This window comes from Microtus oregoni, unplaced genomic scaffold (genome assembly GCF_018167655.1).
Source record: "Microtus oregoni isolate MIOR12 unplaced genomic scaffold, Mior012 000063F_ref0000156, whole genome shotgun sequence".
In the NCBI taxonomy this organism is placed as follows: domain Eukaryota; kingdom Metazoa; phylum Chordata; class Mammalia; order Rodentia; family Cricetidae; genus Microtus; species Microtus oregoni.
Genome location: NW_024543873.1, coordinates 1,171,036 through 1,243,124, shown reverse-complemented (window position 1 = coordinate 1,243,124; position 72,089 = coordinate 1,171,036).

Sequence of the window (72,089 nt, the reverse complement as noted above, 5' to 3'; positions counted from 1 at the left end):
CAAACACATTGCCAAATAGTTTATATTAGGGTTGAGAGGAGGCATGGACTGATAGGTATGGAAGAATAACACTTAAAATACAGAGATTAATATTGTGCAGGGCAGGATTCTGGAAATCTCACTGAAGCAGAGATAGTATTCTCCATCCTGATCCTGGAGAACTTTGTGTAACATGAAAGAATATGCTGGTCAAAAAAAAAAAAAAAGAATATTCTGGTCAGATTTACCATGGGTGGAAGTCCCCACTGAAGTGTATATACTGCGGGAAAAAGACAAAATCATAGCCCTGTTTGCAGAGGTTGACACACAGCCGGGGCTTGCTTTTGTGAGCTGAGTAGAAAGTTCCATGTTAGATGCCTTAAAGTGACTTCTCTCTCACGGCTCTGGGGGTGGAAGCCAATGCTAAAACAATCTTGTCTCCCTCTGATTTTAGGTGTGGTTCGCCAACCGAAGAGCCAAAGAGAGGAGGGAAACACTCCTACTGTTAGGAAACACAACTCCTGTTGAAGACATCATCATACTTAGGGACTTTAAGGAAAATTCTTCCTAGAATGGCATCATACTTCATTCAGGAGCCAAATGGCTAATTGGTGACCCATGTGCCCATTGCCAAGATTAACTAAAATTGAACACTCATGTTAACAATAAACACATAAGCTCCGCATGCTTTCTGGTATTTTGTAGGATAAGATGTACACTTTTCAGGAAATTCCATTTAAACAGAATGACAAAGTCTAGTTACATAATTTAGCATTTTAAGTCATGAGTGTTGCATGCATAGATGAATATTCCCAATACATGGTGATTCAGGCTTAGTAGATCTTCTGAGCAAGTGATTCAGAAGTAATCCTGAAACATGAAATCTAAGGAGAAGTTGGCACAGACGATATTGATGGTGATGAAAACTTTTATTTGGGGGATTGTACCAATACTTTTTTATTCTTAACGAAATTAGATTTTTTTGTCATACCTGTTCATGGTTTTCCTTCCTCCCAGTTCCTCCCCACTTACCCTCCCATCTGGATACATTCCCCTTTCTGCCCCTCTTTGAAAACAGCTCAGGTGGGTGGAAACTGCCCATATGCCTTCCTGGACCTGCTGAAGACATTCATGGGCAGGAGACGGTCACTGTGATGAGCAAATGTGTGGTGGAGAAATTGGAGGGAACGTATCAGAATGATTCATGTGCTGTAGAAAGAGGGAGAACAGAAGGAGCGAAGGGGCTGAGGAGCAGGCTGCTGTGGGCGTCCTGGTAACCACCCAGGTTTGACGTGTTACCCAGACCTTGCCGGGCTGCTACCAAGGTTCTGTGGGTCCATGGTCCTACTGCGGGCAGGGACTGTGTGGACATACATGGGTTGTGCCATCATCAAAGACCACTGGACGCCCTGTGTCTTTGTTTTCACCTGTTGGTGGAACATGCCACTTCAGGGGCTTTACTGATCTAAGTGTCCTGCACTGCCACCGGTGCCATTGTGACATCAGGGACTGAGATGCTGCTGAAGGACATGTCTGAGAGAGTTGCTAGAGTCCCTGTGTTGATGTCCATGGCTCCTGCTACCACTGAAGGCTATGTGTATGCCTGGCCTCTGGGCTACCACCTGAGGCCATCTTGTTGTCCTGGGTCATGCTGCTGATGGAACCATGCCAATTTGAATACCTCTACTTCTACCTAGGTTCTTAGTGGCATCCACTTGTGCCTCCTGCCGAGGACCATTCTGGGTCCATGTCAGAACTGCAGCCAGGGTCTGTGTTGAAGTCCATGTCCTGTGTTGTCACCAAAGGCCACAGGGATGCTCAGGGCCTGGGCTGCAATCTGGGACCTTGTTGGTGTGCAAGCTTCCAGAGCCATGCTGATCTGAGTAATCTGTGCTGCCACCCAAGGCCTTGATGTCATCCAGGTCCAAGTATCTGCTTAGTGCCATGTGTATGTCTGTGTCCCTATGGCAGGCAGGGTCTGAGTTGATATCCATGGCTCCTGTTACCACCAAGGGCCATGAAGTTGTCTGGGGTCTGGTCTGCCACCTGAGGCCATGAGGGTTTCCCAGGGTGAAGTTGCTGCCAGCAACTGATCTGAGTGAACTTTGTCACCACCTGGGGCTCTGGTAGACTAGGCAGCCTGCCCTTTCCACTCTTTTATGCCCAATTTTCTGTCTTTCCCCCTCTCTTCCTTCTCAAAGTTTAGAATCCAAGGATTTCCTAGCAGTGAGTGAAAAGGGAAGGTGAGTGTGTCCTGTTCTGCTGATGCTCGCACGATGCACATATCAGGGGCTTTTCTGTGTGAGGCATCACACTTGAAGACCTCAGCTTCTGCCATTAGCAGGATTCAGACTCAGGGACTCTGCTTTTTATTTTTATGGCTCAAATCTACAAAAGAACTCATCTTTATAAAAACACACAGTATATTAAAAAGGGTAATACAACTTCAGGAAGGATAGTATTGTCTCCTAGTGGCTATTCTTCCCTTTCTGCTGATAGGGTGTTTAGGAGGGAATTTGATGGGATATACTTAGGTCATGAATTCTTGGGGGAAACTGTGATGATTTATAAACCCCTATAGTGTATGTAGGGCTCAATGTTCAGTAAGCTGAATATTCAAGAGAATTTTTTGTTTGTTTTTCAAGACAGCGTTTCTCTGTAGTTTTTGGAGGTTGCTACGGATCTAGCTCTTGCAGACTAGGCTGGCCTTTAATCCACAGATGTTCACCTGCCTCTAACTCCCAAGTGCTGGCATTAAAGGTGTGTGCCACCTGATCCTGGTAAAAGTATTCTTAATGTTGTTTGAAGATTTTAATCAACCATACTGTTATGGGGTCATGACTATCCCTCACTCCTTATACATAAAAATGAAGCCATGGAGGTGTTTTTCTGCAATGATTCCTTAGTAAAGATGCTTGCTGGCAAGCCTGATTGTTGTAAGGGGGGATGCTTGTTCTTCTTGGCTGCCAAGATTGCTTAGCCCAGAAATAACCAGACAGAAACTGTATTAATTAAATCACTGATATGTATATTAACTCTAACTTCTCATTGGCTAACTCTTACATATTAATTTAACCCACTTCGATTCATCTGTGTATCACCATGAGGTATTGGCCTACCAGCAGAGTTACAGCACATCTATTTCTGGTGGCAGTTCCATGGCGTTTCTCTCACTCTGCTTTCTCCCTCCCAGCATTCAGTTCTGTCTTCCCTGCCTACCTAAGTACTGTCCAATCAAAATGCCAATGGAGTTTCTTTATTCCTTTACATATGAAAGGAGCACATAAACAGAAGGATCTCCTGCACCACAGATGACCTGAACCTGATCTCTGGAAAGTGCATGATTGAAAGAGAGAACTGATTTTCCCAAGTTGTCTTCTGACATCCAAACATGTGCTGTGACATGCACTAAATGGTAAAAATCCAAACTCACGTAACAAATAAATTCAACAATTAGAAGGAATCCTAATTTACTTAGCTACTAACTCTACAGGTATTTGACAATGACTTTGTGTTTACAGATGTTGATTTTCACATTTATAAGTCAAAATAATTGCACTACAACTTTCTTAGGAATCTTGCTAGCTGTCCTAATATCACAGCGCTCTAGGGTTCTACAATTAAAAGGAAGAAAGAAAAAGTTTGCATTTGTGTGATTAGAGTGCATAGACGACTAAATGGCTAAGAGATTTTGTTGTTCTTTCAGAGGACCAGTGTACAGTTCTCAGGATGCACCTCGGTAACCATCTATCTCTAAGTAGAGCTTCAGGAGATCCAGTGCTCCCTGTAGGCATGCATAAGTACAAGCACACCAACTAATAATGATCTTCTATTTTAAAAAAAGCTTTCTAAAAATCTGAAAATCACAATTTGTGATTTCTTAACCTGTAACTTCTACAAATTTAATATTAATTTTTAGATTGGTTTATTTTTCATGTGTACAGAGTTCTACCTGCATGCATGCCTTCACGCCAGAAGAAGGCACCAGATCTCATTATAGACGGTTGTGATCCACCATGTGGTTCATGGGAATTGAACTCAGGACATCTAGAAGAACAGGCAGTGCCCTTAACCTTTAAGCCATCTCCTTAATATTAATTTTTAAAAGCAATGTTAAACTCTAGTTTTCTTTTTATTAATTAATTATTTTCCCAATCACATTTCCTCTCCCTTCTTTCTCTCTTCCAAGACCCTTCTACTAACCTGCCTCTTCCCCCCATCTACTTCTTCTCTTTTCAGAAAAGAGCGGGTCTCCCATGTATATCAGCCATCTGTGGCATATCAAGATGCAGTAAGACTAGGCACGTCATCTAGTATTAAGGTTGAATAACACAACCCAGCAGGAGGATAAGGTTCCCAAAGCAGATCACAGGGTCAGAGACATCCCTACTGTTAGGAGCCCCAGCAAAAGGCCAAGACCATAATTTACACAACTGTAAAACATGGGTAGAGGGCCTAGGTCAGTCCCTTGCAAGCTCTCTGGATGGCAGCCTAATCTCTGTGATAATCTCTGGACCTAGGTTAGTAAATTCTGTGGTTTTTCTTTTGGTGCCCTTGGCCTCTCTGTGTCCCACAATCCTTTCTCCACCTCTTCCACAGGATTCTCTGAGGTTCACCAGTGTTTGTAGTTCTGAATCTGTTTCCATCAGTCGCTGGGTTACACTTTCTTAATGAGATCCTCTTGATATTTTCCAACATCTCAGCTCACTGAGGAAATTTCTTTGAGAATATTGTTTGAATGGAAGCTAGCCCGAGGTTATTTCACTTTTGTATACTTACTGTATATATGGTGCTTTCTCAGCTCAAGTACTGTTGAGAGCACTTTCAAGCTTCAGGAGTTTGCTGACACTATGAAAAGGGCAAACACCCACACAGTGTCAGCCTAGTCAGACATGAGTAGTACTAGGCAGGACATCGTACAGTGACTGTGATGGAGAGTCCCAATCAACCATCTGGAGCATTTTCATTGTTTCAATGGTAACGTCAAGTGTTTTGCAGCGACTTGTCCCCCCAGAATGCTACATAAACTCCACTTCACAAGCATGACACTCCTTCAGGTAGAGGACAGTGTTGGTGTGTTTTCAATGTCCTCTCAAGGAAACTGGCACAAACACTAGCTGACATAACCATGTCCACTTAATTCCCAGATCTTGCAGTGTGCACCCAGTGAGATACAGAAGCTAGAGTTCTCCAGGGATTCACCCAGAGGCCATGTGCTCGGTGTAAATGCATGTCCTCATCCCTACTTGTGCACCTGCAACAGCTTTCTTTCTCTTCCACTCCATTCCTCGAGGCTTTGGTGTACTTGGTTGGATCCATGTTAGATCCATTCTGCACATGCTCCCTAGAGCCACCTTCAGTGGGCACGTATCTCCTATAGGGGTTGTGTGATGGAAAGAGGACAGATGTGAAACTTGCTAAAAACCTACATGCTGCAAAGTCATTTCAATCCACAAACCATTTATGGAGATGACACTTCTCTCTTTTAGGTCTCATCATGGCTTTCCAATCCCAACATGTGGACCACAATTTCTAAAAACTGGATGAAAATGAGATTGAGGGGAGCCTTGATTTTGAACATGGAGCCACTGCAGCAAGAGAAATTGTCATCTACAGTGAAGATTCTCTAAAAGGTTCCGACAAACCAAAGAACCAGGGCATCTCACACCACGAGGATGATGTGACCCACGTTGTTAACTTCAACTACGTTGGTGATGACATCAGGCATGAGAGCCATGGGAGCCACCAAGGGTACAGAAACCCACAGTTGAAGGAGCAGGAGAACGTGGCTGCTGGCAGAGTGTCACAGGTCCAGCGCACAAGGCCACGGGATCCAGTACCCCAATAAGATCATAAGGTATGTGATCCAGTCATACAGGTCCAAGTATCTGCTTAGTGCCATGTGTATGTCTGTGTCCCTATGGCAGGCAGGGTCTGAGTTGATATCCATGGCTCCTGTTACCACCAAGGGCCATGAAGTTGTCTGAGGCCATGCTGGTTTCCCAGGGTGAAGTTGCTGCCAGCGACTGATCTGAGTGACATGTGTCACCACCTGGGGCTCTGGTGATGTCTCTGTCTCTATCTCCATCCATCACCAGATGAAGGTTCTATGGTGATATGCAAGATATTCGTGAATATTGCTCTAGGATAGGGTCATTTCAGGTCCCCTATCCTCAGCTGCCCAAGGAACTAACTGGGGACCTCAGCTTGGGCACCTGGGAGCCCCTCTAGGTCCAAGTCTCTTGCCCACCCTAAAGTGGCTCCCTTAACTAAGAATTGTGGTTCCGTGCTCCCCTATCCAACCTTCCTTTATCCCAATCTTCCTGTTTCCCCAAGTCCTCCCCTCCTTCCCTTCTACCTTTTCTCTCCCCATCTCCCCCTACCCCTATCCCACCCCACCCCCAAGATCCCAATTTTCTCCCCGGCAATTTTGTCTACTTCCCTTAGCCAAGAGGATAACTATATGTTTTTCCTTGGGTTCACCTTCTTACTTAGTTTCTTTAGGTTCACCTATTGTAGACTCCGTGACCCTCATTTATGGCTAGAAACCAATTATGTGTGAGTACATCCCATGTTCATCATTTTGGGTCTGTGTTACCTCACTCAGGATAGTATTTTCTATTTCCATCCATTTGCATGCAAAATTCGAGAAGTCATTGTTTTTTACCGCAGCGTAGTACTCTAGTGTGTATATATTCCATACTTTCTTCATCCATTCTTCCATTGAAGGACATCTAGGTTGTTTCCAGGTTCTGGCTATTACAAATAATACTGCTATGAACATAGTTGAACAAATGCTTTTGTCATATGATAGAGCATCTCTTGGGTATATTCCCAAAAGTGGTATTGCTGGGTCCAGGGGTAGGTTGATCCCGAATTTCCTGAGAAACCGAAACACTGACTTCCACACTGGTTGCACAAGATTGCATTACCACCAGCAATGGATGAGGGTACCCCATCCTCCACAGCCTCTCCAGTAAAGGCTATCCTTGGTGTTTTTGACTTTAGACATTCTGACAGGTGTAAGATGACATCTCAGAGTTGTTTTGATTTGCATTTCCCTGATTGCTAAGGAAGTTGAGCACGACCTTAAGTTTAGACCTTAAGTTTAGAAGATGTCCTCTTCTAAACTTAAAAGTAAACAATAACACCAAGAAGAGAACAACAATCAAAACAACAACAAAGTAACAGTATCATCTGTGGCATCTTCAGAAGGATATGCAGTAATCTGAACATTATTGCAAGAGCGTGGCTGGTGTCTGTCACTTTTGAAGCCTCACGGGTTGGTGTCCAGTCATCCTGTTCAGGGCACTAAGGTTGGAAGAAGTCCACTTCTGATGTTCTGATGAATGCCCTGAAGTCTGATGGCTGTTTTCCAGACTCTCCTTGTTACTGTTGCACTCTGAGGCCTCAATCTTGAGGGGAAGAATGTTACTGATTAGAAAGAGTATGCCCAAGACTTCTGTCTACCTCATGAACCTGTGTCTTTGAGCAGAGTGGGAATGTCAGACACTTGCTTGGTCAGAAGGTAAAATTAGAGGCCCTTTGGATAAGCATGTTAGTATAGACACCATACATTACAGAAAAGGAAGATCTGAAATTCTCTTGGCCAGATGTGGAGTTTGAATACTCCATTCATTAAAGGAAAAGAGTATGTGTGAGACACCCTTGGTCAATGGGAACACTATTGAAGGCCTCATATGCAGACCTTGAATGCCCCCCACATAAGTCAGAAATATACAAATAGGGATCAAAGGGTCAGCGATGAGAGGTCAGAAGCTTGCCAAGGTGCATGGGGAAGAAGGGAGGAAACAAGAGCCCCGGAGAAATACAAGGACCCCAGGGTCAGAGGGGAAATGTTTGATGGTGTCTTGTGAGGAGTGTGGAAATCTGGGGGTTATTATAGATATTGAATAGCATGTTGGATTGGATAAAGTTGGAAATCAGCATACCCACTGCTTGACATGAGATAAAAGTCCCAGCCCACCTCATACAATGGAACACATTCCAGAAACTGCCTTATCAGCTTCCAGCTCTTCATCAGATACTTGGATATCTGTCCACTGTAGAGAATGTGTGGTAGGTGAGGCAGCAGTCCAAAGTCTCATATTCCAAAAGTCTGCATCAGAGTCCCAAGCTTGTTCTCCTTCTCAAGCATCTGTTCAGCTGCTCAGATCTAAGTTTGAATGATGGGGACCACATTATATTGATTTTGGCTTTGAGGCAGTGGGCTTTAGTTCAGACTCTACTTCCTACACATGGACTTGGAGTCTTTAAGCCTGGGATGTCTGGAGAAGTCATTGTGTGAAGAAAAGTATTCTATGGTCTCAGGTTTGGGTGGGGGAATGTCTGAGGCCACTGAATCAAGGAGAAGAGTGTGAGGCTCATCCTTGGACCGAAGGGTCTATTTGAAGACAACTTGCAGAATGAGTAGATCTGAGGCTGTCTGGTAAATCATAGGCAGTAAACTGAAACTCCTTTGGTCACATCAGAATGGTATGTGGCCCAATTATATGGTCCTAGTAATTGTACTCCCACAGGGTCATGTTCAGAAGATCTGAGAACGCTTGTATGTACCTCTCTAGTAGAGCAGGCAGGTCTGAAACCCTTTGGTCAGAAGACAAAACTTGGGGGTATACTTGGGAGAGGGGATAGTCTAAAAGCCACTTCAGTAAGAAAGAGAGGATACTCTCAGACTTCTCTCGGTAGGTGGAGCATATCCATGATGAGGGAGTACCTTCTGTGTGATGTGATCACCATGAATATATAAGAGACTGTTGTGGACCTATAGCAAGAAAGATCTTAGGTAGGCAGAGAAAGCCTATGTGGGCAGAAGAAGAATTCTTGCTACCACTTTGGGAGCCGGTAAAAGATCTAAACTCCTCTAACCTAGAAGGAGGAGTCAGGAGCTCCCTATGACTAGGTGGAATAATCTCAGCCTCCCTTGGTCATATGTCTGTGTACCTATTGGGCAGAAGCTGAAACTTGAATGACACCCTGAGAATTATAGAAAGTCCCAGACACTCACTTCTTCATCGGCACCAAACTTGAAATCAAAATCTAGAATACACATTTTCTGAATGTCCTTTTCAGGCATGTCAGCAGTCTTAGAAGTCTTCTAAGAGGCTGCACGACAGAAGTCTGTGACTCAGTTTCTTTATCCGGTAGAGGTCCATCCACAAATTCCTCTTCATGTAGGACAGGAATTCTTTGTCTAAGGAACTAGAGTGAAGGCAGTGTTATGAGTTATCCCCATCTTGCTGTTCTTGTGTTCAGGGACCTCGTTCCAGAGAGATCTGAGTTCTCTTTAGTCAGAACAGTACTTCCCAGGCCACCCAAATTAGAGGTTATAGGTATGGAATCAACTGTGAAATTTCCTTGATTACACAAGGCAGGCCTGAGGCAGTCTTTATTGATGTGAAGGTCTAAATCCACTATGTAAGATGGGGTAGGGCCTTGGTACTTGGGACAGAAATAGAAGGACTATTATACCCTTCATCAAAAATGTTATGTGGCAAAATTCATGGGAATAATGAGAAATATTAATGCACTCTGGTCATAACTGGAATTTCTGAGACATTTTGTGCACAAGTGAAGGTCTACACCTATTTGTCAGGGGTATAAAGTATATGGCAATGTTCAATAAAATAGGAATCGCAATTTTCCATTAAGCATAAACTAAACCCCTTGTGGAGCAGAGGAAGGTCTGGTTTGGCCTAGTCAGCTTCCAAATCTTTTTCAGTATTGAGAATATCCATACCTTTGTGGGCTTGTGAAAGGCCAGGAAGTAATCATTGCCTGTTTTCCAAGTGGTTGGATGGTCATTTTCAGTCTAAGAAGTTATTGGTCAGATAAGATAATCCCATATATGTAGCAGGAAGAAAATTTGAAGCAATCCTAGACAGTTGGGAATATAGCAGACATACATAGTCAAGAGAACAAGATCTATAAGCCCCATAGTAGATATGGTAGGCCTGAGTCATCCTTGGGCAAAAGAGAACATATTACAAGCCATCTTGGGCTTTGGGAGAAAGATTTACTTCCCCCTGGATAGAGGGGAAAGGCCAAGTATTTCCGAAGAGTGTCTGATGCTATGATACGATGCTCTGAATCTCTTCTATGAAAGAAAGACATTTTCAGACCTTTTGGCCAGTGGGGAGGAATTTGAGGACCCTGACAAAAAGAGGATAATTATGACCCTTTCAGATGATGTATTGTAGGTGAAGCATATTTAAGTAAAGGGGGAGAAGGTCTGTGCCCTCCTTCATCAAAAGGGAATGATTGAATCCTTACTAAGTGAGGGTAAGTTTTGAAGGCCTTTTTGATTGGAATTTGAAAGTTTTGGGGCCTTGGGCAGGTATAGATCTACCCTGGCCCCCTCAGTCATGCAGGATAGATATCAGGCCCTCTTGGTTACAGAGTGTGCATTTGAAGTCTAATTGACAGAAATAGATGGTGGTTAGGCATGCAAGACTTTGGCAGACTTAAAGAGAGAAGCAAAGTCACAAACCACTTAGGCAAAAGGGAGTATCCTAGTCTACCTTGTGCATTGGAGGAAGGACTTCATCACCGTTTAGAAGATTCACATCTTCAGGCACACTGTGGCAGGCCTGGCAGTAATCTGAGCATCATCTATCAGTCATGATTGGCAGGCTCCAGTTCTCATCAGCTACATTGGTGTGTGTATCAAGGATGAGACCTCTTCATTTTGGTGACTTTAATGAAGCAAAGATGACCTAAGTCTCAGGCTCTGTCACCTCAAAGCAGAGCAAGATGAAGTCCCTTTGGTCACACATGTATTTTCATATTGGATGTAGTTAGAGGGGAAAGATCTCCATTATGGGGATAATTCTGAGACCCACATGCTTATAGGAGGTGATCTGAGGATACTTTGATCTTGGTCATCTTGAGAAAAATGGAAATTCTGAGATAACTTTAGTTAAAAAATCAGTTATTCTTATGAATTTCCTTGAACAAAGAGGGATGGCCTTGGGTGTTATTTATAATAACAGAAAGGCCTGACAGCTACTTTAATCAAAGGGATCTTCTGATAACCAGTCACCAAAAAGGCACAATGTGAGATGCCTTGAGAATAGGAACAGCTTGGGAAGCCCACATTATATTCAGAGGGGAAACTTCTGAGGTCATTTTGAACTGTCTTGCTTAGAGAGAAAGTGCCTGACTATGTTTGACCAAATAGCAAGATACAATCACCCCATTGTGCAGAAAGGGAAAATGCTAGTTCTACTTGAATGGTTTGGTTCAGCATCATTTTATTCTTACTGTGCTCCCAACTTCCATGATCCATATATTACATCAACTGTTGGGAAGAGTACAAGAAGCAATTACAACACTCTTTCAACATGATGAGTGGTTGTGTAAACTTTGATGCTTCCTCAGGGTTGTATTGATCTGTGTTTATCCATCAATGTAAGTAATGTGGAATGTCCTTCTGTATATGCTTTTCTTTTTTTTGGTTAATGAATAAATCTGCTTTGACCTATGGAAGGGCAGAATATAGCCAGGCTGGAAGAGATAGAAAAAGAAATTAGTTGGAGTCCAGGAGAGGACATGTAGCTACTGAAGTAGAACTACGCCAGAACTTTTCCAGTAGGCCACAGCCATATGGTGATACATAGATTAATATAAATAAGTTAATTTAAGATGTAAGAGTTAGTTAATACGAAGCCTGAGCTAATAGGCTACGTGGAATTGTAATTAATATATTTTCTGTGTAATTATTTGTGCTTGGGCAGTTGGGAAACATAAGCACAGTCTTCATTTACATAAAAGATGAGAACATTTTGCATTTCTGACAGCTACATTCTAGGCAGATGACATAATTATTAGTTTTAGCTTTTTATATTTTTCCCTCTACCTAGAATCTTGTGAGGTCCCATGGTTACAAAAGTGTTTTCTTAGCAATCTTAGCCCCTGGGATTGGCACTAAGGTAATATGAGTCCAAGGGTCAAGTGAAATGTGTCCATGAAAGGAAGGGGATGCTCTAGGGCCTCCCAGGGTCAGTGGCTAGACCTGTAGCTCAATTAAATACAGAGTGAATGATTTGCAACCCCTTTGGTTGCAATTCTGAGCTCTTATTCATCAGTGTGGAATAGCCCAGACACCTCTTGGCAAAAAATGGGATCTTTGTCCGGCTCACTACACTTTATAATTTTTGTGGTTGAAGTTTGTAATCGTAGTTCCCCCTTTCACTACACTGTACTGAATATGGACAAATCTGACTCTCACTGTTACAGTGTGAGTGGTGTAATGAATATTTAATATGGGGCCTCTTTATTCAAAGGTAAAGTTTGAGGGTCTTTGCCACAAAATGAATACTTGAGACCACCTTAGGAAAATGGGGAAGGTCTGCAGTAGGCTTTGTCCTAGGAGGAAGGTCTACCATTTTCATCAGTGCAGTAAAAGGAATAAGATAACTTGAGGAGAGTGGAAGCACTGGCCCTTTGTGAGACCTGTTTAGGGCAAGGGTAGGAGTTGGAAAACCCTTGCACAGAGAGGAGAAATGTCATGTACCATCCTGTTGAAGGTGAATGCCCTTACTACCTTACTCAGTGAAGGAAGGTACCATTACTGCACTTCAGCTTCCAACTCTTCTTTAGAGCTTCCTCATCTTGTGTTGAGTCTTAGAGAGTTCAGGCAGCAACGAGAGCCTTCTTCAATATACCTGGATGGCTGTCAACAGCTAGGTCTCCTCTTTTTTTTTCAGGTTGTTTTCATGGTCCATGTCTAGGCAGCAGTGATGGGGTCAGTTGATTTATAGTGATTGGATTGAAAAACATAGCTTAGGATTCAGTTTCTAATTTTAAAGTTATGACAGGGGCCTACAACCTAGAGTGGAGCAATGCAGTTCCCTAGCCACCAGCACCAAATATAAAAGGTTTAATTCATTTTTGTTTAGAGCAGCATATTTTGGAGGTACTTCAAAGACAGAATGGAATGTTTGAGGATTTTTGATAGAATCCTACAAGGTAGGATGCAGTATTATTCAAAATAACATCTCTAATGCCACCTTGTGAATAAAAGAAATGAATGAGTTTCCTGGAGTCAAAGACAGTGCTTCCTATTCTCCCTTGTACAGGTGGATAAGGTGTAAGTACACATTTTTTTAATGGAGGGAAGGATGATGTCCCAGTCTGACCCAGGGTAGTTCTCATGAAAACTTCAATAAACAAAGTATACATGAGGTCTCTTGTAAACAGGGAAGTTCTGACAACCTCTTCTCAGAATGGGAAGTTTTGAGACTACCTTCAGCAAATGAGAAATCCCAAATGTCTTTATTCACAGCGAGGAGGGCTCCAGTCACATTTGGTAGAATACTACTATGCACTTCAATCATGATCAGAACAGGAAGGTCCCAAGGCATCTTGGATAATGGGAAAAGGTTCTGGCTCTGCACTAACATCAGCTATTTTTCCCAATGCAAATGCATACCTTGTGTGAAATCTTTGAGAGTCTAAGGCAAATCTCCTAACAATCTTCCAACAGGCTAAGTGGTTATGCAAGCATTGATGTTTCCTCAAGGTTGTGTTCAGCTGTACATATCTGTGAATAAAAGAAACAGTGTGTTTTTGATAACCAAACTTGGAGACAGATGGCTTGAGAGGTTCTGTCCTGTAATCTTAAAGCAGAAAGTTGTGAGATCCCATTGTTCTCATATGTGTTTGTATGGTTGTATTGGTCAGAGGGGCCAGCTCCAAAGCAATCTTAGTTAGTAGGGGAACTTGCGAGGTCACCAACTAAAGATGGGAAGCTTGATGGTTCTTTAGTCTTATAGTGGACTAAAGTGCTGAAGATCAGAGGATGGAGGTCTGAGACATCCCTTGTATACAGGGGCCAGTTTCGAGAGACCATTCAATAGGGTTTGATTTTTCAGATTTCCTTTTGTGGAAACCGAACTTCTGAAATCCTCTTCCTAGATGGAAGTAGATAATTTACTCACAAACCTTCAGGGAAGATCATGAATGTCTGATACTTGTTTTACTTGGTGGTATAATGCACTCTTGGTCTGACACCCCTGTAATGAGAAGATAAAAGACAGAGTCACTTGGGAGGAATGGGAATATATAAGGACCGTATAACACCAAACAAATATTTTAGGGTAGGGCTCATTGGAAAATGGGGTTTAGGAAAATCTACATCTTAGGAGAGTTCTGACATCCTGTTCCATGTATTGAGAAGGAATAGGTGAAGAAGAAGGAGGAGGAGGAGGAGGAGGAGGAGGAGGAGGAGGAGAAGAAGAAGAAGAAGAAGAAGAAGAAGAAGAAGAAGAAGAAGAAGAAGAAGAAGAAGAAAATTGAAAATTCTGAGCCCAATGTAAGAGAGGAAACCTCTGAGACCCCATTGAAAAATGAGGACAGAATCGCCTTTGGGCAGAGTGTGAAAGTGTCATACACATTTCTGTTGAAGGGGAATATCTTGGGCACCTCATATAGTGGAGAAAGTTCCCAGCACTGATCATGAGCTTCCAACTCTTATTCATAGTTTGTGTTCCTTCTGAGAGAGACAGGCAGTAACAATCTATGTCTTCTTCCAAAGATGTGGATGATTGTTCCTGGCTAGGTTACTTCCTGTAGTTTGTGTTCAGCAGTCCTGATCTCAGCAGAGATGTTGAAGTCATTCCATTTATATTGACTGACCTGAAGGCAGATGGCATGGGGTTCTATGCTCTGATTGCCAAACATGCCTATGGGACCTCAAACCAGAGTGGACTATTGTCCCTTGTTTATAGAGAGAGTCTCCCACAGACCTATTCCTGAACAGCTTGATAGAAGACCTATTAGGCCATTCATGGAAGGTTTCAGGCCCCATGTTCAGGGAGAGTGTTTTGGGAAGGTAGGAAAGAGCCCTAAGTTCCAGAAACCCTCAGGGAGAAGATGAAGTCCCCAGGTTACTTTGAAAACTAGAAGGATCAGCCAATATCTTATCAGGTCCAAATGTCCTCACACTATGGAATACCCATGTGTTTTGGGGCTCTGAAGCTTGGTTTCAAGCAATCAGAGTTTTTTTTTCTTTTTTAAATGATTTTTATTGAGCTCTACATTTTTCTTTGCTCCCCTCTCTGCATCTCCCCTCCCCTTCAACTCTCTCCCAATGTCCCCATGCTCCCAGTTTCCTCAGGAGATCCACACGGGAAGCAGAGTGTTTCTCTTACAGGTTGGTTGGCAGCTCCTAGCTCTGTGTCCTCCACAAGCCTTTCATCAGTAGCACAGGCATATGAGACAAGATGAGATCACTCCATTTCTGGTAAGAATCTTAAAAGTAAAAGGGTTTAATCAGGGAAAAGTTTTTTTACTGGTTTGTCCCAGGATATCAGTTCAGAGTACTCTGACATCCCTTTGGTCATTTGGGCATACCTGAACACCTAGGTCAGAAGGGAAAAGATAAACATCTTCTCAGTGAGAGAAATAGAGCTGAGGTTTCTGCAGATAAAAGTGGTTTTTCTGAGGAAGCCAAGGTCAGGGAGTGCTTATTTGGAGTTTACATGACAAAAAGATGAACATCTGAGTAAGTCTTCATGTCACTGGTCTGGTCTGTATCCCCTTAATCGGATGAGTTTCTATCAGTACCCATGAAGGTAAATGGTGTGTCTAAAATCCCCCTTTTCAAGGAAAGTAGAATATAACCACCATCTTTCACAGGGTATTTATTGTCAGAGGCTCTCATTGGATCAATATTGTGTCTACAGTTTACTGAAGTGCAAATCTGCAATCCATTTATTAAGAATAATGTCTGAGGTCCATTCCATAATATCAGGAATTATATGGGCCCCTCACACGAAAGGAACATCTAAACCTCCTTTGAACAAACTGGAAAGATGTAGGACTCCCTTTATTCCAGGATGAAGATCAGATATCTCCTTGACCAAAGGGAAGAGTGAGTAGCCCTGTGAAGAAAGGAGTTTCTGAGACCCATGAGGCAGGGGAGATATGATCAGAATGTGAAAATCCCATATAACCATGATCAAAAATTCAGTTGACTTTGATACCTCATAAGCTCCTAGAATTGCCTCACCATCTAAGTCTTCTTATAGTTTAGGATGTCCATATCTTTAGCTGAATCTGCAAGAGACCAAGCATCACTATCAGGATTCATTAAGATACTTGGTGGAAGGCACAGTGTGGTTGATGCCTAAGAATTCTGTGCAGGCAAACAGACTGAGAAGTCTATACCATGGCTACTTTATTTGGCATGGGTTCCTGGATTTGTCTACTCTTCTTGACTTCTGTGAACTAACCACAGTGACCAATGCTTTTTGTTCAATGGTGAAATAATCCATGTGCCCTTCCTCAGAGGGAAATTTCTGAAGGCCATTTGGGCTAAAAGGGGTATTTTAGACCTAAGTTTTCAGAGCAAAAAATAATAATAATAAGGTTTTAGAAAGGAGACAGATCCCAGACCTTGTTGATCAAATGGGAATGCCACTGTTTACCTTTTGTAGAGGAGAAGATCTAGGCACTCCCTAGTCCTTCTCCAACTCTTCAGTGAACTCCAGAAAATTCTTATCTCTGAGGACTCCTTTTGAGGCTTAACAGCAATCAGAGGGTTCTTCTTACAAGTTGAATTATAGTCCCTAGGTCTGTTCCCTACTTAAACTCTGGATAAGCTGCACAGGTGTAGACATGGAGGACAGGCATATATCTGGTGTGCAGCTTGAAAACAGATGATCTTAGATCCAGGGTACTTTTTATTCTTCTGCCATGCAACTTCAATCTAGAGTTCCATGAGATTCCTTTGGTGGTCAGAAGCATATTTCCTAGCCTTTCAGTTCTGAGGGAGAAGCTCTAGTCTCAATTAGTTATTTGGTAGACCTGAGTTGGCCATAAACACAAAGAGAAGCTGTGATGTTTACCTAGTAATAGGGAGTCAATCTCAAGTACCTGTAAATCAAGTCTGAATATCTGAGACATTTTTCAGTCACAGGGACAGTTCTGTAGCTTACTTCATCAAATGGGCATGTCTCAGATTCCCCCAGTGAAGACAAAGGAAGCAGTGTGTTACAGAAACCCCCCTTTGGCAAAGTATGAAAGTCAGGGGCTACTGTGGATGAAGGAAATAACTTTAAAATCCCTCTTCATAAGACAGTGCACCAAGGTGTAAGCTTCCTCAACTAGTGAATTAATTTAATTTTGAAGGGAATATCTCAGACATGATGGAGTTGGTAGCTGGAGTCCTGAACTGTCCTGATTCTGGAATAAATCTGAATCCCCAGTGTAACTTAGCAGAAATTCTATGGCTCATTAATTCTAAAGGGTTTGTATTTGTGGCCTTCTTGGGGCATTGTGGAAGTCTGAGGCCTCTTTACTTCTCAAGTTATGTCTCAGGCTTCCTTCAGCATTGAGGATGTGCATGGCACCCTTGTTCTGAAGTTGTAAGTATGAGCTCCATTTGGGCAATTAGTGAATGTCTGGGGTCTCCTGGTTCTCAATGGAATAGTGTGCCAATCTTCCCTTGAACACCAGGTAATGACTGAAGCTTTTGTTGTTGATGGGTTATTGGTTTACTGGTAAAAGTTATGAGTTACTTTTGTTCTAGACAGAAAAGATTGAGGCCACCTTGGCCATTGGGAAAGATCTGAGACCCCCCGTACTGAAGGAGAGGTCAGAAGCTCCCTTCATCCATACATCCATTTGGAATAGCTCTGGTTCTGTATTGATAGGGCTATAGCCTGCTTGGGAATTAGTGGAGTGCATTCTGCATCCTGGTTCAGAAGAGATGTGCCTGGGCACCCGGTAAGCCCTTGAAAATAATTTGAGCTACACTTCAGTCACTGGGAAAAAGGATGAGTCCTCCTGGGCCTGAAAGAATAAGTCTGGGGCCCCTTTGGCAGAAACACAATGCAGAACCCCTGTACAGAATGAGAATGAAGCATCCACAGACAAACAGGGAATTTTGCGTACAAAATTTTCGGTCTTCAGAGACAGAAAGTCTTATGCTATTTTGAGAAATACAGAAAGGTCAAAGACTCTTGTGGGAAGTGTGTGATATCAACAGTTATTTTGGGAATTAGAGAAGTCTGAACATTTCCTGATCAAATCTTCATGGGAATATAGGATATCCATGTCGTGCAGGGCAGGCAACAGTGTGATCAGTCTCCAACCTGCTAGGAGGCAATTCTCAGCTAGGTCTCTGTACCAATTCAGCTATCTACATCTGAACATGAAGGGTGTGATTTCTTTATTTCTGCTGATCAGGTTAAGGCTCATATACTGGGTTTAGGGCACTGCTGGGTGATCTAACATTCTAGAACTTTAGGCACCAGGGTAGATTTATTTTTGGACAGAGGCTTTGAAGTCAGATGATTAGAATAAGAAACACCCAGAACCTCATAGACAAAGGGAGTTGATCTGTCACCCATTAAGCCATATGAAGTAAGTCTAGGGCCACATTAATCAGAAGAAGCACATGCTATTCTCCGTGGGTAATAGATTGTATATCATGTTCTATGTAGAAACTGTGACCTATTAATAATCAGATGGAAAATGCCTGCCTTCTTTATAGTCAGATGGAACAATCTGATGCCTCAATGTGCATCTGGGATATCCAGGAATGGAAATCAAATGTTTAACAGGTGTTTGATGAGAAGGGAAAGTTATAAACTCCTGTTGTTCATGTGGGGCACAGAGTAGGAAAATATGGGGCTGGCCTGTGAATAAGAAGATATAAAGATGGCATGATAAGAGAGAGTAGGACCCAGGATCCCCTCTTGAGAAGAGCATCTTTAGAACTTCGGTTTGACAAGCTTGTAAGGTTTGAAGCCTCCATGGGCAGAAGGATTATGTTGGAGGCTCCCTGGAGCAGAAGTTGAAGTTCTAACCCACTCTACATTAAAGGGCACATTTCTGAATTCCCTTTGGTCACAAGGAGCAAATGTGAGGCTCAGTGATTTAGATGGGCTATTCTTGAGGCTCTTTCTTTCAGATTGAAAGATTCTAAAGCTGCCTTGGACAGGGTGGCCATAGGAAAGTCTGAGGCCCCTTTGGTCACATTGAGAAGGTCTGATGTCTTCTTGAGTGGAGAGGTAAGAACTCAGGCTCCTTTCTTGCAGTGGGATCCTTCGGAGACTGCATGAGACTGAATGTGAATATCTGTGCCTTCCTAGGACAGAAGGGTTACATATGGGGGTCCCATGTTCATATTGGAAGGCTGTGTCTCTGCCTTGGTAAGAGAGGGAAGATCTTAGGTCTGCTAGTTGAGGTCGGGTATGTCTGAAATTTCCTTGGACAACAGGGAATGATGTGCCACTCCCTTTTGGAATTGGTGGATATATGAGTCCCCATTGTACAGGAATCCAAGTCCCACTCCCCTCTCTGGCACCAGTGGAAGGTTTGTGTCCCTCTTGAATGGAAAGAGTGTGTTTAAAGTCCTCCTTTGTAGAAACAGGATGTCTGACATCATTACTTTGGGACAAAGAGGAAGACTTGACACTCCCCCTGGGACTGTCTCCATCTGGAGATGACCTGAAGCTTTCTCGGACTTCAATGAAAGTTTTGATGACTTCTTGAGTATAAGGTAAATGCCTGAGTCTTGTTCTGGTAGAAGTAGAAGTAAGGCTGGAAGTCCCACGAGGAGAGGTAGAATGTCTGAGGGTCTCTTCATGAGAGGGATTAGTTCCTATGTCCTCTTCTGTAGAAGTGAAAGCTTCTATGCTCTGTTGGGGAGTAGTGTCTGGTTTCTTGTCCCTTTTGGCAGATGAAGCATGACTAAATCCTCTTTGTGACAGATGCTTACAGTCCTCATGTTCTCTATGGGAAGCATGAACATCTGCTTTGTTAGAGGGGGCCTGTTCCAATTTAGTTTTAAAGACCTGGAATATTTATGGCTGGCTTGGGGAGATGCAGAACTTCTTCCACCCTTCTCATGAGATCGTAAGGATCTGAAGCCTCCCTTAGAGATGGAAGGTTCTATGCACTCTTGATGAGTAGATTTTGGTTTCTAGTCCCTTTTGGAAGATGAATGCTTAGACTCTATTTTGGACAAAGAGCATAATTTGCAGCCCCCGTGTTCTGAATGGGAAACAGGAACATCTGCTTTGTTAGAGGGGACCTGTTTCAATTTGATTTTGGTAGATCTGGAACATCTAGGGCTGCCTTGAGGAGATGGAGAACATCTGAGGCCCTCCTCATGAGATTGTGAGGATCTACAACCTCCCTTTGCTGAAGTAGTAGTGAGGCTCTATTTGGGCTCAGTTTTAAGCCTTGAACCCACTTTGTTAGAAACCAAATCTCTACCCACCCTTGTGGGAGAATGGTGAAATTTCAAGCCTTCATCTTCTGATGGGACAGATTTGAGGAATGATTCTTTAGGAGCATGTTTCAATTTTGTTTTCTTTGATTTCGAATGTCTGGAGCCACCTCGTGGAGAGAGAGAACATCTGAGATCTTCTTTAGGAGGGGAACTAGATCTAAAGGTCAATTCTGATGATGCTGGGGGCCAGACACTCCTTGGAGGAGTAGAGGTAGAACTTGAGTCCTTTCTGACATATATGGAAGATGTGAGTCTACTTTTGGCAGAAGGGAGTGATCTTAAGGCATCAAGTTCTGAAAGTGAATATCTGATATCTCCTTCAGGAAATGGAGCATGAATCCCTATTTTTTTTTGGTAGAATTGGAACGTCTATGACTTTTATTGGGATAAGAGGAATATCTCAGGCAGTCACCATGAGAATGAATAGGAATAAAGTCGTCATGTGCACAAGTGGACAGTCCCAAAAACTCCATTGAAAAGAAAGTTCCTACACCTTTTTTGGTATATGGTATACATTCTAGAACACTTTGGGATGGTTTGGGGTTTCCAAGAGTATCGTGGAGAGGTGTTGATGGCTCCAGATTCCCTTGGTCATATACTGAAGGGCCCAGAGTACATTGGTCAGAATTCAAATATCTCAGAGCCTCTAAAAAAGATGGTAAAGATTCCAGAGCACCTAATACAGATTGTGAAGTCTTACGAATCTCTTTGGCTGTTGGCAAAAGTTCTGAGGTCTGTGGTATAAGAGAAGGTTGCAGATTCTGCACTGAAGGGGGCAGGTATTCTAAAGAACCTTGGGAAGTTATTGAAGTTTCTGTAACGCCATTGTTAGACGATTGTATTTCTAGAATGCTTTGGGTAAATGGTGGAGTTTCAGGTGTCCGGTCATCAGAGTCAGAAAGTCCAAGCATTCCTGGATCAGATGATGAATGTCCTGAAGACACAAAGTGCAAAGAAGGGCCTGAAGCTTCTTGGGATGACAAAGAAGTATCTGGAGACCCTTGAGCAGATGGTGAATATTCAAGTGATTCCTGTGCTGATATGTACAGACACAGAGCCTCTTGTGAATACAGTGAATTTCCTGTATAGCATTGCTGAGATGGTGAATGTCCTTGTACACAAGAAGATATTTTCTGGCAACCTTGTTCTGAGGGGGAGAGTGACCCAGTCCCAGATGCAGGTGGAGTGCTTCTCAGAGACCATTGATCAGGAAAAGTTGGTCCCAGGGATTCCTCCAGAGATACTGATGGTCCTAAAATTTCTTTTTCAGATACAGAGGGTCCCATAGTACTTTGGGCAGAGAATGAAATTTCCAGAGACCCTGGGGAAGCTGAAAACATCTCTGAAGTTCCCGGGGAAACGTCTGATATATTACAAGCCTCTTTGGCAAATGACAAAGGTTCTGATGTCTCTGGCATAAGGGGAGCCTGTTGTAGAATCTGCACTGAAGGAGGCAGATGTCCTAGAGAATCTTGAGCAGGTGGTGAAGTTTCTAAAATCCCATGGGTAGAAGATGGTATTTCTAGAGTGTGATGGGTAGATGGTGGTGTTTCTAGTGGCCCCTGTGAATATTCAGATAGTTCAAAATCTCCTAGACCAGATAATGATAATGATAATGATAATGAATGTCCTGAATGCCCTTGGTCCAAACAAGTGCCTGAAGCCTCTTCAGGTGACAAGGAGGTATCTGGAGACCCATGAGCAGATGGTGAATGTCTGTCTGCTGATATGGACAGTCCCAGAGCCTCTTGTGAATGCAATGAATTTCCTGTATAGCATTGCTGAGATGGTGAATGTCCTTGTACACATGAAGATATTTTCTGGCAACCTTGTTCTGAGAGGGAGAGTGTCCCAGTCCCAGATGCAGGTGGAGTGCTTCTCAGAGACCCTTGGTCAGGAAAAGTTGGTCCCAGGGATTCCTCCAGAGATACTGATTGTCCTAAAATTTCCTTTTCAGATACAGAGGGTCCCACAGTACTCTGGGCAGAGAATGAAATTTCCAGAGATCCTGGTATAGATGGAAAAGTTTCTGAAGTTCCTGGGGAAGAGTCTGATATATATTACAAGCCTTTTTGGTAGATGACAAAGGTTCTGATATCTCTGGCATAAGGGGAGCCTGTTGTAGAATCTGCACTGAAGGAGGCAGATGTCCTAGAGAATCTTGGGCAGGTGGTGAAGTTTCTAAAATTCCATGGGTAGAAGATGGTATTTCTAGAGTGCTATGGGTAGACATAGATGTTTCTAATGGCCACTGTGAATATTCAGATAGTCCAAGATCTCCTAGATTAGATAACGATAATGATAATGACTGTCTTGAATGCCCTTGGTCCAAACAAGTGCCTGAAGCCTCTTCAGATGACATAGAAGTATCTGGAGACCCATGAGTAGATGGTGGATATCCAAGAGCTTCTTGTACTGATATGGACAGTCCTAGAGCCCCTTGTGTAGATAATGCATTTCCTGAACAGATTTGCTGCAGTGGTGAATCTCCTAAAGGCACCTTTTCACCTGAAGATATTTCCTGTAAACCTTTGTCTGTTAGTGAAGTTCTATCAGGCCCCATTTGAGATGAGGCAGTTTTCACATACTATTGGTCAGATATAGAAAATTCCAGAGGTTTGTGGGAAACTGTTGGTGATCTCAGTATCACTTGGTCAGTTTTAGAAGGGCCTGCTTCACCTTTGGCAAATGTTGAAAACGTCAGTGTCTCTAAAATAGATGTCAAAGTTTCTATAGACCTTGAGAGAGATTTCAAAATACTATAAAACTCTTCAGAAGATGGCAAAGGTTTTGTTGTCTCTGAAGAAAACTGGGAAGAACCCAGAGGCCGCTCCAAAGAAGTCTGAAATTCTAGAACACTTTGAGCTGATGGTACAGTTACTATAGACCCTTGTACAGATGATGGTGTTTTCCTAGCATCTTGTGTAGATAGTGATGTTCCTAACATATCTTTTGAAGATTGAGAAAGTCCACAATCTTGTGGAATAGATGATGAATGTACTAAAGCCTCTTGGAGTAAAGAAGGGTCTAGATTCTCTTGGGAAGATGTGAACATTTCTGGAGACTCTTGATTAGATTTTGAATGTCCTACAAACTCTTGTGCTGATATCAAAGTTCCAAGAGCCCTTTGCATGGATAATGAATCTCCTAAACACCCTTGCTGAGGTGGTGAAGATCCTAGAAACCATTGGGCAAATATAGACAATTTGGGGCACAACTGGGCTGATAATAAAGATTGGGAGGTCCCTAGAGCAGATGGACTAGGTCTCAGTGAACCTTTGGAAGATGGAGAAAATTGAACAGATTTTTGGAGAGATGATGATGATTCCTGAATCTGTTGGTCAGAATCAGAAGGGAACACAGCACTTTGCGAAGATGGCGAATATCCTAGAGTTCCTGGGAGAGGTGGCAACGTTTCTAGAGTCAGAGATGAAGATTCTGAACATTTAAAAACCATTTGGGGAGATGTCAAAGTTTCTGATGACTCTGGAGTATATTAGGAATGTTCCAGATACCCTGGGGAATGACGTTGAAGTTGCTGAGCACCATGCACATCTAATAGACCTCCTATATCTTTCTGGAGAGAAGATGATGTTTCTAGAGTAACTTTGAAAGATGACAAATTTTGCAATATTCCCTGGGCATAGAGAGAAGGTATATCTCCTGGGACAGATGAGAATTATGCTACAGACCCTTGATTATAAGATGGGTCCTGCACTTTGTGGGAAGATGTGGATGATTCTGGAGACCCTTGGTCGAATGAGCAAGGTCCTAGAGACTCTTGTCCTGATATAGACAATTTCACAGTTCCTTGAACAGATAATGAACTTCCTTCATAACCCTTCTGATGTGGTGTTTGTCCTAGAGTCACTTTTGTGGGTACAGACAGTTTCTGCCGCCCTTGGTCTTGTAGGGAATGTTCCAGAGTATCTGATGTAGATGGGGAAGGTACCCAAGACTCTTGGGAAGATGGAGAATGTTTCAGAGAAGGTTTGGTAGTTGGTGAAGATGCTAGATGCTTCTTTGAAGATATGGACAGTTCTGAGTTATTTTTGGAGGAAAGAGAAAAGCTCCCAGCATCTTGGAGTGTACAATTGAAGTCTTTGTGTCCTTGAGGCAGATAGCAATTTTTCTACAGACCCTGGAGTAGACAGAACAGGTTTAAAACCCCCTTGGGCAGATGGCAAGACTTTTAATTCCTCCGTTGAAAACTGGGAATTTGCCTCAGTTTCCAGGGAAAGAGATCTGAGTCCCAGATCATCTTGGTCATATGGCAAAGGTTCTGTTCTCCCCTGACTATCTAATGAAGGTTTCCTAACCTCTTGCGCAGATGTAGATGTCCCTTGAACACCCTGGGCAGAAACAGGAGGAGTCGGAGTCCACGAAACAGATGGAGACATTCCTAAATCCACTTTGGCAGGTGGAGAAGATCCTAGGGTCACTGGAGTAGATGATGAAGATCCCAAATCTCCTCTTGAGGAATTGGATAACACTAGATTGCTATGTGAACAGGTAGAAACTTCTAGAGTATTTTCTCCATGTGAAGAAAGGCAAGATCCCCCAGGTTCTTGTAAAGACAATGAAGGTCTGGAACTCACTTGAACAGATAAAGAAATTTTCAATGGCTCTAGGAAAGATGATAGAGTCCCTTGTCCAGATAAAGAAATGACTGTTTGCCCTTTTGAAGAAGGCATAGATCCTAAAGAGTCTGAAGCAGATGGATTTGTTTGTTGAACACTTTGGGCAGACTGCCAGGATCCAAGATGTCCCAGGGAAGAAACAGAGGGTCCTAGAGTGCCATGAATAGGTGTAGAGAGACCAAAAGTCCCTTCAACAGACAGGGAAGGTTTCAAAAGGCATTGGGAAGAATAGAAAGGACTCAAGTTTTCCTGGGCAGATATGGAAAGTTCCAGAGGCCCATCATCAGATACCACATGTCCTCTGGTAGATGTCGAAGTTTTGCATGCACCTGGTATAAATGATGAATATCTTGGGGACTCCTGGGGAGTTAGTAAAGGTTCTACAGATGCTGTGCTGTGATAGAAATTCTTGGAAACCCTGGGTCAGATTTCAAATTTTCTACTGTCTTTTCGGCATGCTGGCTGAGATACTGGGTAGATGATGAATATGCTGCTGTGCTCTGTGCAGACGTGGACTGTGAGCATGTATGTTGTGTATATGAGGAAGTGCCTGAGAGCCCTTGGGAAGGTGAAGGATGTCCTAGACTCCTTTGTGCAAATGTGAACAGTCCTATAGACTCTTGTGGAGATAGGCAGGAAGCCACAGTTCCTTGAGCACATTGAGAAGTTGCTTAACTCCCCTGGCCAAAGGAGTAAAGTCCCAGAGTTTCCTGAGGACAGGGTTCATATACTGAACTTCTTACATGAGATGGAGAAGTTTCCAACATCTCTCTTATATGTGGCAATTGCCCATAATAACTTTGTGTATTTTGAACTTTTCCTTGGATGTTTTCAGAAGATAACAAGGACCCTGGGGTTCCTTTTGAAGATGCTGATGGACTCAGTGAACACTGAGCAGATACATTAAGTTCTAGAGGCAGATGGTCAGAGATTAGAGATGCTGGATCACCTGGGACATGTGATGAAATTCCTCTAGGCACTTTGTTAAATGGTGAAGGCTCTCTAGGACCTGGAACAGATGGAGATTTTTCCACAGGCTCTCTGACAGATGACAAATGGCTAAGATTCATTTGGGCAGGTTGAGATGATTCTAGATTACCAGAGAAACAATGCAAAGGATCAAGTTCTCCTTGAGGAGATGAAAAAGGACACAGAGTTCCTTGTGCACACATGGAAAGTTCCAGTATCTTTTTCAAACTGAGAATTTCTCTCATTCCCTTGGGGAGACGCCAAAGGTTCTAGGGACCCTTGTGCCAATGACAACACTTCTAGAGTTCTTTGTGAAGGTGGTCTAGGTCCCACTAACTTTTGGTCAGTTAGAGAAGTTGCTGAAGTCACATGTAGTAATGAAGAAAGTTCCAGAGGTTGTGGAGCAGATGAAGTCACTGTAGTCCTTGAAAATGCTGTAAAAGTTTCCACAAGCTCTACTTCAGGTAAAATATATCCATGAATGCTCTCAGAGGATTCATAAGTTCCCATAACATGTTGGGAAGATTCAGAATGTTCTTGAGACTCTTGGCCAGATATTGAAGGATACAACGATGCTTCAGTCAATTTAAAGGGTTTATGAGGCCCTTGGGAAGAAAGCAAAGTTGCTAGATCCACTGGGCCAGATTGGAAAGGTTCCTGAATACTTCTGTCAGATGACAAATGCCCTCCACACTCCTGGGGTGAGAAGAATTTTCTTGTAGTCTGTGAGGTTGTTGAAGAATGTTCTTTACACTGTTCTACAGTTGAAAAATATTCTAATTCCCCTTGTGCAGATTGAGATGGTTCCAGGTACTCTGGCGATAATATGGAAAGTGCTACAGTCAAAGTATCAGACTCTTGGGAAGATGGAAAAGGACACAGAGAGTCACAGACAGATATGGAAAGTTTGCGGGGCATTGGTGGAGTTAGCAAAGATTCTTAAGGCTCTATGGTAGAGAGAGAAGGTTCCTGCATCTGAACACTAACTGAAGATGGTGGATATTCTGTATCTTTTGAGGGGGATAACAATGATTTTTCAGTTTCCTGATCAGACAGAGCAGGCATCAAAGCCTCTTTGACATGTGCTGAATGTAATAGATGACCTTGGTCAGATAGAGAAGATTTATTAGCCTCCTGGGAACAAGTTGAAGAAAATTTTGTAGTTCTTTGAGCAACTGATACATTTTCTAGATCCCCTTCTGCAAACTTGGTCATTTCCAGTCCTTTGATCAGACTGAGAAGCTTCAAGATCTCCATGGAGAGCTGGCAAAATTCCCACTGCTATCTGGTCATAATACTTAGATGCTGAAGGCCCAAGGGAAGAGGTCAAATGTGCTTTGGTCACTGGTGCAGATGCAGATAGCTGAATAGTATCTGCTTCAGATAGGGAAGGTCGCCCAGCTCCTAGTGTAGATGCCAGTGGTCCCAGAGAACCATGATCAAATGAAGACTGTCCCAAAGACCCTTGTACAGATAGCAAAGATGCCACCACCTCTTGAAGACAATGGGAAGTTGCTTGAGTTGCATTTTGTAGGGAGGAATGTTCTAAAATCTCTGGAGCAAGCAAGGAAATGTTCTTAGTTCCTGGAGCAGAGAAAGAAAATTCTTGAGACTCTCCTCTATTGGACAGATGGTCAAGAACATTTGGGAGCATTTGGGATTCTTTTCTAACCTCTGGAGAAAAAGTGGAATGTTCTACATCCTCTACTCTAGATGTCAAAGAGCAAAGAGTCTGTTTGTTAGGTGTGTTAATTTGCAGAGGCCCTTGGGTAGTTACAAAATGTTCTAGGGCCTGGGAAGTAGATAAAGAAAGTTCCTGTGCATGTAGCAGGAGGTAAGACAGATGGTCTGGGTTCCCTGCTCAGTGGGTTTCTCCTGCAGTCAGGAACCTCTGGAGAAAGTAGAACTTGTCCTTCCTTGATCTCTTTCAGCTCTTTTAAGGGATCCAGGGTCTTCTTACTGGATGTAGTCTTTATAAGAGCTCTAAGACTCTGCAGACTATCTGCAGTAGCAGTGTGGGGAATTTTGGCTGTTTTGTCTTTATAAGGCTTTTGGCACCTGAACTTGTGCCAAGCCAGTCGAAGCACCCCCGGAGGTGCAAAGTCCCTCGGGAATTTGGTGCTGGTCAAGTATGTCTCCCATTGGGGTGCGCTGTCATCAATCCCTTGGGAGACACTGAAGGAGGTCCCAGGCCGTCAGCCTCTGAAAGGGGTCCCAGGCCTATGAGACAAGCGCTTCCCCCATTGGGATAGGATGTCATCATCCCATTGGGGGACCCAGAAGGGGGACCCTGGACGGGGTCCACTGAAGGGGGTCCCAGGCCGGGGAGGCTGGGAAAACTGTGGTCTCTGGTCAGAGTGTGATGGACCAGCTGAGGCTCGCTGACCTCTCTCCACAGGTTTGATCATTTAGCCAATTAAATAGTTGAAAAATATAAAGGGAAATTACCCCTCGCAAGGGGCAACGAATGTACTTGCCAATGGTGACTCGTGGCAAGCAGCAGCAAAGCAATATCCTCAGAGAGAGGCTCTCCTTCCCAAGAACTGTGGACACGTCCGGTAGCCGAAGCGCACAGTACTCGAGTGACAGTTGGCCTCAGAAATCGAACAAAGCTCGAGAGCTGCACTTGGAATGGATGTCCTCGGGCCTGCACGGGCCAGTCCCGAGCTGTCTCACCTGGCGGTTTTGTGTGCACTAGCCAGGCAAACATCCAAGCTTTCTGAATGAGGAGGGCACCTTGGACCCTCTCTTCTTCATTAGGCTCGAGAGTGCTAGGTAGTCTGGTGCCCACTGTCAGTGACCAGGATATGGACTATTGAAGAGGCAACATGATTGGGAAGGCAAGGGGGTGCTTGGGAGACTTTGCTTTCGGGTTCCTCTTACACCAGTCTGGTCCTGCTGTCAGGAGGTCGTCAGTGTTGCAGTTAGATCCATTTGAGCCTCATAACTGAATGAGAAAGGGTGATCCAGGCGTTTGCTTCTCAGAGACTGTGGGGGCCAGGCAATCACTGGTTGTGCTAGGGAAAGAATAAGTAATAGTGCTTGAATAGAGCAGAGGATGTCTGGAACTGGTATTACAAATGGTATTCTGTATTTTAAGGATGACCTGTCCTGGGATTTTCAGGTAAATTGGTGACAATTCTGTGAACATCATTCTGTATGCTGAAATGCCTCTCTAGACTGCTTAATAGTACTTACTGCAGTGCTATTATTATATAAATGTCAGAATGTATGTATATATATATATATATATGAAAATAAGGATAAGAAAAAATAATATTCTTATAGTACAAAAGCAAGTTGTTTTTCAAATACTTTTATCTGCTTTTGGCTAAGTTCACCAATTCAGAACAGACACAGTTGGACTCCCTTATGTAGCCCTTATGGCCTTAAGCAATTGCTTTGTCTCACTTTACATGTTGGGTGCTATAACATTTACATATTTGATTGTTTTGGAAGGTCATATAATTTTCCTGAAGGCACAATATGGCTAATGGCTCATATTAGTAGCTCTGCATGGGCCTTTCATTTCCATTCTAATGATGAAGCTGAAGCATAATTTTGGAAACCCTTAGACAAGTTGATTCTTTGAAAGGTCATGTTTATTGAGCATTTGATATACTGAGAAAGTGCAAATTTGAGGATATGGATGAAGATGTTATCTTACTGATAGAGAAACTTGCTTTGCTTGTTACACGTTTTTCCAATTTTACTTTGAGAACTTTTTGTTCTTGCTGGATGAAAGGTTCTTGTTTATTTATGTCAGTGCTATATCTGATTTTTGTGAAGTATTTCTGTCTCCCTTTGGCTACACAGACAATACGGCTTCAGAAGCATTGGGCGCACTTTTCTATCATCTAATTATCTTCCTGTGCCATTGTCTTAGTGATTTGGCACATGCTTTCTCCTTGTAATTTTTGGAAAACTTCATCACTCCCTTTCTTTAGCCCTAATTTACCTCACTAATTTCATTTTGAAAGATATCTATCTTCAGGAATTTTATCGTTCACCGTGTTTATCTGCATACTAGCACATATCCTAACTCTCGTATACCTTTCAACCATTTATCTGAATTTTCTGTTGGTCCCTTGAGGTCCTTCGAGACATTGAATTTACACACCAGCATAATGCTTCTAGGTATGAAAAACTTAGTGTAGGCCACAATTCATAAAGAATTATGAATATCAATTTATATAATATATACCTAATGAGAATTTGCTTGGCAGTTCTAATATCAGGACAAAACACTTCTCTCAATTTAAGTTACAGTGACTGTGTTTAGTTCAGATAATCTATCAAAGGTAGTTTATACGTATATGAGTGACTGCTCAAAGAATGCTTAAGAGATTTTAAGGTTTCAATTTGATAAGGTTGTTCAACTACAAGAACTTTAATGTATAGTAGATTTAATAATGAAAATAACTGAATAGTATACTTTTTAGCCTTTAACTCAGTAATTAACATTCTTTTCTAAAGTGTTTATATTTTATTAATTTTGTCAGCATACAAGGAAATGAGTTTCACTATAACAATTTCATACATATGCTTTCATTGATTTATTTAGTGTGTGTGTAATGGGAATAGCCATTTTTGCCTAGGTGACTGCCCAGTTTATTTCCTGGCATGACGAACCAAGTGGATGAACAGGAAAGACAGTAGAAAACAAAATTATTAGCTTTATCCATCCGTTCTAGGAGAAGCTTGGAGCAGGAATTCAGTTAAGCAGATGTTAACAAGGATGCTTTCTAGGACCCCTGGGTCCTTTCCTTTCCAGTATTGGTCCTGTCTAACTATCCACCTGTTAGTATTCAGGCATGTGTACTGGCCTGGGCTTGGGGTAAATGTCCTCAGCTGTAGTCACTCAGAGCTCCTTCTGTGCACATTCACTACATTCCCTTTTAAAATGACCGTGCCAACCTCCTAACTCTCTTTCTCTCTTTGTCTTCATCTGTCCATCTGTCCCTCTTGCTCTCTCTCCCTCCCTCTTTCTTCTCTTCTATCTGCTACTCCTGGCCCCAGAAGCTGGGCTGCCCCTCTCCCCACCCATTTTCCCATTCACTTTCCTCCAATTAAAAAAAAAAAAAACTCTACCTGAGCTTGTCGCAAGGCATCTTTCTCACACAAGCCACTTTTTAAAAAATTACAGCACATCTGTGTGCCTTCATGCTTTTTCTCCTGGCAGGATCTTTTGGGAACAAGAAGACACTATCTGAGGGAGCCTGTCTTTGTTTACCGTGCCTACTTATGTTCCTCTAACACCACCTTGTGTGTGTGTGTATGTGTGTGTGTGTGTGTGTACATACACATGAGCATACCAGCATGTGTGTGTGTGTGTTATTAGCATGAATGTGTAGTGTGTTTTATATATATATAGGTGCACAGGTGAATGGGTATATGTTTGTATGTGTGTATGTGCATATGGAGACCCCATGTTGATGTTGGTTGTCTTTGAAGACTCTACACATGTTATTACTGAAACATAATTTGGCTTGTTTAGCTAGTTAGCATGTCCCTTGTGATCTCTGGTCTCTAACTCTCTAAAGTACAGATGAGCAGCCACACTTACCATTTATTTGGGTACTGCAGATTTGAACTCTTGTTCATATGTGTGGCAAGGACTTTATCCACTGAACTATCTCCTAGCACCTATTATTTTCAATGCTATTAAAACTGATTTTATTTCCTTTATTTCGTTCTCACCATGTTCTTTGTTGACATATATAAAAAGCTTCTGATGTTTATGTTGATTTTGTATCCTGCTACTTTCCTGAAAGTGTCTATATGTGAGTTTTCTACTAAAGACTTTAAAGGATAGATTATATTAGCTATAATTAGGCAAAAATTGAATTCTTGCTTTCCTGTTTGTATGCCTGTTGGAATGTAAACTGGTGCCAAACCAATAAATCAGCACATAGGTTTTCAAAAATAAAAATAGAATTATTATGAGACCTAACTAAAATACTTCTAGACAAATACTCAAAAGACCCTAACTATTACTTCTGACAGACTTGCAATTCATGTTTATTGCCCCAATATTCACAGTCGTTAAATAGAACCATTCCTTTACATTATAAGATGAATAGATAAAATGTAATATATATATATACATACCCATGGAATTTTATTCCACTGAAAAGATTGTTGAAATCATGCCATTTGGAGGGAAATGGATAGAATCGAAGGTTCTAATGTTAGGTGAAGAGGTACAGATTTGGAAAGAGAGAAATATCAGAGGCTTTTTTTCCTCATATGTGGAATTGAGATTTAATTTTTATATATTGGTATACATATGTGTGGTTGAATAGTGCAGGAAATACGATGTGGGAAGGTCATTTGTCAATCTGTTGTTTGATTGGTTAATCAGTAAAGAAAACTGCTTGGCTTGATAGGTCAGAAAACTAGTTAGGTAGAGTAGACAGAACAGAATGCTGGGAAGAAGGGAAGTGAGCCAGACACCATGCCTCTCCTCTCCAGAGCAGATGCCATGGAGCCAGCCACCAGGTCAGACATGCTGCATCATTCCCGGTAAGCCACCACTTCGTGGTGCTACACAGATTATTAGAAACGGGTTAAGCAAAATGTGAGGATTAGCCAAGAAGAGGCTAGAGCTAATGGGCCAAGCAGTGTTTAAAAGAATATAATTTGTGTGTTGATATTTCGGGTGTAAAGCTGACCGTGTGGGAGCCGGGCTAACTGTGTGGGGGATGAAAAACAGGCTGGCCCACAGCTCCTTTTACAAATGGCACCCAGACGTGGATAACTGAATCCACAGAAATCCTGAGAAAGCTTGGGAAAGAATAGAGTAAAGCATGATTTCTTGGTAGCAGCAATTTCTCGGGTCTGCTCTGCTTGCTAGAGCCAAGCAAGTGCTCTCATCTAAGAGAGGCTTCCTGACTCAGCTTTAGCTGCAAAACCCTGCTGCTCTTAAGAGGTCCTGCCACGAAACACATGGTGTTCGTGAAAAGCTGAATCATGCTTTTCGGTTTTCAGCCATAGCAGGAAAAAAGCTGTACCATTTAGAGATGCTGGCTTTCTGGGCTGTCCTGCCTGGGCAAACTCTGACACTTTTAGACAGGCAGGCCAACTGAGTGTGGTCTGTGAGCAGAATGCTGCAGATTGTTTGCTGGCAGGGACTTTGAAACGCCATAGAGTTGTGGCAATAAAAATGGCTATAGCCAGTACCTCCACCATGAGGCTGGAAAGCTAAGGAATGGGCTGTATCCAGCCATCAATGCCATGGCTTTAACCCTCTCCTTAAAGACTCATGTAGTCAGAAAAAGAGATATATACAGTAAAGAGAGATTTAAAAAAAAAACCTTTAAATGGTTTACAGTGTGTTTAAAAATATATTCAGGCTTGAGAGGGAAAAAAGTTAAAGTTTTTAAAGTAAAGAAAGAAAGAGAGTAGCTGAGTGTGGTAGTACACACCTTTAATCCCAACACTTGGGAGTCAGAGGTAAATTAACCTCTATGACTTCAATGTGTATCAAGACACACCTTTAATCCCAATGCCTGGGAGGCAGAGACAGACGGATCTTTAAGAGTTCAAGAACAGCCTGGTCTACAGGATCAGGTTATTCCAGGACAAAGATAAAGAGAGAACCTGTCTCAAAAAATAAAACTAAAAATAAAAGAAATAGAGATTAAAACAAAGCCACAAAAAGCACAGAGAATCTTTTAAAAAAAAGATTTATTTATTATGTATACAACTTTCTGCCTCATACCCACATGCCAGATGAGGGTGCCAGATCTCTTTTCAGATGGTTTGGAGCCACCATGCGGTTGCTGGGAATTGAACTCAGGACCTCTGGAAGAGCAGACAGTGCTCTTAACCTCTGAGCCATCTCTCCAGCCCCCACAGAGAATCTTGATACTGCATGCTATTATGCCTTCTTTGAATTGTTTGAATGCTGAGGAAGGAGCAACAGCTGCTAAATGATATTTGCTTATAAATGCTGCTGAACCAATCCAAGATAGATATTTTGAAAATACCTTGACTTCAGAATTTGGATCAAAGGATATGATACTTTGGAACGGAGATTCTTGTTTTGTTTTCACAGAGGATGAGACCCTGTGGATTGCTTCTATCCCAATATGGTATGATAGACCACACCCTCCTGAAAGGTTGCTGTGAACACCTTCAAAAAATTACTTTGCTCAACTGCTAACTACGATAAACCTAGCAGACAGGTTATACCATGAAAGACCTAAATAACAGTGCCCCCATTCAGCACGAAGCTGTTTAGAGAGAAGAAACTGCTCCCATGGTTCCAAATATTGTTTATAAATGTCCTTTTACATTCAAAGGAGGATATGGTAGAGATATGAATAATTAGCATTGGTATGGATTTGACTTTATTGATATAAATTTAAGGTCAATCTTGTTATATGTATATGTATATGTATTTCTGATACTGATTGTGTAGTTCATGTAAAAATGTAATGTATATAGGTTGTTAATGGATATTCATTAATAATAATCAAGCTTGTATTCATATTAGTTACATTTTCTAGATGTGCATAGATATATTTCAGATAGGCATTCTTCATATCTTTCAAAGACTACAGAATATGGCATTTTAAATGTTTTAATAACTTTTCATGACAATGAGACACATCTGCTCCTGATAGCACCAATCTACTTCAAGAGGAAGATGGGCAGTGAAGATGCTCCTTATGGAGTTGGTTAGCCATTTGGGCAAGAAACTGCTCTTGTCTGGACTATTTCATGAACTGGACACAGAGAACCCTCAGAGAGAGGACTGGTGAACTTACTTAAAGGTGAGATGATCTTTCGGGGTTCCTGATTCATGAAAGAGTCGTGAGACATTCTGCAGGACACAGCAGATAGTGACTGAACTGCCTTTGAAATTTCCTGCTTCATGGAAAAGGCTGCTGGATAGGAACTTTGGTTGACTGTCCAGGCAGAGAGATATCTCTTTGATTTCTACAGTTTTGTAAATTGCTTACTTCTCATTTTCTTAGGTAATATTATATCCTTCTGGAGTCTTTGATGGAGTTAAAGAATAGATAGATAGTTATAATTTTCCTTTGTTATGATGAAAGTTAAAATAAATATAAATATTGTAATTGTAATTCTTGCTTGATAACTGTTTTGTTATATGTAATTTTACTATGTTAAAGTGAAAGCCTTTCCTTTTTGTTTAAACAGAAAAAGGGGAAATGATGTGGGAAGGTCATTTGTCAATCTATTGTTTCATTGATTAATCAATAAAGAAAACTGCTTGGCTTGATAGGTCAGAAAACTAGTTAGGTAGAGTAGACAGAACAGAATGCTGGGAAGAAGGGAAGTGAGCCAGACACCATGCCTCTCCTCTCCAGAGCAGATGCCATGGAGGCAGCCACCAGGTCAGACATGCTGCATCTTTCCCAGTAAGCCACCACTTCGTGGTGCTACACAGATTATTAGAAATGGGTTAAGCAAGATGTGAGAATCAGCCAAGAAGAGGCTAGAGCTAATGGGCCAAGCAGTGTTTAAAAGAATACAATTTGTGTGTTGTCGTTTCGTGGCAAAAGCTAGTCAGGCAGCCTGAAGCTGGGTGGCAGTAAGCGGCCCACCACTCCTTCTACAGGAATAAAACTAGAAAATGAAGCAAGAGAGGAGAAAAGAGATCTACAGGGGTAAAATTAAGAAGTGTAATAGAATACATATGACATAAAGACATAAAGGAGTGTTTACTAGTTACTGTGTTATTACTGAGATAAAGCACATTAACCAAGGCACTTGTGGAATGGAGAAGTTCTTTGTCTTATGGTTCCAGAGGGAAATGAGTCCATCAAGGAGGGAAAGTATGGCAGTGATCAGCAAGCATGGTACCTGGAATAGGAGCTGAGAGGTCACATCTGAAACCATAAGTAAGAGACTGAGAGAGTGAACTTGAAATGGTGTGATTCTTTCAGCTTTCAAAACAACATACCCCTAGGGACATAATTTCTTTAGGAAGGTCATGCCTCCTAAGACACCCCCAAACAGCCAAAAACTAGGGACCAAGTATTCAAATGACTGAGACTATAGGAGCCATGTCACTCACTCACACCAGCACAGGATGACTATTGAGGGAAGCAATGAACCAGTAGGAGGGAGTCATGGGATCTGGGATGTCACTACAGAAGGAAGACCAACATGGAAAAGGGAAGAGTGGAGAGATGGCTTAGCAGTCAAGGGAACTGGATGCTCTTCCAGAGGACCTGGGTTTGATTTCCAGATCCACATGTTGTCTCACAATTATCTGTAACTCCAGCCCTAGTGGTATATGATACCCTCTTCTGACTTCTGCAGGCACCAGGCATGTATGTGGTGCACAGACATATGTGCAGGCAAAATACCTATACACATAAAAATAAGTAAGAAAAGGGAGTGAATTAAAATGCCATAATGAATCTCACTTTGGATGCTAAGTTTTAAGCCTCATAATGTATGTGCATGTTCAGCATCTGTATATTTGTATAGTTTCCGTGTTTTTTTATGTTGACTTCTAGTTTTATTTCCTCTATGTTTTATGAAATAAACTGTATTTATTGTTTTGGATTTGTTAAGATTTAATTTGCGGAGAAAACCAACACATGTGGTATATTTTAGAAGAGATTCCATAGGGTGCCAAGAAGAATGTGTATGCCATTCCAATTTACTAAAGTATTCCGTAGGTATCTGTTAAATCCAGTCTATGTATCGTCTAGTCCAAATCTAATATTTCTTTGATAATTTTAGTTTATATGATGTGATGCTTTATGTGGATTGCCAACAATACCTATAATGAAGAAAAGGAGCCTATGGGCATGCATTTGAGGGATTATCTAGATTTAGTTATCCTCTGTGTGTGCCTGTCAGAATATATTGACTGGCTCACCTGAGTTGGGAAGACTCACCCTAAATGTGGTAGGTACATTTTCATGGCCAGAGGTCCTGGACAGAATTAAAAATGAAGACACCTGAATAAAAAACATTCATCTCCCTCTGCTTCCTGATTGTACATGCACAATTACTAACTGCCTGAAGCCCCTGTGGCCACAACTTCCCTGCTGTTTTAGACTGTACCCTGGGAATAGTGAGCCAATATAAACTCTTTATTCCTTATGTTGCTTTTCTCAGAGTACTTTATGATAGAAATCAAACAAGTAACCAATACAGATAATCTAATTACTGATGAGAATGTGGTATTGAAATCCCTGGTTATTTTTATGAGGACCTATATGACATTTTCTATTAGTGTTTATTGTATAAAATTGAGTGCACCAAGATTTGGTATCTCTGTGTTTATAATACTCATATATCCTTGACAGATTAGTAAAAATTCACTTTTACTAAAATTTACTATACATTTACTAAAATTTAGCTACCTATTTTAACTAATTTTGATTTGAAGTCTACTTATTCATAAACCAAAATAGTTTTATTGGCTTGTTTCCTATCTACTCACTTGTTAGCTAGTCATCTATCATTTTGCTCTTTGTCTATAAGTGATTGTACCAGTGAATTGTGCTTCTTTGAGACAACAGGACAATTGATCCTAGTTTCAATCCTGTCATCTAATCTTCATCTCATTATGGGTGAGTTAAAGTTATTTATATTTATAGTTGTTATTAAAAGATGTTTAACAATCTTGTGATTTTGTTGTTTCTCTTTTTGGATTTATTTATATTACTATTTTCTGTTTCTTTTTCTCTTATTTTGAGGGTTTACTGCTTTACTGAGTTATACTTGATGGGTTATTTCGTAGCTCTTCCTTGTTCATGTACTCCTCCAATACAACACTTTCTGTGCTTTCATGATTAAAGCTGTCACCATGTTCTATGTGGTGTAGGAGGTTCTTATGTCTATGGGTTGTTTTCATTGGTTGAATAAAGAAACTGTCTTGGCTTTTTGATAGGGCAGCACTTAGGTAGGCAGAGAAGACAGAACTGAATGCTGGGAAGAAGCGCAGGGAGAGAGCTGCCATGAAGCTGCCAGGTCACACATGCTGAATCTTTCCCAGTAAGCCATGACCTCATGGTGACATACAGATTATTAGAAATAGGTTGACTCAAGATGTGAGAGTTTGCCAATAAGAGGCTAGAACTAATGGGGCATGAGGTGTTTAAATGAATACAGTTTCTGTGTGATTATTTCAGTTGTAAGCTAGTGGGGTGGCTGGGGCCAAAAGCAGGCCCACTCCCTCCAACAACATCTATGTGTTTGCCTTGAATATCCTTATTACTTTGTAAGTAATCTCTTTGGGCTGCTAGTCACACATTTTCTGAACTTCAAAGATGACATTCTGTGCTTTTCTGGATTTAAAGAATTCCAGTGAGATATCTGATGCTATTGTGATGTTTCTGCCTTTCTATTTAAGTGTTCTGTTATTTGCTCTGCACTATTAATATTCTGTCCTTTATTGTATTTTTGAAATCTTGAGCATGCTATGCTATGCTATGGAGAGGTTCTTCTCTGCTCATACCTATTTGGAATTCAAATGCATCTCGTGTTTGAATATTCATTTCTTTCTATAAACCTCAAGAAATGTCTGTTTTAATTTCATTGAATACATTCCTAGTGCCTTTAGTTTTTAATCCCATCTTCTCCATTTAACACTTGGATATTTAAGGTTTTGTTTATCTTATCTTTTTTAAAAGTAAATTTGTTTATTTTACATCTTGGCCACAGTTGTCCCTCCCTCCTCTTCTTTCAGTTCCTCCCCCCACTCCCTTATGCTCCCCATGTTTAATTAACCCACTCCTCTGTTTCTGTTCAGGAAAGTGCAGATCTCCCATGAATAGCAACAGAACATGGCATGTAAGACTAAACAGCACTTCATCATGTATTTAGGTTGGGCGAGAAAACCCACTATGAAGAGTTCTAGCAAAAGCTAGCAAAGGTGTTAGAGACAGAACCTTTTCCCACTTTTAGGAGTCTGAAAAGCAGACCAAGCTACACAACTGTAACACATGCAAAGTGCCTAGGTCAGTCCCATGCAGGGTCCCTGGTTGTTGGTTCAGTCTCTATGAGCCCAGATTAGTTGATTCTGTGTTTTCTTGTGGTGTCGTTGATCCCTTGGGCTCCTACAATCATTTCTCACCCTCTTGTGCAGGATTCCATCAGTTCTGCCATTCCCTGAGTTCAAACATTAGTTTGGTTGTGGGTCTGAATCTGTTTACATCAGTTGCTGGACAAAGACTCTTTGAGGACAATTGGTCTAGGTACCAATCTGGTTACAAGAGATGACCAGTTCAGGCTATATATCCACTATTGCTAGGACTCTTGCATGTGTTCAGCCTTGTAGAGTCCTATGAGATTCATTGTGCCAGGTTTTTACCTGACCCTGAAATGTTTCCCATTTCCTGTTGTCTCTTTCAGTACTCTTTCCCTTCCCCCAAGCTGATTGCTCATGTGTTCTTTCCCTAGCTGCAAAATTTCTTCTACTGCCCTTCCCAGGGAGATCTAGGGGCCTCCCCTGACATGAACCCTCCTTGTTACTTAGTCTCTTTGGATATGTGGGTTGTGGCATTGTCATCTGGTATCTTTTACTAGGTATAGATATGTTACATTTGTTTATGCTGTGGAAGGTTACTTCAACTATATAAATATGTGTGCTATGTTTCTGCTGTATTTGTTAATGATGTAAAGAGATGTTACTTTTGTTTTTTTCTGCATTTGGTTTAATTATATAAAAATGTTGCTGTTTCACCTTGCCTGCCTTGATCTAATAAATAGCTGAATGCCATTAGGTATGCAGGAGAAGGGTAGGTGTGACTGATAGACAGAGAGAATAAATAGGAGAAATCTAGGCTCAAAAAGAAGGATTAAAAGAGGAGAGAGAAGAAAACAAGAAGGAGAGATGTTTCTAGAGTGAGAAACCAGGCAGCCACCAGACAGACAGACATAGAAACAGCAAGAAAGTAAGATATAGAGAAAGTAAGGTAAAAAGTCCTCAGAAAAAGGGTAGATGATGACAAACAGATTAAAATAATAAATAAGATAAGGCCATCATTCATAAAAATAAGAAGTTTCTGTGTCATTATTTGGGAATTCCTCAATGGTCCAAAAGAAAAGCACTGACACAGTTATCCTTTACTTCACATAAAATATACACTTATGGGTGAGTATATACCATGGTTCTCTTTCTAGGTCTGGATTACCCCCACTCAGGATGATTCTTTTTCTAGTTCCATCCATTTGCCTGGAAGTCAAGTGGCAATTTCTCCAAAAACTGGGAATCAATCTACCAAAAGACACAGCATATTCCCAAAAGATGCTCAACCATACTATAAGGACATTTGCTCAACTATGTTCATAGAAGTGATATTTGTAATAGACAGAATCTCAAAGCAACCTAGATGCCCTTCAACCGATGAATGGATAAATATAATGTATTACATTCATAGAATAGAGTATCAATCAACTTATTTTACCCTTTAATAGATTTTATTTTGACTTACTGGACATTATTTTCATGTTGCAAGAAGAGGGCTGCTTCTTTGTCCTGGCCACCTGGCTAGCGTAGCCCTGAAACAACCACAGAGAAACTGTATTAATTAAATCATTGCTTGGCCCATTAGTTCTAGTTTCTTTTTGGCTAATTCTTACAACTTAATTTAACCCATTTCTATTAAACTGTGTACTGCCACATGGCAATGTCTTACCAGGTAAAATTCATAGTGTCTGTTGCTGACAGATCCATGACATCTCTCTGACTCTGTTTTATTTCTCCCAGTATTCAGTTCCATTTTCCCCACCTACCTAAGTTTTGCCCTATCAATAGGCCATGTCAGTTTCTTTATTCATTAAGCAAGAAAAGCAACACAAAGTCAATAGGCCCTCCCACACCATTTCCCCTTTTCTGTTTAAACAAAAAGGAAGACTTTAACATAGTCAAATTATATATAACAAAACAGGTATCAAACAAAAAGTACATTTACAATATTTATATTTACTTTATCTTTTATAATAACTAAGAAAAACTATATCTATAAATTCTTCAATTCCATCAAAGACTTCAGAAGAATATGATATAACCTAAGTATATAGGAAGTACATTATAATCAATTTCCAAAACTCTAGAAATGACAGAGACACCTCGCTACTGGGATAGAGATGATAGATAAAGAGATGACAGAAAGATAATAGAGGAAACAATGATAGAGAAAGAGATGATAGACTGGACAAAGAAATTATTGAGGATAGAGATGATAGAGAAGAAATAATAAAGAGATGATAGTGAGAGATGATAGAGAGAAAAATGACAGAGATGATAGAGAAAGAGATGATAAAGAAAGAGATGCTAGAGAAAAAGATGACAGAGGGATGATAAAGGAAGAGATGATAGAGAAAGAGATGATAGAGAAAGAGGTAATAAAGAGATAACAGAGAAAGAGATGGTAGAGAATTGATAGAGAAAGAGATGATAAAGAAAGAGATGATAGAGGAAGAGATGACAAAGATAGTAGAGGAAGAGATGATAGAGTAGGAGGTGATAGAAAAAGAGATGAAAGAAAGATAATAGAGGAAGAGATGATAGAGAGATAATAGACTAGAGAAAGGAATTATGGAGATAGAGAAAGAAATAATAGAGAGATAATAGAGAGATGATGGAGAAAGAGAAGAAGAGGAAGATATGATAGAGAGATAATAGAGGAAGAGATGATAGAGTAAGAGATAATAGAGATGATAGAGAAAGAGAAGATAAAGAGATGATAGAAAAGAGATGACAGACAGTTAATAGAGGAAGAGATGAAGGAGAGAGATGATAGAGATATGATAAAGAGAAGATAGAGAAAGAGATCATAGAGAGATGATAGAGAAAGAGATGATAGACTAGAGAAAGAAATTATGAAGGACAGAGATGATAGAGAAAAAGATGATAGAGAGATGATAAAGGAAGAGATGATAGAGAAAGACATGATAGAGAAAGAGGTAATAAAGAGATAATAAAGAAAGAGATGATAGAGAGATGATAAAGAGATGATAGAGGAAGAGAAGATAGAGGAAGAGATGATAGAGGAAGAGATGACAGAAAGATAATAGAGGAAGAGATGATATAGAAGGGGATGATAGACTAAAGAAAGAAATTATGGAGGATAGAGAAAGAAATAATAGAGAAAGAGATGATAGAGATGATAGAGAAAGAGAAAATAGAGAAAGAGAAGATAGAGGAAGAGAGGACAGATAGATAATAGAGTAAGAGATGATAGAGGAAGAAAAGACAAAGATAATATATTTAATAAAATAATATATTTAATAAAATTATAAAATTATAGAAGAAAACTTTCCCAACCTAAAGAAAGATATACCTATGAAGGTTCAAGAAGCATACAGAACACCGAATAGGCTGGATCAAAAAAGAACATCCCCTCGCCATATAATTATCAAAACACAAAGCATACAGAATAAGGAAAGAATATTAAGAGCTGCAAAGGAAAAAAGGCCAAATAACTTATAAAGGTAAACCTATCAGACGTACACCTGACTTCTCCATGGAAACCATGAAAGCCAGAAGGTCCTGGATAGATGTACTTCAGAAACTAAGAGACCATGGATGCAAGCCCAGATTACTATACCCAGCCAAGCTTTCGTTCACTATAAATGGAGAAAATAAAATTTTCCAGGATAAAAACAAATTTAAACAATATGCAGCCACAAATCCAGTCTTACAGAAAGTAATAGAAGGAAAATCACTAACCAAGGTGTCCAACAATGACCACAATAACTCAGACATATAGAGACCCTTCACCAACACAAATCAAAGAAGGGAAACACACAAACTCTACGACTAAAAAAATGACCGGAGTTAACATCCACTGGTCATTAATATCACTTAATGTCAATGGACTCAACTCACCTATTAAAAGGCACAGGCTAAGAGATTGGATACGAAAACAGGATCCAACATTCTGCTGTTTACAAGAAACACACCTCAACCACAAAGACAGGCACCTACTCAGAGTAGAGGGCTGGGAAAAGGCTTATCAAGCAAATGGACCTAAGAAACAAGCAGGTGTGGCCATACTAATCTCTAACAAAGTTGACTTCAAACTTAAATCAATCAGAAGAGATGGAGAGGGGCATTTTATACTCATAACAGGAACAGTTCAGCAGGATGAAGTCTCAATTCTGAACATCTATGCCCCTAATTTAAAAGCACCCACGTACATAAAAGAAACATTGCTAAAACTCAAGGCAGCCATCAAACTGCACACACTAATAGTAGGAGACTTCAACACTCCTCTCTCACCAATGGACAGGTCAAACAGACAGAAACCTAACAGAGAAATAAGAGAATTAATGGAGGTAATAAATCAAATGGACTTAACAGACATCTATAGAACATTCCACCCAAATAGGAAAGAATATACCTTCTTCTCTGCAGCTCATGGAACCTTCTCAAAAATCGACCACAGAGACGCACAGAGGCGCAGCAGCAGCGGCGCCAGACGCACAGAGGCGCAGCGGCGCCCGAAGCGGCTGAGCAGCGGCCAGACCCAAGCAGCTGGGACAGGCGTGCAATAAGGAGAGCAGATCTCCCTACTACAATTGAATCAAAGAGGTAGGCCTTTGGTTGGCCAGGTCACTGGCACAAGGGGAGCCTGGTCCTGTCCTGAAGATCCTTCGGAGGGGTGAGAGGGTTCTTGGCCTGCAGCAGGAACCACAAAAGAGAGTGAGGGCATTTTGTAAGCGGAGCCCTTGGCCAGCAGGGAAACCTGATCCGGTTTCTAAAGGATCCATTGGATAGGATCAATAGGAGGAGATGGGCAGGCGCCAAGGCAAGAACTCACCCAATAATCCGAAAAACAACATGAAAACATCAGAACCCAATGATCTTACAGCAGAAGTATTTGAACAACCTAACACAGAAGAAGTGGAAAAAATCGACTTTATGAAGATAATAGAGTCCCTTAAACAACATGTAAAAAATGCCCTTATAGAAATGGATGAGAAGTATAACAAAAAGTTTGAAGAAATGAGTAAATACGTACATGATACCCTGGGAAACCAAGAAAAAACCATCAAGCAGGTAATGGAAACAGTTCAAAAATTGAAAACTGAAATGAAGGCAAAGAAGAAAATACAAACTGAGGACCAGCTGGATATGGAAAATCTAGGCCAACGAGCAGAGTCTACAGAAACAAGCATAATCAATAGAATACAAGAGCTAGAAGAAAGACTCTCAGATGCTGAGGACACCATAGAGAAAATAAACGAACAGATCAAAGAAAACAGCAAAGCCAACAAATTCTCAACACAAAACATTCAGGAACTATGGGACACAATAAAAATACCAAACCTAAGAATAATAGGAATAGAAGAAGGAGAAGAGTCACAGCTCAAAGGCTCAGAAAATATTTTCAACAAAATTATGGAAGAAAACTTTCCCAACTTAAAGAAAGATATTCATTTAAATATTCAAGAAGCATACAGAACACCAAACAGACTGGATCAAAGAAAAACATCTCCTCGCCATATAATAATCAAAACACAAAATATACAGGTTAAAGAAAGAATATTAAGAGCTGCAAAAGAAAAAGGGCAAGTAACTTATAAAGGTAAACCGATCAGACTTACACCTGACTTCTCGATGGAAACTATGAAAGCCAGAAGGTCCTGGATAGAGGTTCTGCAGAAGCTAAGAGACCATGGATGCAAACCCAAACTACTATACCCAGCCAAGCTATCGTTCACTATCAACGGAGAAAACAAAACATTCCAGGATAAGAACAAATTTAAACAATACGTAGCCACAAATCCAGCCCTACAGAAAGTAATAGAAGGAAAATCGCAACCCAAGGAATCCAACACTGCCAACACTGCCTACAATAACCCAGGCATCTAATGACCCTTCACGAGCACATCTCAAAGAAAGGAGACACACAATCTCTACTACCAAAAGCAATAAGAATAACCGGAGTAAACAACCACTGGTCATTAATATCACTTAATATTAATGGTTTCATTTCACCTATAAAAAGGCACAGGCTAAAAGAATGGATACGAAAACAGGATCCAACATTCTGCTGTTTGCAAGAAACACATCTCAACCACAAAGACAGGCACCTACTCAGAGTAAAGGGTTGGGAAAAGGTGTTTCAAGCAAATGGTCCTAAGAAAAAAGCAGGTGTGGCCATACTAATTTCTAACAAAACTGACTTCAAACTAAAATCAATCAGAAGAGACCGAGACGGTCACTTTATAGTCATAACAGGAACAATTCATCAGGAGGACGTCTCAATCCTGAATATATACGCCCCCAATATAAAAGCACCTACTTATGTAAAAGAAATATTACTAGAACTCAAGGCAGACATCAATCCACACACACTAGTAGTAGGAGACTTCAACACACCTCTCTCTCCAAGGTACAGGTCAATCAGACAGAAACCTAATAGAGAATTAAGATAATTATTGGAGGTAATGAAGCAAATGGACTTAACAGACATCTATAGAACATTCCACCCAAATAGGAAAGAATATACCTTCTTCTCTGCAGCTCATGGAACCTTCTCAAAAATTGAGCACATACTCGGAAACAAAGGAAACCTCCACAGATACAAAAAAATATCAGTGTCCACCTGTGTCTTATCAGATCATCACGGATTAAAGTTAGAAGGCAACAACCACGCTGCCCCCAAAAAACCGACAAACTCATGGAAACTGAACAGTCAACTACTGAACCACACCTGGGTCAAGGAAGAAATCAAGAAAGAAATTAAAGTCTTCCTTGAATTTAATGAAAATAAAGGGACAACATACTCAAACCTATGGGACACAATGAAAGCAGTGCTAAGAGGAAAGTTCATAGCACTAAGTGCCCACTTAAAGAAAAGGGAGAATGCATACATTGGGGACTTAACAACACACCTGAAAGCTCTAGAAAAAAAAGAAGCAGATGCGCCCAGGAGAAGTAGAAGACTGGAAATAATAAAACTGAGGGCTGAAATCAACAAAATAGAAACACAGAAAACAGTCCAAAGAATCAATGAAACAAGATCGACAAACCCCTATCCAAACTAATTAAACAACAGAGAGAGAACACGCAAATAAATAAGATCAGAAATGAAAAGGGGGACATAACCACAGACACAGAGGAAATTCAGAGAATCATTAGATCTTACTACAAAAGCCTGTATGCCACAAAACTGGAAAATACAAAAGAAATGGACATTTTTTTCAATAAGTATCATATACCAAAGCTAAACCAAGACCAGGTGAATGATCTAAATAGACGGGTTTCTCGCGAAGAATTAGAAATGGTTATCAAAAATCTCCCTTCGAAAAAAAGCCCAGGACCAGATGGTTTCAATGCAGAATTCTACCAGAACTTCCAAGAAGAATTAATACCTATACTCCTTAAGGTATTTCACAATATAGAATCAGAAGAGTCATTGCCAAATTCCTTTTATGAAGCTACAGTTACCCTGATACCAAAACCACAAAAAGACCCAACCGAGAAAGAGAATTACAGACCGATCTCACTCATGAACATTGACGCAAAAATCTTCAATAAAATACTGGCAAACCGAATCCAAGAACACATAAGAAAAATTATCCATTATGATCAAGTAGGCTTCATCCCAGAGATGCAGGGCTGGTTCAACATACGCAAATCTATCAATGTAATCCAGCATATAAATAAACTGAAAGAAAAAAAAAACATATGATCATTTCACTAGATGCGGAAAAAGCATTCGACAAAATTCAACACCCCTTTATGATAAAGGTCTTGGAGAGAATAGGGATACAAGGGTCCTACCTAAATACAATAAAAGCTATTTACAGCAAGCCAACAGCTAACATTAAATTAAACGGAGAAAAACTCAAAGCCATCCCACTAAAATCAGGAACACGACAAGGATGTCCACTCTCGCCATACCTCTTCAATATAGTGCTTGAAATTCTAGCTATAACAATATGACAACATAAGGAGATCAAGGGGATTCGTATTGGAAAGGAAGAAGTTAAGCTTTCGTTATTTGCAGATGATATGATAGTGTATATAAGCGACCCCAAAAATTCTACCAAAGAACTCCTACAGCTGATAATCAGCTTTAGTAACGTGGCAGGATACAAGATCAACTCCAAAAAATCAGTAGCCTTCCTATACATCAAGGATAAGGAAGCAGAGAGGGAAATCAGAGAAGCATCACCTTTCACGATAGCCACAAATAGCATAAAATACCTTAGGGTAACCCTGACCAAGGAAGTGAAAGATCTACTTGACAAGAACTATAAGTCTTTGAAGAAAGAAATTGAAGAAGACACCAGAAAATGGAAAGACCTCCCTTGCTCTTGGATTGGGAGGACCAACATAGTAAAAATGCCAATTCTACCAAAAGCAATCTATAGATTCAATGCAATCCCCATCAAAATCCCATCAAAATTCTTCACAGATCTGGAGAAGACAATAATCAACTTTATATGGAAAAACAAAAAACCCAGGATAGCAAAAACAATCTTATACAATAAAGGTTTGTCTGGAGGCATTACCATCCCTGACTTCAAACTCTATTACAGAGCTACAGTATTGAAAACAGCTTGGTATTGGCATAAAAACAGAGAAGTCGACCAATGGAATAGAATAGAAGAACCTGACATTAACCCACAAACCTATGAACACCTGATCTTCGATAAAGGAGCTAAAAGTATACAATGGAAAAAAGAGAGCATCTTCAACAAATGGTGCTGGCAAAACTGGATGTCAATCTGTAGAAGAATGAAAATAGATCCATATCTATCACCATGCACAAAACTCAAATTAAAATGGATTAAAGAACTCAATATCAATCCGAACACACTCAACGTGATAGAAGAGAAAGTGGGAAGTACTCTACAGCACATGGGCACAGGAGACCACTTCCTATGTATAACCCCAGCAGCACAGACACTAAGGGTATCATTGAATAAATGGGACTTCCTTAGGCTGAGAAGCTTCTGTAAAGCAAAGGACACTGTCACTAAGACAAAAAGACAACCAACTGACTGGGAGAAGATCTTCACCAACCCTGCAACTGACAAAGGTTTGATCTCCAAAATATATAAAGAACTCAAGAAACTAGACCGTAAAAGGCTAATCAACCCAATTATAAAATGGGGCACTGATCTGAACAGAGAATTCTCAACAGAAGAACTTCAAATGGCCAAAAGACACTTAAGGTCATGCTCAACTTCCTTAGCGATCAGGGAAATGCAAATCAAGACAACTTTAAGATACCACCTTACACCTGTCAGAATGGCTAAAATAAAAAACACCAATGATAGCCTTTGCTGGATAGGTTGTGGAGAAAGGGGTACACTCACCCATTGCTGGTGGGAATGCAAACTTGTGCAACCACTCTGGAAAGCAGTGTTTCGGTTTCTCAGGAAATTCGGGAGCAATCTACCCCTGGATCCAGCAATACCACTCTTGGGAATATACCCAAGAGAGGCCCTATCATACAACAAAAGTATATGCTCAACTATGTTCATGGCAGCATTGTTTGTAATAGCCAGAACCTGGAAACAACCTAGATGCCCTTCAACGGAAGAATGGATGAAGAAAGTATGGAATATATACATATTAGAGTATTACTCAGCAGTAAAAAACAAGGACTTCTTGAATTTTGCATACAAATGGATGGAAATAGAAAACACTATCCTTAGTGAGGTAAGCCAGACCCAAAAAGAGGAACATGGGATGTACTCACTCATATTTGGTTTCTAGCCATAAATAAAGGACATTGAGCCTATAATTCATGTTCCTAGAGAAGCTAAATAAGGTGAATCCAAAGACAAACACATAGGCATCCTCAGGAACATTAACCTTCATCAGGTGATGAAAGGAGACAGAGACAGAGACCCACACGGGAGTACCGGACAGAAATCTCAAGGTCCAAATCAGGAGCAGAAGGAGACGGAGCACGAGTAAGGAACTCAGGACCACGAGGGGTGCACCCACACACTAAGACAATGGGGATGTTCTATTGGGATCTCACCAAGGCCAGCTGGCCTAGGTCTGAAAAAGCTGGACTAACTGAACATAGCGGACAATGAGGAATACTGAGAACTCAAGAACAATTGCAGTGGGTTTTTGATCCTACTGCACGTACTGGCTTTGTGGGAGCCTAGGCAGTTTGAATGCTCACCTTACGAGACCTGGATAGACGTGGGCAGTCCTTGGGCTTCCCACAGGTCAGGGAACCCTGATTGCTCTTCGAGCAGATGAGGGGGGGGGACTTGATCGGGGGAGGGGGAGGGAAATGGGAAGCAGTTGTGGGGACGAGGCAGAAATCCTTAATAAATAAATAAATTAAAAAAAATCGACCACATAGTCGGTAACAAAGCAAACATCCACAGTTACAAAAAAATATTAGTAACCACCTGTGTCTTATCAGATCACCATGGATTAAAGTTAGAATTCAACAACAATGCAACCCCCCAAAAGCCTACAAATTCATGGAAACTGAACAGTCAACTACTGAACCATACCTGGATTAAGGAAGAAATTAAGAAAGAAATTAAAGTCTTTCTGGAATTCAATGAAAATAAAGAAACAACATACTTAAACTTATGGGACACTATGAAAGCAGTCCTAAGAGGAAAGTTCATAGCACTAAGTGCCCACTTAAAGAAAACAGAGAAAGCTCACATTGGAGATTCAGAGAATCATTAGATCTTACTACAAAAGCCTATATGCCACAAAACTGGAAAATGTAAAGGAAATGGACACTTTTTTAGATAAATACCATATACCAAAGTTAAACCAGGACCAGGTGAACAATCTAAATAGACCAGTTAGTTGCGAAGAATTAGAAGAGGTTATCAAAAACCTCCCTACCAAAAAAAGCCCAGGACCAGATGGATTCAATGCGGAATTCTACCATAACTTCCAAGAAGACCTAATACCTATACTCCTTAATGTATTTCACAATATAGAAACAGAAGAGTCATTGCCAAATTCCTTTTATGAAGCTACAGTTACTCTGATACAAAAACCGCACAAAGATTCAACCAAGAAAGAAAATTATAGACCAATCTCACTCATGAACATCAATGCAAAAATCCTCAACAAAATACTGGCAAACCCAATCCAAGAACACATTAGGAAAATTATCCATTATGATCAAGTAGGCTTCATCCCAGGGATGCAGGGCTGTTTCAACATACGAAAATCTATCAATGTAATCCAGCATATAAATAAACTGAAAGAAAAAAACCATATGATCATTTCATTAGATGCTGAAAAAGCATTTGACAAAATTCAACACCCCTTTATGATAAAAGTATTGCAGAGATTAGGGATACAAGGGTCACACCTAAATATAATAAAAGCTATATACAGCAAGCCGACAGCTAACATTAAATTAAATGGAGAGAAACTTAAAGCCATCCCACTAAACTCAGGAACACGACAAGTCTGTCCACTCTCGCCATACCTCTTCAATATAGTACTTGAAGTTCTAGCAATAGCAATAAGACAACATAAGGGGATCAAAGGGATTCAAATTGGAAAGGAAGAAGTTAAACTTTCGTTATTCGCAGATGATATGATAGTGTATTTAAGCGACCCCCAAAACTCCACCAAAGAACTTTTACAGCTGATAAACAGCTTTAGTAATGTGGCAGGATACAAGATAAACTCCAAAAAATCAGTCGCCCTCTTATACACAAAGGATATGGAAGCAGAGGGGGAAATCAGAGAAGCTTCACCTTTCACAATTGCCACAAACAGCATAAAATATCTTGGGGTAACACTAACCAAGGAAGTGAAAGATCTATTTGACAAGAACTTTAAGGCATTGAAGAAAGAAATTGAGGAGTATACCAGAAAATGGAAGGACCTTCCTTGCTCTTGGATTGGGAGGATCAACATAGTAAAAATGGCAATTCTACCAAAGGCAATTTATAGATTCAATGCAATCCCCATCAGGGTCCCATCAAAATTCTTCACAGATCTTGAGAGGACAATAATCAACTTTATATGGAAAAACAAAAAAACCCAGGATAGCCTAAACAATCCTATACAATAAAGGATTGTCTGGAGGCATTACCATCCCTGACTTCAAACTCTATTACAGAGCTACAGTGATGAAAACAGTGTGGTACTGGCAAAAAACAGAGAAGTTGACCAATGGAATCGTATAGAAGACCCGAATTTTAACCCACAAACCTATGAACACCTCATTTTTGATAAAGGAGCCAAAAGTATACAATGGAAGAAAGAAAGCATTTTTAACAAATGGTGCTGGCATAACTGGATGCCAACCTGTAGAAGAATGAAAATAGACCCATATCTATCACCATGCACAAAACTCAAGTCCAAATGGATTAAAGACCTCATTATCAGCCCGAACACACTGAACCTGATAGAAGAGAAATTGAGAAATACCGTACAACAGATGGGCACAGGAGATCTCTTCCTATGTGTAACCCCAACAGCACAGACTTTAAGGGCAACATTGAATAAATGGGACCTACTAAAACTGAGAAGCTTCTGTAAAGCAAAGGACACTGTCACCAAGACAAATAGGCAAACTACTGACTGGGAGAAGATCTTCACCAACCCCGCAACAGACAAAGGTCTGATCTCCAAAATATATAGAGAACTCAGGAAACTAGACTTTAAAATGCTAATTAACCCAATTAAAAAAATGGGGCACTGAACTGAACAGAGAATTCTCAGCAGAGGAAGTTCAAATGTCCAAAAGACACTTAAGGTCATGCTCAACCTCCTTAGCAATCAGGGAAATGCAAATCAAAACAACTTTGAGATATCATCTTACACCTGTCAGAATGGCTAAAATAAAAAACTCCAATGATAGCCTTTGCTGGAGAGGCTGTGGAGGAAGGGGAACACTCATCCATTGCTGGTGGGAATGCAATCTTGTCCAACCACTTTGGAAATCGGTGTTTCCGTTTCTCAGGAAATTCGGGATCAACTTACCCCTGGACCCAGCAATACCACTCCTGGGAATATACCCAAGAGATGCCCTATCACATGAAAAGAACATCTGTTCAACTATGTTCATAGCAGTATTATTTGTAATAGCCAGAACCTGGAAACAACCTAGATGCCCTTCAATGGAAGAATGGATGAAGAAAGTGTGGAATATCTACATATTAGAGTACTATGCTGCGTTAAAAAACAATGACTTCTCAAATTTTGCATGCAAATGGATGGAAATAGAAGACACTATCCTGAGTGAGGTATCCCAGAGCCAAAAAGATGAACATGGGATGTACTCAATCATAATTGTTTTCTAGCCATAAACATAGGGTCACGGAGTCTACACTTGGGGATCCCAAAGAAGCTAAGTATGAAGGTGAACCAAAGGAAAAGCATATAGTTGTCCTCTTGGCTATGGGAAGTAGACAAAATTGCCGGGGAGAAAATTGAGATCTTGGGGGTGGGGTGGGATGAGGGTAAGGTGAAATGGGGAGAGAGGGGGGAGAGGGGGAGAATGGGGGGGAGCTTGGGAAAGGGGGAGGATTGGGATGAAGGAAGGTTGGATGGGGGAGCACGGAAGCACGGTTCTTAGTTAAGGGAGCCACCTTAGGGTTGGCAAGAGACTTGAACCTAGAGTGGCTCCCAGATACCCAAGCCGAGGTCCCCAGTTAGTTCCTTGGGCAGCTGAGGATGGGGAACCTGAAATGACCCTATCCTAGAGCAATACTGACGAATATCTTGCATAGAACCTTCATCTGGTGATGGATGGAGACAGACAGAGACCCACACTGGAGCACTGGACTGAGCTCCCAAGGTCCCGATGAGGAGCAGAAGGAGGGAGAACATTAGCAAAGAAGTCGGGACCACGAGGGGAGCACTCACCCACTGAGACAGTGGAGCTGATCTATTGGGAGCTCACCAAGGCCAGCTGGACTGTGACTGAAAAAGCATGGGATAACACTGGACTCTCTGAGCATGGCGAACAATGAGGGCTGATGAGAACCCAAGGACAATGGCACGGGGTTTTGAACCTACGTAATGTGCTGGCTTTGTGGGAGCCTAGCCAGTTTGGATGTTCACTTTCCTAGAAATGCATGGAGGGGGGGGGGACCTAGGACTTACCACAGGGCATGGAAATCTGACTGCTCTTTGGGCTGGAGAGGGAGGGGGAGAGAAGTGGGGGGAGGGGGAGAAGGGTGGGAGGAGGGGGAGGGAAATATGAGGCTCGGAGGAGGAGGAAATTTGTTTTTTTTTTCTCTTTTCTCAATAAAAAAAGTTAAAAAAATAAAAAAAGAGATAATAAAGAAAGAGATGATAGAGAGATGATAAAGAGATGATAGAGGAAGAGAAGATAGAGGAAGAGATGATAGAGGAAGAGATGACAGAAAGATAATAGAGGAAGAGATGATAGAGAAGGGGATGATAGACTAAAGAAAGAAATTATGGAGAATAGAGAAAGAAATAATAGAGAAAGAGATGATAGAGATGATAGAGAAAGAGAAAATAGAGAAAGAGAAGATAGAAGGAGAGAGGACAGATAGATAATAGAGGAAGAGATGATAGAGGAAGAAAAGACAAAGAGATGATAGAAAAGAGATGACAGAGAGATAATAGAGGGAGAGATGGAAGAGAAAGGGATGATAGAGATATGATGGAGAAAGAGAAGATAGAGAAAGAGATCATAGAGAGATGATAGAGAAAGAGATGATAGACTAGAGAAAGAAATTATGAAGGACAGAGATGATAGAGAAAAAGATGATAGAGAGATGATAAAGGAAGAGATAATAGAGAAAAAGATGATAGAGAAAGAGGTAATAAATAGATAATAGAGAAAGAGATAATAGAGAGATGATAGAGAAAGATGATAGAAGAAGAGATGATAGAGGAAGAGATGATAGAGGAAAAGATGACAGAGATATGATAGAGAAAGAGATCACAGAGAGATGATAGAGATAGAGATGATAGACTAGAGAAAGAAATTATGGAGGATAGAGATGATAGAGAAAGAGATGATAGAGAGAAAGATGACAGAGAGATGATAAAAGAAGAGATTATAGAGAAAGAGATGACAGAAAAAGAGGTAATAAAGAGATAATAAAGAAAGAGATGATAGAGAGATGATAGAGACAGAGATGATAGAGACAGAGGTAATAAAGAGATAATAGCAAAAGAGATGATAGAGAGATAATAGAGAAAGAGATGATAGAGGAAGAGATGATAGAGGAAGAGATGACAGAAAGATAATAGAGGAAGAGATGATAGAGAAAGGGATGATAGACTAGAGAAAGTAATTATGGAGGATAGAGAAAGAAATAATAGAGAAAGAGATGATAGAGAGATGATAGAGGAAGAGATGACAGAGAGATAATAGAGGAAAAGATGATGAGAAAGAGATGATAGAGACATGATAAAGAAATAGAAGAGATGGTAGAGAGGTGATAGAGAAATGGATGATAGATAGACTAGAGAAAGAAATGATGAAGGATAGAGATAGAGATAATAGATGATAGAGATATGGCAGAAAAAGAGATGATAGAGAAAGAGATGACAGAGAGATAATTGAGATGATAGAGAAATAGATTACAGAGAGATGATAGCGAAAGAGATGACAGATGATAGAGGAATAGATGATATAATAGAGAAAGAAATGATGGAGTATAGAGATGATAGAGAGATGACAGAATGATAGAGAGATAAAGAAAGGTATAGAGAGAAATAGAGAATTGCATATAGAGAGGGCAGCAAATTGCAAATAGACACTGCAAATTCATTTCTTGGTCACCCAGACCCAAATAATCACACAAAGCCATATTAATTACAACATTGTTTGGCCAACAGCTCAAACATATTCCTAGCTGGCTCTTATAGCTTAAATTAACCCATAATTCTTATCTATGTTTAGCCACATGGTTTGGTACCTTACTCAGTGCAGCATTCTCATCTTGTTTTCTCAGCATTTGGGTGGTGACTGCAGACTGAGCTTTTCCTCTTCCCAGAATTCTCCTAGTCTATTCACCCTGCTTATACTACCTGCCTGGCTTCTGGCCAATGAGCATTTTATTAAACCAACACAAATGACAAATATTTACAGGATACAAGAGCATTATCCCACAGTAGCAAACAACATGTCACAATACTTCAAGATAACTGAGTTCTATCCTGGCCACTTTTGTAATATATAGGTCTTGGAGCCTTACCATAGAGATCTAGTCTACTAAGTTACACTGTATTAAGACACTTTTCCACAAGGTCAGGGCCCTCTCTCAAGCCATAAAAGGCACATAGGAAAACTAATTTGGGAGTTCCCTCACTATATACATGAGTCAGTAAAAGCCACAGAAACAAATTATTGGGTACAGAGTAGTTCTAGGGCTAAGCAAATCACTCTATATATTCTTCCAGAAGCATTTAAGATGTCACATGTGGAGTGGACCATTGGCTGTCAACATGACTGGGGGGTCAAGGCTGACACATAGAGTGTAGAACTGAACTTTTAAAAACCCATCTCCTCTCCAGCAAAGGCTATCATTGGAGTTTTTTATTTTAGCCATTCTGACAGGTGTAAGATGATATCTCAAAGTTGTTTTGATTTGCATTTCCCTGATTGCTAAGGAGGTTGAGCATGACCTTAAGTGTCTTTTGGCCATTTGAACTTCTTCTGTTGAGAATTCTCTGTTCAGTTCAGTGCCCCATTTTTTAATTGGGTTAATTAGCATTTTAAAGTCTAGTTTCTTGAGCTCTCTATGTATTTTGGAGATCAGACCTTTGTCTGTTGCAGGGTTGGTGAAGATCTTCTCGCAGTCAGTAGGTTGCCTTTTGTCTTAGTGACAGTGTCCTTTGCTTTACAGAAGCTTCTCAGTTTTAGTAGGTCCCATTTATTCAATTTTGCCCTTAATGTCTGTGCTGCTGGGGTTATACATAGGAAGCGATCTCCTGTCCCCATCTGTTGTAGGGTACTTCCCTCTTTCTCTTCTATCAGGTTCGGTGTATTCTGACTGATATTGAGGCCTTTAATCCATTTGGACTTGAGTTTTGTGCATGGTGATAGATATGGGTCTATTTACATTCTTCTACAGGTTGACATCCAGTTATGCCAGCACCATTTGTTGAAGATGCTTTCTTTCTTCCATTGTATGCTTTTAGCTCCTTGATTATTTTCCTCTCAAGATCCGTGAAGAATTTTGATGGGACCCTGATGGGGATTCCATTGAATCTATAAATTGCCTTTGCTGATGTTGCGGGAGGTCCTCCCACTCCTCCAGCCTATCACCGCTGAGGTACCAGCCCATTGGGGCGTGGTTTCTCTCCCTTTAAAAAAGCGGCCACTTCCCTCTCCTCTCTCTTCACTTCCTGCTCTGCCGGCGACTAGACTCCTTTCCTGGTTGTGTATAGGACTGTTGCCTGGGACAGTGATCTGTAAGTTTTTTCCCCTTTAACTAAATACCACCCTAATAGTCATAATCCCAAATTGGTGTGGCATTGTTTGTGACTTACGCCTTCATTTTGGCACCCAACGTTTGGTTTCAGAACCTCTCCTTTCCCCGCTCGCAGCCGTGAGTACGGCTTGGCGGCCACAAGTTCGGCTTGGCGGCCGCGAGTTCGGCTTGGCAGCTGCGAGTCTGGCTAGGCGGGAGCCCTCCCTTCCTCAGCAGCCTCCTGTGCCTTGCAGCGGTGGCCTTGGACTCCCCACGTGGATTTAAACTACACAGGCCCGCATAGTCTCTGCCCGCGTGGTTTGCTCTTTTCTGAGTCATTTTTAAATCTCCCTTGCAAGTACAGCTCTTAAGTGGCACGAACCAGAGCACGCAGTTGCTGAAAGCTGCAATCCCTCAGGATGACTGTCACGTGGAGGCATAAGCGGCTTCCAGATTGCTCTTCTCTACCCCTGGATTCTGGGTTTCTGGTTCCGTCTCAGGAATTGATTTAATTACATTTACTTTGTTGAGAAACTTGCATTTTCCAGTTTTTAACATCTACTAAGGCACTGAAACAGGACCATGTTTTCACCGCGACTCTGCAACAGCGCCACCTGCTGGATAATAGGTAATATTGCAGTTTTCGTTTCTAACGCAAATTTTACTGCTTTGTTTTCACTAATACAATGGATTAGTAAATTTATATTTACTAATACAATGAATTACATCATACAAGGTTTATATGATTATGGGGATACCTTAATTTGCTTGTTACTAGGCTTCAGTTTTCTTTTCCATATTCTATCATTAAGGAAGAATATGGCACTCCTAAGAATGATTGAATCTTTACGTACTAATAATGAACAGAAGAATATGGCACTCCTAAGAACGATTGAATCTTTACGTACTAATAATGAACAGAAGAATATGGCACTCCTAAAAACGATAGAATCTTTACAAACTAATAATGAACAGAAGAATATGGCACTCCTAAGAATTATAGAATCTTTACGAACTAATAATAAACAACTAATGGACAGGATTAAAATTATTGAAAATCAGAGGTTATCTGAACAAGTGGATACTATGACAGACAAAATTGATTCCATATCCAAGGGTATTAGAAAGTTACCAGAAAGGGTTCAGGCTGTTGAATTTGACCTTCAGACTTTATCACAAAGTTTTGATAAGGTAACAGACAGAATGTACCTCCAAGATGGGAATCTACATGTGGACCTCAAACAGCACTCGGGTCCCAGGAATGACTGACCTCGAGGTCTAGAATCTCAGCAGGGATACCGACCAAACAACGAGAGGACGGGAGCAAAGGATGACTGATGGAGGAAGGTCATTGGCTAATAAAGGAACTGCCCTGGCCCATTTAATTGGTTAGAGGATAGGTGGGAGGAGTAAACAGGACAGAACGCTGGGAGGAAGAGGAAGTGAGGTCAGAGACTTGACAGCTCTCCTCTAGGGAGCAGACGCCTGAGAGAGACGCCATGCCCCGCTCCCAGCGCTCCTGGCATGAAGCTCCGACCCAGGATGGACTAGGCTAGAATCTTCCCGGTAAGACCGGTGCTCACAGATAATTAGAATGGGCTAAATTAAGATGTGAGAATTAGCCTGTAAGTGCTAGAGCTAAAGGGCCAAGCAGTGCTTAAATGAATACAGTTTGTGTGTTGTTATTTCGGGGCATAAGCTAGCCGGGCAGGAGGCTGGGGTGTTGGGGACGCAGCCCCGCCGCCGCCCTTATTACTTCAGATGACGTCAATGCATCAACACGCAGGTCCGTGCATGCTCCCCAGTTCTCAGGGGTCCTCATGCACGACGTCCAGGCGCTCACTTGCAAGAAGTAGCTGGACACCCGAGCGCCCTTCACTCACTGCTGCCCTGACTGACTGCACTGGCCCTTGTGCCCACTTGCTGAGGTAAGTGCTGTCCGTTTTAGCTCACAAATGATGGGTGTGGCCCAAATGAGGAGAACCTGAGGGTGACTGATGGGGTGTGAAAAGGTAGCATGGAGTTAAATCTTGTTCCTAGGGCATGCTTCCAGAATGAGCTTTAATGTGTATCAGCATGCTTCCTGTTCCTCCTAGGTTTTAGGTAGGAGATGACGGGTGGATTGTGTGGAAGTGCAAGATCATTTGGAATGGAGCATGGGACAGAGGCACACGCTTGACTCCAGGATGCTCGAGTAAACATGTAAAAATTTCTGTGACCTCACCCGCCACCCAGCACTAGCGGCTCAGAAAAATGGGTTTAGAACTAAGTGGACATGGTCAGATTTAGTGGCTGCTAGTTCAGGAGTGCCTGTTAGCACACTGAATGCTAGCCAGACATTGCTTTTCAAGTACAACATCAAGGTTTTGGGACTGGGTTGGAATAGAATTCTAGCTAACGACACTGTCCAATTAAAACAAACCGTGTGCTCATCCAAAAGAAAAATGATCTGCTTAAGAAGTTATGACATGGCCAGGCAACAGTGGCTGAGACAAACAGTTCTCTGTGAGTTCTAGGCTAGCCTGGGCTACAAAAGCTAGTTCCAGGACAGGCTTCAAAACTACAGAGAAACCCTGTGTCAAAAAAACAAAACAATACAAAACAAAATAAAAAAAAACAAATAGAAAAAAAGAAGAGCTAGTTCCAGGACATCTAGGACTGTTACACAAAGAAATCATGTTTCAAAAAGCCAAAATAATAATAATGATAATAATCACCTCAGATATTTTATAATTTCTGTTATATTTCAGGTGTAATATTTGCATCAGCTCTTAACACCGAGGGTATTGATTTGGTCACTTCCTTACTCCTGTTTGACTGAAGGTAAACACACAAATATTCAGGCAATATTTAGAATAATACTTGGCCTATGACATATAGCATGTGACACGTTTTCAACAAAAGAATAGGTGTCAGAGTTATTCAAGGTTGGAAGTTGGGGAGGTTCAGTCCAGTCTTCCTGACAGATTCCTTAGGGTTTTCCTTGCTCTTAGAATTTTTGGGATCAGTAGTCATATCTGTTTACCCTGCATACACAATATAGATATAAAATGAATGGCTAAATCTGTTTACAGTTATAGAATAGGGAATCATTTAAATTTTTTTCTTTCTCTTTATTTTTTTTAGCATTAATGTCTTTATTACGGCTTGCAGTCCTTTATACAGGGGAAGAGGCTAAAATCTCTTTTTAAATTAACATTTCCTTTTATTTTACATAGGGATCACAGGTTTTTTTTTCCTTCCTCTCCTCTCAACCTCTCGCCCTCCCTGACTCCCATTTATCCCCCTTCCATTCTAACCACTGTTCCTTGGTCTCCATCCAGAAAGCGTCAGTCTAGAAGCCCTGGGACTTCATGCTTTCAGCTTGTGATTCCAGACCTGGGACAATATTTCCCTAATATTCCTAATGTTCCTAGTCCTTATGTTTGTGGGATAAGCACCAAGCTCATGGCCTGAGCAAGGGCTGTGCTCAGACCTTATTTCCCACTCCTTGGCTCATTTCATGCTTCTGACATCACACTTCTGAGTCTTGATATTTGTCTCCCCCTGCCTCCTGCCCCTTTCCTTACCTCCCTTCACTCCATGAGAGTGCAACCTTTTCTCCACCCTACTCCTGAACATTCTCAGCTTCCTCTCTCTCTCTCTCAGGATGTGTCCTGCTCCCCCTGCTCTCCCTCACAGTCCTGTCTATGCAGCCATGTCTATCACCTCAGACTCACTGGCATGTTCCTCCAATTTTACGACACAGTGCTCTTTTTTCTCACTGCTATCAATCTTGAGGCCATTGAGGAAAGAAGCCTGACATCCAGACTCTCCTGAGTTCTTTGAGACTGGGCTTGGACTCTGAACTTATGAGTTTGTGTCTGCCTGGTGCAGGTTTAGCAAAGCTCACACTCAGTCAGTTGAGCCGTCCCACATAGGCTAGCACTGCCGATGTCTGCTCTGCCTCCACATCCTTGTGCACACCCAGCAGAAGGCTGCACAGCCTGGCCTTACTTTGTCAAAGTCTTATTATCTTTAGTCAATCGAATTCTTCCTTATTGAAAGGATTTCTGTGAATAGAGTTTCCAGACACTACTCCAACCCTCTCTTAAACTGTGAATTCCCACATTCCCAGGTTGCCATTGTTCTTAGATCTATTTCTGTTAGTTTATGTGTGTGACTGTTTGGGCTGCCTGTATGTATGTGTACTACGTTCCCTTCTAATGTCCGTGGAGCTCAGAAGAAGTTAGTGGATACCCTGGAAATGGGGCTCTAGACAGCTGTGACCCACCATGTTGGTAACAGTAAGTGAACCTGGGTCTTCTGCAAGAGCACCAAGTACTCTTAAGCACTGCGTCATCTCTCTAGTCCCAACCAGGCTTCATTGTAGTGACAGTGACATCAGTTATATCCCTAAATGCATGATATAACAGAAGAAGAAGCTAAACTTCTGTTTCTTTTCCACAGTCGGGGTCAGAGCCCTGGTCACTCAGTGTTTAGGCCAAAGAGGACAATTCGCTACAAGCTGTGTTGACTTTGTCCCACCCTGAACCTGATCTCAGCTCCTTTTCCTATTTCTCTCTGGATGACCCTCCCCCCGCCCCGCCTGGGATAAGCCTCTCTTTCTACCGCTGGAGAATTCAGTCAATGTTTTCCTTTCATAGTTGTGATGTTGGAACTTCACCATCCCTGAGGTCCTAGGCCTCTCCTCTGGGACCCCAGGTACTCATACTTCCACGTGAGCCTTCACTCCTGACCTATATACTTGACATCGATCATGAATCATATTCCAGAAACCTTGCTTCAGGCAGCTTCTGTGAAGCTGGTCAGGGTGGACTTAACTCTGGAGTCTTAAGACACCTGGGAGGCTGGCTCTCCGAGAATGGGTTAGAATGCTAAGCTTCTTTTGATAGTCTCCTCCTGGGCGCAAACTTTTTCCTCTTGTAGCTTTACCTTGTGTGGGCATCAGTACCAGATTCCATGTTCTTGGAAGCCTTTTTGGTGAAAAAGGGGTATTTTTGTTCTATGACATTGTAGGAGAGATCTCATCTAAATGGAACCCTATTCTTGAGCCCCTACTGACACGGACATACTTTCTGGCAGGATTTGTTGAAGGCAACTTGAACATTCATTGCAGAAATTGAGATACAGAAGTCGCCACATTGTATATACCAGGTTCTGTTCTCTGTTTCTGTCCCCTTTCCCCAGCTGGTCATCCTCAATCCATTTCTTTTCCGTTCTTGAACCCATCAATGCTCCTTGTAAAGCCTTCCCTTCTCCATCTGCTCTACCCTTCCATACTATTTCCTTACCACATCAGATCCTGTGCTGTCTACATTCACTGGCCACATAGGCCATCTTTTTCTAAAGGGATTCATAATGTCTACAACACTAGCATGAACCACTAATGGAAGAAATCCCACTGGCCAAATACAGAGTATTTCATGCACTCAGATGGGCTTAGAAGACATTCAAATACAGCCTTAGTCCCTCACCTAATATAGTCTACAGATTACAGAAAATCTCATATCAGCATCCAAGGAAATCTGTGTAGGTTTTTTTTACAGATATTCATTGTGTGTGTGTGTGTTTGTGTGTGTGTGTGTGTAAAGGAATGCTAGTGTACCATTGGCTTTTGTGTATGTATTTATATATGATTTAACACTTAGAAGGACAAGTTTACGATCTGTCTCTCCATTTATATGTTTGTTAAGTAGCACATACATAATACATACTAGATAGTTCCTAAATGTGACTGCAAGTACTTATTGAGTGTGCCAACTCTCTTAAAGCATTTCCAATTACATTGAGTTAGAAATAAATAAGCCCTTACATAAATTAAATATTCACACATCTCACAGAAACAAGGAAAGCAAACTATATTTTTCTCAAGTACACATTTTCACTGTGTCTTGCAATGAGAACTTAAGGGTAGCTAACTAGGTGGGTATTAGAAAATATTTGAACTGGAGACTGTTGGCAGTACCCAGAAAACTACTGGCTTTTTCTGAAACAACAATTGTACTTCTGGCTCCTAAAATTCGTTGTGAAGTTGCCATGAGCACAAATAGGCAGCATCAAATATGTATTTGATTAGGGATGTGGAACTTTGAAGTGGACTGTGGTGTCGTAGGTGCCAGATGAACCCAAATTCCCTGAGGTTCTCTTGAGGAAAAGCAGGTACATACAACTCAGATGAAAGTCACCTTTGCTTCGAATAGTGGTTCTCAACAAGTTTGACCCACTTGGGGTTGCTTCTCAGATATCCTGCATGTCAGATATTTACATTATAATTCATAACAATAACAAATTATAGTCATGAAGTAGCAACAAACAATTTTATGGTTGTAGGTCACCACCACATGGGTAACTGTATAAAGGGTTGAACCATCAGGAAGGTTGAGAACCACTGCTTTAGAATCATATAGAAAGCTGTTCTCTCTGTGCCGGGACAGATGGACCCAGTGCCATTGCAGTCAATGTCTACAACAACTCTGCCTGCAAATTCCTCAAATGAAGTCCTTGGGACATTCTGGATCATTGGCCAACATCGGCCTCTCCACAAATTTAGGTGTTCTGTGGCCTGGCATCGTTTTGTGAACACGGGGAATTGTATCCCCACCCCTGTGCCTTCTTCTGCTCCCAAAATGTCTTGTTCTGTAAATATGACCTGATTAGTTGCCCAGGAACAACAACATACTCTCTTATATCCAAAATGTGTCAGAAACATGTAAGTTTAACAAAGATGAGAGGAGTTCCTTTGTGGCTTGCTCTGCTCTGTCCCCAGGTACGTTAAAGGTATAAGGGCCTATGGATTTCCAAGTATCATGTGACATCACGGGGAGAGTGTCATGAGGATCATGAGAAGCTAAAGTGCACATTTCTGTCATTGTCTCTTGTTTTTGCAGTTTTTTAGCAGTGTCCTCTAGCGCTAAAGCATTCACTCCAGCAGAAAAGCTCTTTAAGGTGTAACCCATTGTGAGTAACTTCAGGGAGAGCCCCACACTGAATGGATCCAGTAGTCTCCGTACTCCCAAGAGTAGATAAATAGTAGAGACTGCTGGGAGTCAGTCTCAGACCAGCAGAACAGTCTGGAAGAAACCAGTAGAGCAGCTCAGCAGGAGCAGAGACCAGGTGAGCTGCCTGGAAGAGGCTTAGAGGAGCTGATCTCTCTGGAAAGACTGCAGCCTGCTGTCCAATCTGTGGACTGCACAGTGTGGCTCAGGTTTCCATATTTGGAGAGCCATCAGTCCTACCGATTTAGGCTTTGGTGACAAAGCTGACTTGGAGTCATTTCTCTCCTGTATGCAACCCCTCACCCATATTCCTGTAATAAAGTCTTATAAATGCAATTTGTTCTCCAGGTGGACTCCGGTATTGTTGTTCCTCCTGACTGGGGCAGGATTTCTCTCTGCAGAAGTAAATGTGTGTTTTCTTACAAAAAGTGTGTTCTGCAATAGGAGGTGTGAGTAAGATGTTGCTAGAGGCAAAAGAGTAGGTGAAGCAGCAATACAGGAGGCCAGTGTAAGTGATAATCAGACAGTCGTCTAGGGTCCTAAGACACAAAGCTCAGGCTTTGCAGCTGGGCACCATGTGCCACCTCCCACTGTCAAGCATCTCCTTGCGTCACAGCAGCCTGCCCTTTCCACTCCTTTTATGCCCAATTTTCTGTCTTTCCCCCTCTCTTCCTTCTCAAAGGTTAGAATCCAAGGATTTCCTAGCAGTGAGTGAAAAGGGAAGGTGAGTGTGTCCTGTTCTGCTGATGCTCACAAAATGCACATATTAGGGGCTTTTCTGTGTGAGGCATCACCCTTGAAGACCTCAGCTTCTTGCATTAGCAGGATGCAGGCCCAGATGCTCTGCTTTTTTATTTTTATTTTTCAAATCTACAAAAGATCTCATCTTTATAAAAACACACAGTATATTTAAAAGGGTGTAACACAACTTCAGGAAGGATAGTATTGTCTTTAGGGTAGATATTCTTCCCTTTCTCCTGATAGGGTGTTTAGGAGGAATTTGATGGGATATACTCAGGTTAAGAATTCTTGGAGGATACTGTTATAATTTATGAACCCCAATAGTGTACTTATGGCTCAATGTTCAGTAAGCTGAATATTGAAAAGAATTTTTTCTTTTTGTGTTTCGAGACAGGGTTTCTCTGTAGTTGTTGGAGCTTGTTCTGGATCTAGCTCTTGTAGACTAGGCTGGCCTTTAATTAACAGATGTTCACCTGCCTCTAACTCCCAAGTGCTGGTAAAAAGAGGCGTGTACCACCTTATCTCGGTAAAAGTATTCTTAATGTTTTTTGAATATTTTAATCAACCATGCTGTTTGGGATCATGACCTTACCTCACTCCTTATACATAAAAATGAAGCCATGGTGGTGGTTTTCTGCAATGATTCATTGGTAAAGATGCTTGCTGACAAGCCTGAATGTTTTAATGGTGATACTAGTTCTTCCCAGCTGCCTAGCTAGCTTAGCCTCAAAATAACTACATAGAAACTGTATTAATTAAATCACTGTTAGGCACATTAGCTCTAACTTCTCATTGGCTAACTCTTACATATTAGTATAACCCACTTCTATTTATCTGGGTATTACCATGAGGTCTTCTCCTTCCGGCCAAGTTATAGCCCGACTATCTCTGGTTGCAGTTCCATGGCATCTCTCTCACTCTGCTTTCTCCCTCCCAGCATTCAGTTCTGTCTTCCCTGCCTACCTAAGTTCTTCCCTATCAAATACCAAAGGAGTTTCTTTATTCATTAACCAATGTAAGGAACACATAAATAGAAGGACTTCCTTCACCATTTCCCCTTTTCTGTTTAAACAAAAAGGAATGATTTAACTTTAACATAGTAAAATTACATATAACCAAACAGTTTTCAAGGAAGAATTACAGTTACAATATTCTTATCTACTTTCTCTTTTATCATAACTAAGGAAAACTATAACTATCACTATAAATTCTTCAACTCCATCAAAGACTCCAGAAGGATATAATATTACATAAGTAAACAGGAAGTGTACTGTAAGCAACTTTCAGAATTCTTGAATTGACAGAGACATTTCGCTACCTGGACAGGTACCCTAAATTTTTTCTTTACCATTGGGGCATCCATCTTCAGCCTACAGGCCCAGAGTATCCGGCCAACTTTTCCATGAAGCAGGAAATTTCTAAGACCTTTCAGTCACTTTCTTCTGTATCCTGCACAATGTCTCGCAGACTCTTTCATGAATCAGGAACCCTGAAGAACCACCTCATCTTTAGCCAATTTCAGCAGTCATTTCTCTGCAGGTACTACATGCCCAGTTAATCAGTCCAGGCAAGAGCAGTTTCTTGCTCTAGTCGTTCACCAGCTTCATAAGGAGCCTCTTCGATGACCATCTTCCTCTTGAAGTAGCTTGATGCTGCCAGGAGCAGATGTGTGTCATTGTCATGTAAAGTCACATCTTCTTAATACATTTAAATGCCATATTATGAAGCTTTCTGAAAGCTTTGAAGAATACCGAAGTAACTGAAATATATCTCTGCATATCTAGAAAGTCTAAATGACATGACAACAAACTCTATTATAAATGATTATCTATTAACCTATATTTCTTAATTATACATTACATTTTTTAAATGACCTACACAATCACAATACCTTAAGATCAAAATTACGTATACATATAACAAAATTGGCCTTAAATTTGTATCAATAAACCAAGATCCATACCAATGCAAATTATTCCTATCTATATTGTAACCCCCTTTAAATATAAAAGAATGTATATAAACAATATTTGGCAATATGGGCATAGTTTTTTCTATACTGCTTTCTGCTCTTTAGGGGTGCTGTTTATCAGTTATTTAATGGTGTATCCTGTGTGCTAGGATTATATCAGTCAGCAGTTGGGCAAAGTAATTTTTTGAGGGTATTTAAAGTGGCCTTTCAGGAGGGTATGGTCTATCAAACCATATTTGTATAGAAGCAACCCACAGGTTCTCATGTTCTGTGAAAGGAAAAGAACCTCTTTTCCAAAGCACCATATCCTTAGACTCAAATTTTGAAGTCAAGATACCTTTATAATATACATGCTTGTTTAGCTTAGCAGCCCATGCAATGAAATGTCTCTCTGTACTTAGCTTCTTCACAGTTATAAAAATTCAAAGAAAACATAATACAATACATAATCTAGAGTCTTTGTGAATTTTCCATTTTTAGATGGCTCATTTTTCTCTATTGAATCTATGACTATCTGTACTTGGTCTCTTTAAAGACTTTACCCTCCATTTAAAAGCTTTAACTTTATTTTATGACTCTCTATAGTCTTTTTTTCTTTTCTCTTCCAAGCCTACATACATTTATCCAACACTATGACCCATTTACAGTTCTTTTTTTTATTCTGTCCTAATGTGTATCTAATTCTTTTCTGATCAGAAGTTGTAGTATTTGGGGCGGCGTGGCTGCGTTCCCAGCACCCCGGCTGCCTGCTTGGCTAGTTTATGCCCCAAAATAACAACACACAAAATGTATTCATTTAATCACTGCTTGGCCCATTCTCTTCTAGGCTAATTCTCACATATTAATTTAGCTCATTTCTAATCATCTGTGTGTAGCACCCCAAGGTGCGCTTACCGGGAAGATTCTAGCCTAGTCCATCCTGGGTCGGAGCTTCATCCCGGGAGCGGGGCATGGCGTCTCTCTCAGGCGTCTGCTCCCGAGAGGAGAGATGTCGAGACTCTGACCTCACTTCCTCTTCCTCCCAGCATTTTGTTCTGTCTACTCCTCCCACCTATCTTCCAACCAATAAAAGGGGCCAAGGAAGTTCCTTTATTAGCCAATGACCTTCCTCCATCATTTCCCCTTTTTCGGTTTAAACAAAAAAAAATGCTTTAAATTTAACATAGCAAAATTACATATAACAAAACAGTTATCAAGTAAAAATTACAATAATCTTTATCATAACTAAGGAAAACTATAACTATAACTAACTATTCTTAACTCCATCAAAGACTCCAGAAAGATATAATATTACCTAAGTAAACAAGAACTAAGAAACTTCAAACTCTAGAAATGACAAAGACATCTCGCTGCCTGGACAGTCACCCAAAGTTCTATTGTACCGTTGGGGCATCCATGTTCAGCCTTCAGGCCCATGGTATCCAGCAGACATTTCCATAAAGCAGGAAAATTCAAAGTCAGTTCAGTCACTATCTGTTGTGTCCTGCAGAATGTCTCACAGACTCTTTCATGAATCAGGAACCCCGAAAGATCATCTCACCTTAGGCAAGTTCAGTAGTCTTCTCTCTGTGGGATCTCTGTGTCCAGTTTATGCAATAGTCCAGGCAAGAGCAGTTTCTTGCCCAAATGGCTATCAAACTCCATAAGGTGCCTTTTCGATGCCCATCTTCCTCTTGAAGTAGATTGGTGCTGCCAGGAGCAGAGTGTCTCATTGTCATGAAAAGTCCTAAGTTATTAAAACATTTAAATGTCCTATTCTGTAATCTTTGAAAGATATGAAGAATGCCTATCTAAAATATATCTATGTACATCTAGAAAATCTTAACTAACATGACTACAAACTTGACTATTATGATTATCTATTAACTACCTATATACATTACATTTTTAAATGAACTACACAATCACAATACCTTAATCGAGATCAGAAATACATATACATATAACAAAATTGACCTTAAATTTCTATCAATAAAGCAAAATCTATACTAATGCAAATTATTCATATCTATATCATATCCCCCTTTAAATGTAAAAAGACGTTTATAAACCATATTTGGGAACATGGGCGCAATTTTTTCTCTCCAAACTGCTTCCTGCTGAATGGGGGTGTCGTTAATTAGGTCTTTCATGGTATAACCTGTGTGCTAGGTTCATCTCAGTTGGCAGTTGAGCGAAGCAATTTTCTGAAGATGTTTACACCAACCCTTCAGGAGGGCGTGGTCCATCATACCAAATTGGAATAGAAGAAATGATCAGTGTCTCATCCTCTGTGAAAACAAAAGAAGAATCTCTTTTCCAAAGTATCATATCCTTAGATCCAAATTCAAAATATCTATGTTGGATTAGTTCAGCAGCATTTATAAACAAATATCTTTTAGCGGCTGTTGCTCCTTCCTCAGCATTCAAACAATTCAAAGAGAGCATAATAGCATACAGTATCAAAATTCTCTGTGTATTTTCCATCTTTGTGCAGCTTTGTTTTAACCTCTATTTTGTTTATTTTTACTTTTAACTCTTTGCTTTTTGAGACAGGTTCTCTGTATCTTTGACCTGAAGTAACTCTGTAGACCAGGCTGTCTTTGAGCTCTCAGAGATCTGCCTGTCTCTGCCTCCCAGGCATTGGGATTAAAGGTGTGTGCTACCACACCTTGAAGTCACAGAGGTCTATCTCCCTCTGCCTACCAAGTGTTGGGATTAAAGGTGTGTACCACACACAACAACTCTCTTCCTTTTTTTTGTTACTTTAAGAACATTAAATTTTAGTCTGCATATATTTTTAACACACTTCAAACCATTTAGAAATTTTCTTTGTCTTTGAATCTCTCTTTACTGTATATCTCTCTTTTTCTGACCACATGAGTCTTTAATTTACCAAGCAATATCAGTAGGATTAAAGGCGTGGCTTTGCAGGCTGGATCCAGCCCATTCCTTAGCTTTCCATCCTCATGACTGAGGTACTGGCTGTAGCCAGCAAGTGAGCTTCAGCAGCCTGTGCTTGCAAACCGCACAAACCGCATGCGTAAAAGAGTCAGAGTTTTTCCTGGCAGGACAGCCCAGAAAGCCGGCATTTTTAAACGGCACAGCTTTTTTCCTGCTACGGCTGAAGACCAAAAAGCATGCGTTCAGCTTTTCGTCAACAGCGTTTAAGTGTTTCGTGGCAGGACCTCTTAATGAGCTGCAGGCTTTGCAGCTAAAGCTGAGTCAGGAAGCCTCTCTTAGATGAAAGTGCATGCTTGCCTCTAACAAGCAGAGCAGACCCGAGAACACAGCGAGTCTAGTTGCCATCAAACAAATCGTAGCACTTTACTCCAAATGCTCTATTCAAAAGCTCTGTCTCCCGCAGGAGCCAGACAGAGATCGCAATGGTGGCACAGCCCCAGGAAGTCACGCTTTAAAATGACACAGCGTTTTTCTGCTACTGTTGCCGAATCAGAAAATCTCTCTACAGCATGGCACCAACAAACAGCAAAAATCTGTGTTAAACTCTCTCTCCCTTATTTTTAAGACTTGTCAGGTTTTTTAAGTGGGTTTAGTCCATCACGTGGGGCGCCAACTGTAGTATTTGGGGCGGCGTGGCTGTGTTCCCAGCACCCCGGCTGCCTGCTCGGCTAGCTTATGCCCCAAAATAACAACACACAAACTGTATTCATTTAGTCACTGCTTGGCCCCTTCTCTTCTAGGCTAATTCTCACATATTAATTTAGCCCATTTCTAATCATCTGTGTGTAGCACCCCAAGGTGTGCTTACCGGGAAGATTCTAGCCTAGTCCATCCTGGGTTGGAGCTTCATCCCGGGAGCGGGGCATAGCGTCTCTCTCAGGCGTCTGCCCCCAAGAGGAGAGCTGTCGAGTCTCTGAGCTCACTTCCTCTTCCTCCAAGCGTTCTGTTCTGTTTACTCCTCCCACCTATCCTCTAACCAATAAAATGGGCCAAGGCAGTTCCTTTATTAGCCAATGACCTTCCTCCATCAAGAAGTGTTTCTGAAAATGCTAAGCAGCTCGGTCTCAGTGGTTCTGGACGCTGACTCCACCTCTCTCAGGCTTTAAATATGGTGAAGATAGTTCACCTCAGCTCTAAGACTGCTGGGTGGAAGCCTTCCTCACCACCTAAACTCTGGGTAGCACTGTGCAGCATATAAACCATTTTTTTCCTGAGTAAAAATTAAATGCGCCATGCAGTGCACTACATGGCCTTGAAATATTTATATGTAGGTTAGCAGGAAACCACCATGCCCTCAGGCCTTGTAAGCCTAGTATATCTGATCCCTCTGTCTGCCCAGGTGGGGAATGCTGAGCTGTGGGTATAGTGCCCAAGGGGGTACGCAAACACCTGGGCCCATAAATGCCATTGAAATGCTCCATAGCCAGAGGCTGTACTGGTAACATGGCCCAGGAAGCTGCATTTTAAAAGGGCAGGGCTCTTATTCTGCTGCTTCTGCTGAGTCAAGAAAATCTCTATTAAATTAGCTGTGGCACACCTCCAGCAAACAAAGAAGTTATGTTAAACTCTATATTTCTTTAGTCTATAATTCTTTTTCCAACTTTCTCAGGTTTTAAATGGATTTAGATGACCATGTTGGAGCACTAATAGTTTCAGAGTGGGACTGCTCATTTGTCCCAGGCACCCAGCTAGATTATCCATGAAATAACCACACAGAAACTGTAATAATTAAATTACTGCATGGCCCATTAGCTCTAACTTCTTATTGGCTACCTTTCTTTTTCAAGGTAGGGTTTCTCTGTGGCTTTGGAGCCTGTCCTGGATCCAGCTCTAGTAGACCAGGCTGGTCTCGAACTCACAGAGATCTGTCTGCCTCTGCCTTGCGAGTGTTGGGATGAAAGGTGTATGCCACCAAGAGCCAGCATTATTGGCTAAGTCTTATATTAATTTAATCAATTTCTATTAATCTGTATAACTCCGTGAGGTTGTAGCCTACCATCAAAGGTACAGCATGACTATCTCTGCTGACAGTTCCATGGCATCTTTCACTCTGCTTTCTTCCTCCCAGCATTCAGTTCTGTCTTCCTTGCCTACCTAAGAACTGTCCTATCAAAATGCCAAGGGCTTTACTTTACATATGAAAAGAACACAAAAGCAGAAGGATCTCCTGCACCACCAGATGGCCTGATCTCTGGGATGTGCATAATGGAAAGAGAGAACTGATTTTCCCAAGTTGTCTTCTGACATCCAAACATGTGCTGTGACATGCACTAAATGGTAAAGGTCCATACTCACATAAAAAATAAATTCAACAATTAGAAGGAATCCTAATTTACTTAGCTACTAACTCTACAGGTATTTGACAATGATTTTGTGTTTACAGATGTTGATTTTCACATTTATAAGTCAATATATTTGCGCTACAACTTCCTTAGGAATCTTGCTAGCTGTCCTGATGTCACAGCGCTCTAGGATTCTACAATTAAAAGGAAGAAAGAAAAAGTTTGCATTTGTGTGAGGGGACTGGAGAGATGGCTAAATGGCTAGGAGATTTTGTTGTTCTTTCAGAGGACCAGAGTACAGTTCCCAGGATCCACCTCGGTAACCATCTATCTATAAGTTGAGCTTCAGGAGATCCAGTGTTCCCTGTAGGCATGCATAGGTACAAGCACACCAACTAATAATGATCTTCTGTTTAAAAAAGATTTTTAAAAAATCTGAAAATCACAATTTGTGATTTCTTTTTTTTGAGTTTTTTTTAACTTTTTTTTATTGAGAAAAGAGAAAAAAAAACAAATTTCCTCCTCCTCCCAGCCTCCCATTTCCCTCCCCCTCCTCCCACCCTTCTCCCCTTCCCCCCACACCTCTCCCCCTCCCTCTCCAGCCCAAAGAGCAGTCAGATTTCCCTGCCCTGTGGTAAGTCCTAGGTCCTCCCCCCTCCTTGCATTTCTAGGAAGGTGAACATCCAAACTGGCTAGGCTCCCGCAAAGCCAGCACATTACGTAGGTTCAAAACCCCGTGCCATTGTCCTTGGGTTCTCATCAGCCCTCATTGTTGGCCATGCTCAGAGAGTCCAGTTTTATCCCATGCTTTTTCAGTCACAGTCCAGCTGGCCTTGGTGAGCTCCCAATAGATCAGCTCCACTGTCTCGGTCTGGTGATGGATGGAGACAGAGACAGAGACCCACACTGGAGCACTGGACTGAGCTCCCAAGGTCCCGATGAGGAGCAGAAGGTGGGAGAACATGAGCAAAGAAGTCG